General features: G+C 46.8%; 3 protein-coding genes across 3 annotated transcripts; 1 reads left to right on the forward strand and 2 right to left on the reverse strand.

Moving 5' to 3' along the window:
- Window positions 1-25,697: 25,697 nt before the first annotated feature.
- Window positions 25,698-27,776, reverse strand: CSF2 (colony stimulating factor 2). Its single transcript, XM_025994881.2, has 4 exons — window positions 27,618-27,776; window positions 27,494-27,535; window positions 26,685-26,810; window positions 25,698-25,959 (listed from the first exon to the last, which is right to left on the reverse strand). The coding sequence occupies exons 1-4, from the start codon at window positions 27,774-27,776 to the stop codon at window positions 25,822-25,824; spliced, it is 465 nt and encodes a 154-aa protein (XP_025850666.1). The 3' UTR covers window positions 25,698-25,821.
- A 12,000-nt stretch (window positions 27,777-39,776) lies between these two features.
- On the reverse strand, window positions 39,777-42,119 carry IL3 (interleukin 3). The gene is made up of 5 exons (XM_072731791.1): window positions 41,778-42,119; window positions 41,661-41,696; window positions 40,555-40,647; window positions 40,404-40,439; window positions 39,777-40,290 (listed from the first exon to the last, which is right to left on the reverse strand). The coding sequence occupies exons 1-5, from the start codon at window positions 42,090-42,092 to the stop codon at window positions 40,183-40,185; spliced, it is 588 nt and encodes a 195-aa protein (XP_072587892.1). The 5' UTR covers window positions 42,093-42,119; the 3' UTR covers window positions 39,777-40,182.
- A 1,418-nt stretch (window positions 42,120-43,537) lies between these two features.
- On the forward strand, window positions 43,538-58,610 carry LOC140594823 (interleukin-3-like). The gene is made up of 7 exons (XM_072731792.1): window positions 43,538-48,057; window positions 48,148-48,183; window positions 48,770-48,880; window positions 49,203-49,244; window positions 49,329-51,293; window positions 52,154-52,236; window positions 58,123-58,610. The coding sequence occupies exons 1-5, from the start codon at window positions 47,905-47,907 to the stop codon at window positions 49,464-49,466; spliced, it is 480 nt and encodes a 159-aa protein (XP_072587893.1). The 5' UTR covers window positions 43,538-47,904; the 3' UTR covers window positions 49,467-51,293; window positions 52,154-52,236; window positions 58,123-58,610.
- Window positions 58,611-69,963: the final 11,353 nt, after the last annotated feature.

The raw sequence follows: 69,963 nt of genomic DNA on the forward strand, positions 1-69,963 counted from the left end.
TGTATGGACTTGCTCTCACCCTTACCTCTTAAACTGGATCGTAGGTGACTTAAGCCAATCAGTGCATCCCATCCCCCTGGCTATAGGACATGAATGGTTCAGATGGGCAAATGACCCTTTGGGGGCCAGTAATACATGAAATAATGTTTGCTGTGAGCTTCTGAGAAAGATACTTTCTTTTTATTATTGGCTCAGTTGCCTCTGACAATCATCTTACTTCCACAAAGGTTAGGTTTAAGATGAACCAGTACAGTGGAAGGCCAGGAAGAGAGAGCAAAAGAAATCAGGTTCCTTCTGATATCATTGATTTACTGGATCTATCTTGTTCTGAAATCCAACCTACCTCTGGACATTTCTTTTACATGAGCCAGAGCATTTATTTATTGTTTAAACCAGTTTGAGTTGAGTTTTCTTTTACTTTAAACTATTACTTAAAATCTTTTACTTAAAATTGGTTAACATTCCTCAATACTGTTACTGAAAGGTTTATATGTTTCATACTGCTATGAAATACCACTTATGGTATACTCAGATCTTCTTACTGAAAGGCCAAGAATAAACATGAGCAGAAAACCTCAAGTCTCTACACTTAGGTAAGGACAGATTGCCAAAATACTGGCAATAAGAATTTACAAGGCCTAGAATAAACATATTAGACCTATAAGATGTGGCTTACTGAAGAGCAGAGTTTTATTTATTTATGTACCCATCCATACTTTTTAAAGTCCTCTTGTTTAATTAACATATTTGATATTATAAAAGACAAATTCTCCACCATAGTTCTTCAAAATGATGTTGAATATTCTTCCATTTGAATTTTAGAATCAATCTGTGAGGATCCACAAGATGTTCTTTTTTTTAAAATAAATTTTTATTTATTTATGATAGTCACACAGAGAGAGAGAGGGAGAGGCAGAGACACAGGCAGAGGGAGAAGCAGGCTCCATGCACCGGGAGCCCGACGTGGGACTCGATCCCGGGTCTTCAGGATCGCGCCCTGGGCAAAAGGCAGGCGCTAAACCGCTGCGCCACCCAGGGATGCCTCCACAAGATGTTCTATAGGAATTTTTGTTTTGACAGAAATGGGACAGAATTTACAATTGGGGGAAAATTGACTTTTGGAGTATTTGGGAAAGCTGCTAGTTTTTATTGATTCTTATATCTGGCCATATCATTCAACTCCTGTGTTTGTGTAGAGTTTCACATCTTAGGGAGGTAATAGAGTATAGTGATTAAGAGCACAGAGCCTCAAGTCAGACTGCCTGGGTTTAAATATTACTCTGCCATTTACTAGCTAAATACCTCAGCATCACTATTATTTAATTTCCTCATCTGTAAAAATGGGTTTGATACTAATACCTACCTTATAAAATGGTTGTTAGGATTAAATGAGTTAAAATATAAAAAGCATTTAATACAAAGCAAATAGTAATAACAATCATCATCTTTTATTCATTTTAAAATAATAAGTTTTTAAAAATCCTCATATCTATATTTCTTATCTTAATGCACTGGATAGGACTTCAATACAGTATTGAATAATAGCATAGATAAGAGGTACCATCTTGTTGCTGCCTTTAATGGAATTTCTTCTGATGTTTTCTTTTTTTTTTAAGATTATATTTATTTATTTGACAGAGAGAGATAGAGAACAAGTAGGCAGAGTGGCAGACAGACTGTTACAGGGCTTGATCCCAGGACCCTGAGATCTTGACCTGAGACGAAGACAAACATTTAATGGGCTAAGCCACCCCAGGCATCCCTCATTTTTTTTCTATTAAAATGTGTTTGCTATAGATTTCTAGTATAATCCTTGATCTTATTAAGGATGCTTCCTGATAGTGCTAGTATAAAGTGTTGGCTGAAACACTGAGTTCATTGTAGGCTAACCTTGCTCATAGCCAATTAGGCATAAAATAGCCAGGGGCATGAGAAATAAAAAGACAGGGCTGCAGGTGATCCAAGGGGGCCTGTTACCCACCCACTTCTCTTGGTGAGTCTCAGGCTTGAAAGGGGCATCTTGGAGATGTGCTTGGGATGAACATATGGCAGTCTCTGTTCAGCAATGGAGAGGGCTCTGGTCTGTGTGTATAAGTGCATGTGCAGGGATACATATGTGTGTACATAAGTGAGCATGTGCGCTCACTCTGATCCTGGTTCTGCAGCAGCAGGTTTATGGGGCCCTGCTCAGCTGTACTTTCTGCAGCAGGGGAGAGGGGCTCCTGATTTATTCTTTTGGGATTGTCATATTTTTCTGTAGCAGCACTCATATCATTTACCTCCACCCCCTAGAGGCTGGCAGAGTGATGACTGAAGCATCAGACCTGTGGTTTTCATAACAGGAAGTGATTTAGATGCTGAAAGCTAATTTTAGATGAGTTGATATGGGGTTTTCAAAGAATGTTTCAGGGAGGTTTTAGGCTCAAGGTTCAGCCCCCTTCTCTCATCTACAAGGGATTGACAATATCCTTCTGTCATTGTCACTGTCTAGCTGGGTGAGCTCATGTCCAGCTGGGTAGGTCTCTTGGGTAGAAAATCTGGTCTGGTTTTCCCTGGATTCCAGGCTGCCTGAGTCATTGTTTCTGGTGTCAAGCTCCAGGCAGTTTCTTGTGACTCAGCATAGGCTGGCTCTAGGCCAGGCTGACACAAGGCCTCTTATCCCTGGTGAGGACTACATGGAGGCTCCAAGGGTCCTATCAGGACAGGGCCATCCACCCCTACCCAGGCTCAGGCCTGGGTCAGAGATGACTCGAGGCTTCTGACCTAAGAGAAGTGTCATTTTGGATAGCAGACACTTTAATGGGACATCTTCTCCAGGCCATCCGCTTTCTGAGCTTCTTAGAAGGGAGGGTTCTCAGACCCAGTATGGCTGCACTAGAGGTTACATCATTGCTTCAGCCCTGGAGGTTAGGATTCCTTCTTCTAGCAATGCACACACACACACACACACACACACACACACACACACACACAAAGGAATTAGTACAGAACTATCAGAGAATCCTGTCCTCCTAGAGCTGAAGCCCCACTGGTAGGCACCTTCAGAACTAAATGATTTCTGTCTGTCAAGGCCTAAACACAGAAAATGGAAGATGGATGGTCTTTGCCCACCTCCACAATGGTCTCCAGAGTCCCTTGTCATCTGCTGTCCCTTCCTCTAAGACTTTCACAGCAATCCCTGCAGCAGAGAATGTCACCTCTCTTCTCAGAGAAGAAATCAGGTCTTACTCTGCTAAGAGAGATGGCCCAGGGTTATAGAGCATAGATGGCAATCAGAGCCAGGCCAGGTGCTAGCTCCTGTACCATGCTGCCATTGGGATGCCTAACGTTCAGAGAAGGAACTCTATATGTCTGATCCAGGTAGCAGCCAGCCACAAGCCCCTACCACAAACCTGGGGTCTCTGGAAAGCTGAGGAGAATATAATTGAAGTCTCTTCCAGTGTTTAATCTACCCCTTGTCCTGCTGTGGGGCGAGGTGTAGCCTGAGAACTGAGGCTAGGCCTTTAGGTCTTAGTTAGTATAGAAGAGGAAACTTTGCTGCCTCAGAGAGGCTGTGGATAGATGTTTCCAGAGGCAAACAAGCAGCCTTTTTTTGGCCTTCATAGCAAATCAGTCCCCTGAAGAGGACCAAGAAGGGCAAAACTGATGAGCAGAGTTAAGGTTGGGCTTAGATCCAGAGAGGAGGAGAGCATTCTCACAAAATCACTAGTGATTGCAGACTAATAACAGAGTTAGATGGTGTGAGAGCTAAGCTCTGCTTGAGAGTTCCATTGAAGGTATCTTTGACCTATTTTTAAGGCCTGTGGTGGCAGGAGGAATTTTTGGCCACATCATAAAGAGTTTTGCGGCCACCTCTGATAGACGCAGCTCAGGAAGTTGTAATTTTCCACTATTAGGTTCTTAGTCACCAAAGCAGTCCCTGCCCCCCCCCCCCCCCCCCAGCTCCTGGCTCCTGCACTGTGGCAGGCTGACAAAGGTAGGCCCTCCAGTGTGGAAGCCCTGCTTCCTTAGGGTAGGCCTTCAGCAGTATGCCAGATGTTCTGGAGGCCCTGAGCATTGGAGTTAGGCCCACTATGTGCCTGACTTCACAGCCCCATTCCAAGATTGACATAACCATCTTGAGTGCTTCGTCTTTCCTGGGAGATTGAGTTTGGGCAAGAAATTCCTTAAGATACCAATGAAGGGATATGGATAGAGTAGCTTCCAGAAAATCCACTCAAGGGAAGACCCCTGTACTCTGTGATATCAGTAACTATGAGGTCCCGGTATTCCTGAAGCATCTTCATTTTAAGAGAAGAGAAAGTCTTAAGCTGAAGGAATCTATTAATAGAGGTATTTCATAAAGCACTTTCAGGAAACCATGCAGGGCTCAGAGCTCCTTGCCCATTAGAAAGATGAGATTGTGTGATGTTCACACCTGGATCCCCAGGCTTCACTCAGGGAAGCAGAATTAGATGCAACCCACACTTTTGTGGAAATTTTGCCTAATTAGCCCCTTCTCCCAAATTCTTGGGAGTTGGGTTTCTCATCTCAGCTCCTGGGTTCACCTGGGTGCATCCGAGGAGCATTCCTACTCCTAGAATGGGTGGAACACTGCCAGACTGAGGGCTAAGGAAAGCTGGCCCCTGAGCCCTGCTCCCAGAGCCACAGGAATAGTTATGCATCTCATTTGCCAGCTGATGGCATCTTCCTAAATGGAAAGGGCAAGAGTGAAGTCCTCTGTGGCCTTTAAGGGAAACTTCCTCCCTAAGCCTGCAGCTATCTCTGACTTGGCCTCTGTGCTAAGCGCTCAGTTAAGGCATGTGTGTGGTAGATAAGAACACAGGGAGGCAGGAGTTTCTGCATTGGGATGGTAATGGGGGAACTAGGCTTTTCCTGCTCTTATTTCTATCAGAAACAGTCTTAACATGGCCACCGTGGTTCATTCATTGTTTGCCTGTTTATTTGTTGGTTGGCTGGCTGGCTGGTTGGTTGGTTGGTTGGTTTGTAAGTAACCCTTCTTTTTCTGGAGGAGCCAGGGATTGGCCCAATGTTCCAGATGTTTGGGAGCCTCCAAGGATCCTTTTCACCCATTACTCCCACTCCCACCACCATAGCCAGGCCCTTGATGCTGATGAAGATCAGAAGAAGGAGCTGAGAAATAAATTACTCTCCAAACTCTGGACTGTCTTCTCAGGATAGGATATTTAGAAAGAAGATAGCTGCTTCCCATGGGGAAGTGGGAGTAGCAAATGAACTAGTACTGCATTCAGGGCAGGTTGAGAGGGAGGCTTGTAGATCATGTACACTACTATAGTTGAGAAATTGAGAGAACAACTGGGTAGGAGTGAGGTGACCATTCTGCCCTCAGAAAAGCAGGAGTCTGAGTTCATAGGAAAGTGACTTTAAATAACAAAGGTGGGCAGGCCCCAGACATTACTGTAATCCTCTTTCACAGACATCCTTTCCATAGTGTTTCTCACACATCCCCACCTTAATCAACAGTGCTGACCACATTGAATGCCTTTCAGGGTGACTCAAGGCCACTTCTTAGGCTGGTCACTGTGCTTTGAATCTAGGCAAGGATGCAGGTGCGGCTGGAGGTGGGACCAGCCCTGAATGGGCAATAACCCCTAAGCAGTCCCTAGGTTGTTATTAGGCAAAAGTCTCACAAGTCAATTTGCTTCTAGGCAAAATATAATAGTGGCTTGAATCATTGTGGGTAGTGAAGATTGTGAGAAATGTTGGGTTCTGGATAAATTACAAAAGGGTGAGACATTGAGATTTGCTGATGGAGTAGATGAGGAATAAGAGAGAATGTGCAGGGTCAGTGATGATTCCAACGGTTTTGCCCTGGGCAGCTGCAAAAAATGGTGTGATGAGACCTGAGACATAGAAGGTCACAAATGGGGTGCATTTGAAGGAGAAGATCAGGGGTTCACTCTTGAATGTGTGAAATGGATGATAATACCCACTTCTCAGGCTGTAGTGAGGATTTAAAAAAGATATATGAAAGCACTTAGCCCTAGCACATAGTCAGCTTTCAGTAAATGTCACTCTTTTCCAGGACGCCTGGGTGGCTCAGTGGTTGAGCATCTGACTTCAGTTCAGGGCCTGATCCTGAGTCCTGGATTGAGTCCCACATCGGGCTCCCCACAGGGAGCCTGCTTCTGCCTCTGTCTCTGCCTCTCCTCTCTCTCTCTCTCTCTCTCTCTCTCTGTCTCTCATGAATAAATGAGTAAAATCTTTTTTAAAAAATGTCACTCTTTTCCTCTCGCATACAGGTGGCTGAAGCCTGAGCCACTGGGGGTCCTCCTAGCCAGTTTGACTAATTGTCTTTCTGCAGAAATAATGAGCCTATCAGATGCCAAGTCATTCTCCTCTCAGGTGGTTTTCTCACCCTTTAGAAAACTTTCACTGTTGCTAACAGGGTCTTTCACTTTGTCAAAGTTTTCTCAGCAATGTTGACACATGATGTGATGATGAGTTTTTGCATCAATGATGCCTTGGCGCCCAGGCAGCCCCTCTATCTGTACCCACCCTTTCCATGTGTGTCAGACTGCAGGTGGCAGATAGACAGGAGGCAATACCTTCTCATAAGGTATTGGATAGAGATTAAGGAAAGGAGTTTCTCTGGAATTTACACTTTTTATTATCAAAAGATGATTGATGGGTGCCTGGGTGGCTCGGTCTGTGAAGCGTCTGACTTCGGCTCAGGTCATGATCCCAGGGTCCTAGAATCGAGCCCCACATCAGGCTCCCTGCTCAGTGGAGAGCCTGCTTTGTCCCCTACTAATTCTCTCTCTCTCTTTCTCCTCCCTCTCTCTCTCCAATAAATAAAATCTTTTTAAAAAGATGGTTGACATAATACTAGATTACAACTTTCTCTTCACTCTTTGAATCAAAATAAACTATTGACTGAATAAAATTGCTAGCATGAAAAAAAAAATTGCTAGCATGTGGCACATTATGATTACTGAATGAACAAAACAAAAAAGGTGATAACATGTGAGAAATTTCACAAAGGGTATAAATGTATACTTGATTCTATGGATGGGGAGAAAGAGGTGTCTGAAGAATGCTACCCAGAGTTAGCCATCTCTGGATAGGGGATGTCTTTTTCTCGTTTAGATTTTTAACAGTAAACTTCTATCATTGTTAAGACATCAGAGTAAATTCTAAGAAGTGTCTGAAATGTGCAACTAAGGTTTGTGCAGCATAGCCATGTGATGGACCGGCTTTCTCATAGGATGTTTTTGATGGATACGTTGCTTCAGCTGAGGGATAGCTTGACCCTGCTATAACTACAGTGGGACAGGCTGGGCATATAAGATGGAACACTTAGGAAAATAGGTAACCTTCCTCAGAAGTGCCCACACTGGGATCCCTGGGTGGCGCAGCGGTTTGGCGCCTGCCTTTGGCCCAGGGCGCGATCCTGGAGACCCGGGATCGAATCCCACGTCGGGCTCCTGGTGCATGGAGCCTGCTTCTCCCTCTGCCTGTGTTTCTGCCTCTCTCTCTCTCTCTCTGTGTGACTATCATAAATAAATAAAAATTAAAAAAAAAAAAGAAGTGCCCACACTTTCCTCTTCTTCTGAGGCTGATGACTGCCTGGACTCAGAGCCATGTTCATTCTCAGAGCCTTTGCTCCAGGCAGAAATGTATGAACTCTTCCAGGATTTTATTATGCATATGTATACTGGTTGATGGTATGAAGGGTTCCACATAAACATGAGTCATTTTTGACAGCTCAAAGATAACAAATCTGTGTCCAGTTCTTCTTAACAGCTGCTTCTAGGACTGGCATATACAAGAATAATGATCTCATTCTTACTCTTTTTAAATCCTGGAGATTGGTTCCTGGGTACCTGCCAATGTGGGCATTAGCAAGTGAATCCCAAATATACATGCTTTACTGGCCTGTAAAATAGTTCAAGAGCCAGGCTAAGTTTCCACAAGGTCTCTTAAGAAAGCTATCAAATTGTGCAGAGTGTATTTGAGTACCTACCCTAGTATTGTCCTGATCTAAATTTTTCTGGGTCCATTCTGAGTCCAGAAAAGCCAATTCTTGAAAAATAATACCATTCTCATACTCTCTGACCCTTGAGGTCCTACTGCAGTGTGCCCAACTGACTGAGTATCACTGAATAGGTAACAGACATCCCCCTTCTCTTCTCAAGCCACTGAGTTGTGCTGATGGGAGTGGTTCAGTGGACCACTTTTGTCCAAACACTAAATGCCCCCCAGAGGCTTCTGCTTCATCCCTGATATTGCTATTTGTGCTGCAGCTCTCCTAACCTCTGTTTCTACATCCTTCATCTTGACATCCCAGCCTTCTGCTTTGGTATCTTCAGAGATTGGATGCTGAGTGGAAAGGAGAGCTCTCCTTGATGGCGAGCAATGGTATGAGCATGTGGTGAGCAACACTGCTGACCACTGACTATTCCTCTCCTGACAGTATGGTTAGGGTACTGTTCCTCTCCAACTCCCAGCCTGTGTTGCTAAGCTCTGTCTCACATTTCTCTCTGCTCTTCTGTGGCCAGAAGCCCAGAAGTTGTTCCAGACAGGAAGGATGTCTACTTACATGACTGATTACCAACATGCTTCAGCTTCAGTGGGTATCATCTCTGGGTGTCAGCCTGGATTTTGAAGGTGCTGAGAGGCAGGTGGTTGATGCGTAGCAGCTGTGGCATCTACCTGTCAAAGTTCTAGCAGTTTGAGGTGCTAGAGCTTCAGGCAGAGTAGTGCTTGCTCTGTATCAAGTCTGGTTCTTCATATGACCAGGATCAGGGTGTCCTGAGAATGAGGACACACTCTGGTAGGATCAGGTCCAAGGGCTCCCTCACCATGTGTCTCCACTTCCTTCTGGATACTTTTGGTTCTGTCCAAGAACCCTGGCTAGCTCAGGAACAAAGGGTAGAAGATTCAAGAAAATTCTGGAAAATTCTTTTGTTCACTACTTTACTATCTATGTCCCCCACTAGAATGTAAGTACCAAGATGGCAGAGAATCTGTCTTGTTTCTCACTTTTCTCAGTGTCTCAGACAGTGCCTGATATACAGTAATTAGATCCTTAGTATTTATTTCTTGAATGAATCAATCCAACCATCCATCTATACCTGCTTCAGAAAAGCTCACCATCTAGTCACTGAGCTGTTTGGCAGTCTAGAGTTACCTAAGTGCTGAGTTTGGAGGAGAGTGCCTCCTCCTTAGAGATGACCAAGACACAAGCCTACTATGACCCCAAGAGATGGGGAAAAGTCCTCTTAGTGGGGGTGCTAGCCAGCCAGTAGGTCACATGTCTCTTTAAAAGCAACAGGAAGCCAGGCTTTGAGATAAGCGTGACTGTCAGTGTGATAAAGGTGAGGAGAGGGCCAGAAAGTGGAGAGGTGGGGCTGCTCCGTGGGGATGTCCAGGCTTCTGTGGCTGGCCAAACAGAACCACATGCTTCCGGTGGGGAACAAGGAGAGGAGATTCCCTCCAAAGGCCCTGGATCTGGGGCTGCCCCAGCTGTCTCAGCCTTGACCTCTATGAGATGGCTAAATAAAACACAAGACTGTTGTCCCTTACATCTGCCATTCTTGGACACTTAGGAGCCCAATCTAGGGAAAATGTTGGACCCATGTGCTCTCTGCTCTATCTCCCTTTGCTCCTCTGTGTTTTGGTCTCTCTGTTGATAAAATGGATCCACCACATTGGTGGTTATGAAGAGTCTGGAATGTCTAGAAGGAGGGTCTCAGTGGAAACTACAAGCTGGAGCCTCAAGGAGGAGTGAGGCTCTGGAAGGCTGAGAGGCAGCTTGGGGGAGGTGGATGGGCCAGGTAAAGCTCAAGATGAGGGTCCTGAGGCAGGCGTGGGACAGACCTGTAGAGGCTCTCAGGTCTAGCTGGCATGATACTGCTGCATAACAAAGATATGACATCCATCTCAGTATCTTATCCTCACTGGTTCATGCTGAACAGCAACATGGGTAACTAAGAGTGCCTGACAAGAAGTCTCAGAGACTAGAGTTCAAGTCTCTGGCCATGTGACTTTGGACATTATTTCTCTGCTCAGAGCTTCAGTTATGCCATCTGTGGAAGAGGGGTCGTGGTCTCACATGATTGTGGTGAGCATAAATAAATGATGTAAGTCATTCCAATGACACTATGGGCTTCAGCTCCCTACTCCTTCCAGGGTCATATTCTGGGGTGGAGATGGTAGGGGAACTGTGGACTAAACTAAGGAAGCCAGAAAACCGCTGTCCTGACTCAGTGGCTTGCTCCACCCTGGCCTCTGGCCCAGATTCTAGAGGCCTTAGTCAGGGGGTGGGTGTCAGAACTGGGGGTTTCCCTGTAGGTTCCATGGGAGAGAAACATTGTAGTTCTCTGGAAAGCCCTCAAAACAGTTGGATATAGCCTGCCCAAGAAGAACACAGAACTGCCAGAACAAATGGGTGGACCAGTTGGACCTGCCCACTGGGGAAACCCAGGTATGAGTTGGCATCTAGACCTTAATACAGTTCCTGTCCATGCTCCTCCAACAAGGCCCTGGGAAAAGCTTAAAGAGAAGCTGGGGTGGTCTACAGGCCAAGGGCTGCTCACACCTGAATCCTGCTTGGCATCCAACCTGTCCAAAAGTTTCCCAGTACCTGAACTATCCAGGCCTCTTCCACTCATCTTATTCCCCATCATCTTCTCACTCCACCTGTCCCAAGCCCCTACCAAGAGATGCCACCTCACCCTACACCGACCTGCTTTTTCAGGATTGGGGCTATTTTCTGACCCGTTGGTCTTCCCTGTCTCCATGATGCCACCACTCCTGGCTCCCTCCCTCCTCTGGGACCAATCCTTACCAACTTCCCTCCTCTTTTGCCCACCTCTTAGGTTTGCAGGTACATTGGGACTCAGTTCTTTTTCTCCCTGGCAATACTAAATATCTCAAACTTGTAGTCTAAGGGCCAAATTAGGGCCTGTACCCTCCAACCAGGGTCCCTACCTTTTCTTAACATGCTACCCCGGAAATAGCACCTCAGACTCATGGTATTCCCCAGACATGCTCTGTGTGCCCTTCTTTGGGGAGAAGTTACATCATTATGGAGCTACTCTGTGCAATCAAAAGAAATAATCAAGGGTGATGACCCTGTCACCCCTGTCAAAAACCCCTTGCCAATTTTCCAGATCTGCACAAGTTTTCAGACTCAGAACTCATTGATTGAAAAAACCAGATCCCCAGAAGAAAGGATCCCATAACTCTACAGCAAGTGTGCATTGTAATGTTCTCCAGACCTTTCCCAAAGGGACCTGTGATCATTTATTCCAGGAAGTATAGATACTGTGTAAGTATAGATACTATAGATACCCAAAGGTTTCAAGGACTCTTGAACACAGAATTTGAGTTGAAATTGTTATCTGGAGATCTGAAGGAACATAAAGACCTTCTTGTTAGAGTTAGAGCATATGTAGTTCAGATAATAAATTCTTTGCCTGAATCCTGCTCATAGCAGGCCTTCTAGATCCACATACCCATCCAGTAATATAACCAGATAAACACACTTGATGCACAGTACCCTATATTGGGTCCTTGGCCTATGTACTAAGAGCTATCATAGAGAGGAAAGCCAAGTGGAAGCCTCCAAAATTTTCTATGCCAGCCAAAATAATATATCAAAAATAGTGTAACATTTCAGAGATGTTGGCAGAAATTACTTCCACCATTGAAGAACTAAAGAGAATCCATCAAATTTTCATTTAAGTCACCAGTAAAACCCAGATAGCTCCTGGAAGACAGCAATGGGCTACTCCCAATTCAACAAGTAGTAGCCACAGTTACAGCTACTGTGCCTACCAGATGTGGTATCTTCACTACAGCAGATTAACATGACCTTGGACATTGAGTGGCCACTGATTTGATGATTTCATTCTTTCCCATCCTTATCAAATAGTTTGCATTCACTTGGAGAAAAACACATTATAAATTTCCAGGGATATGTTATTTCTCCTTCCTTCTGTTGTAATATAACCCCAACTATCTGGACCATTTGAACATCCCACAGAACATCACACCGGTCTTCTCTATCAGTAATGTTATGCCAATCAGACAAAGTGATCAAGAAGTGACTAACACTTTGCTGACCATGACAACACACATGCACTCCAGAGGATAAGCTCTATGAAGTTTCAGAGCCTGCCACATCAGCAAAGTTAGAGATCCAGTGGTCTATAGCATGTCAGGAAATTGCCTCTAACGTATAAGACAAATTACTACATCTTGTACTTTTCACTGTGAAGAAGGAAGCATGTTTGGTAGGCCTCTTGGGCTTATGGATGCAACCTATTGCACACTTGGGAATGTTATTCTGACCCATATTTCTGACAATAGCACAAAAGCTTGTCACATTTGCATGAGCTCCCAGGCAGGAGATGGCTTTGCAGCAGCTTCAGGATATAGTACAAGTAGCCTGGCCATTTTCACTATATAAATGATCAGCACCTATGGTTTTTAAAAGTATTAGTAGTGGAGAAAATATGTTGTTTCCCTGGGATTTTGGAGCAAGGCCATAGCATCTACATTGGGGAATTATACACCTTTTGAAAAATAGCTCCTGTTATACTCCTGAGCCCTAGTGGAAATGGAATGATCATGAAGCTAGAACTACCTGTGATGAGTTGGTTTCTGCCAGACTTACTAAGCCATAAGATCAGGTGAGCCTAATAATAACCCATTATAAGATGGAAATCATACATCTGAAATCAAGTATGAGCAAGATTGGAGGGCACAGGTATATTATACAAACAGGTAATCCAGAACCCCATGTCATCCACCTCTGTGGCACAACAGCCTCTACCTCAGCTCACACCTTTGGCTACGTGAGTGATCCTCTAGGACCAGCTGATGGAGGAGGTAAAAACCTAAACTTGGTTCACAAACAGATCAGATTAATATGTAGATCAAGCGAAAGATGGTTAATGGCCATACTACAGCCCCACTCAAGGGTGACCTTTAAAGGCAACAGTGAGGAAAAACCCAGTGGGCTAGGGCTTCAGGTGGTACATCTGGCCACTGATTTTGTATAGACAGGTAGTCTGAAATTAAAACATATATGTACTCATGGGAAGTGGCAAATGGCTTGGCTGGTTGATTAGGGACCTAGAGGGAGAAATATCAAAAAACCTGGGACAAGGAAGTTGAAGATAGAGGAACGTAGTGGACAAATGTTTGCAGTATCAAGTATGAAGAGTTTCATATTGCATGGTAATGGTCATCAGAAATCATACCACAATGGAAGAGGTGCAATAATCAGGTAGATAAGGGTGCCTGGGTAGTGCAGTTGATTAAGCCTCTGACTTGGTTTTGGCTCAGGTCATGATCTCAGGGTCCTGATATCAAGCCCTGTGTAGGGCTGTACGCTCAGCACTGAATCTGCCAGAGATTCTTTTTCCCTCTCCCTCTGCCCCTCGCACCCCCAGTTGCACACACCCGAGGGTGCTCCCTCGCTCTCTCAAATAAATAAACCTTAAAAAAAGGTCAGGTAGATATATTGACTCTTCCAGTTGATACTGGAAGTTCATGTTGATACCATCCAGCTTCTGTTAATTCTAACCCAGTGCTGACTCAATGGGTACATGAATAGAATAGTCATGAGGGCAAGTATGGAGGTTCTGTATAAACACAGACCATAATCTCTTACCACAGTTGATCTAGTTACTGCCACTGTTGTATGTCTAGCTTCCCAGCAACAGAGACCAGCCCTGAGTTCCAGATAAATATTATGCCTCTTTTGGGGGATCTCCTTTGGTGAAAAAAGTTGTCATGCCTAAAATCATGCCTCTATCTAGGGACAGCATGTGTCCAATTACTGAAGAACATGATGGAATAAAGGCTTGACTTCCTCCTCTCCCCAACTTAGGAAAACTTGGAAGGACCTTCTAAGCTCTAGAATCCTCCTTTGGGTTAGCTGAGACGTTTTTTGTGACTGCATTGAGTCCAGCTTCTCCCTCTGCTCAGTCCTGCTTCTCTTCCCTTCCACAGGCAATCCTATATGCTAGTCTCTGTCTCAGAGTCTCTGTCCCATGGACCCAACCTGAGACAGACAGCCTGGTCATGGTTTCAGCAAAAGGATCCCTTCAAGGTAGAAATGTCTTACCCCTTCCCAGTGGTTTTTTTTTTTTTTTTTTTTTTTTTTTGACTCTTTAGGGCTGAATATGTCCAAGTCTGCCTCAGTCTCCCTATGTATGAAAAGGACTAATCACCTCATTCTCATCTGGCTTGGAGTCTCTCCCCTTGGCTAGAATCTTTTAGGCTCTCAGGTCTCTGGACCCTGGAGGTCATAAGTGTGAAGAGAAAAATTGGCCAATTAGAGCTACGCATTTTCTGGTAACAGTGGGTCTACATCCTCTACCTGACACTCTTCACTGTGCTCAGAGTCTGTTCTCACAGTAGTCCCTAAGAAGACCTTTTCCAGGACAAGCAGGTCTAGGTGAGTAGGTGGCTCCAGGGGGAATACAGGGGAGAATTTCCTTGTCCCACAAAGCTTGGAAGGGAAGGTGGGGACAAGAGAATGGATTGATTTTTGAGTCTAGCTCTAGGGACAGTGAGGGCAGCCTGATCCCTTCCTGAGTACCATGAGGTAGAAGGGATTATGGCCCAGGTAAAAGTCCCTCAAAGCCTTTAATCACAGTGACAAGAGGAAACTCCAAGAGTTTCTAGGGCCAAGCTTAGGTCAGAACTACCTCTACTACAGCATTGTGTCTTTGTCACTGCCAGGGACTCTGAGTCTGTCAGTCTATCATTGCCACTGTCCCCAACTCGTCTCCATCTTTCCCTTCCAAGCTCTGGCTGGATCTGCCAGTTCTAGGGACTCTCTCAGTATCTGTCCATCTGTTACTTTCAGGAGCTCTGAGACAGACAGATGTCTGTCTGTCTATCCCTGTCATGGACCTGCTGTGTCTATGCCTGTAACTTCTGAACCTTCAGATTGACTGCTCTAAGAAAAGACACTCCTTCTTACCATGGGGGCTCACAGTAACTAGGGCACCCAGGCCTATAGCCATACCTGGTGTTTTTTTGGTCATGGAGCCCAAGTTGGTGTCTCTGTCCCTGAGCCTCATAGGCACAGGAGCCTTTAGTGTGACTATGGACTGAGACTCTTGCAACTCTCACTGATTTCTACCTAGGTTCCAGCACTGGATGGCATGCATCTCCAAGGGTCGAGCTGGTAAGGGATAAGGTGTTAGAGTCTATCTGAGTCACAGTCTTTCTGTGAGTCTGAGCCTGGTTCAGCCTAGTCCCCAGCCCTGGGGAGGGCTAGAGCTTCTGTTTTTGTTGAAAACCTGGGAGGTGCCCACAATAGCTTCCCCAGAGAGACCCCAATAGCATAAGGGCCTGAGGACTGTGGGGGTCAGTCAAGAAGAGCTTTCTGGGGTATAGGAGGAAAGGGGAAACATGTAGTTTCTGACTAGAAGCTGTGGCTCTAGCAGCAGTTGCTGATTCCCTGGCTTCGGCTCCCAGCACATGAAATGACTCCACCCTTCTCTAGCCCTGCTGGCAGAAGAAGCCTGGGCAGGAGCCAGGGCTTCCACCAGGAGAGCTCGGGGCTGCCCCAGGCTCTGGGTAGGAGGAAGTGTGACACAACTGACAGAGAGCTAGGCTTCCCTCCCTTTTCCTGTTTCCTTTGAGAGAGTACCCTAATCCATTAGGTGGAAAAGGGAGCTGGCAGCTGTGTTGGTATTGGGTTCCCAGCTCCCCAGGCTCCTGGGTGGCCCACGGTCATACTCTTGGCTCGCTTCTTGGATGCTGCTGTTGATAAGGGTAATGATAACAACATCACTCACTGTAAATGAGTATCTTATAGTCTTTTGCTGATCTTTGTCCCACAGAGCATTTTCTAAACTTTGGGAAATTTCATACTGCTTTTTTCATCTTGATTTTCATAGAACCTTTGTGCATTTCTTTTAATCATAGATAAGAAAGGCTCACTTTCATCAGACTCTGGAATATGGCCACTGCTAGCATCCATGCAGGGAGGGGTTCTCCTTAAACCTGGGGAATAGAGCAGTGGTGCACCCTAATGCGCAGGACATGGGCAGGCAAGCCTCAAGGTAAGCATTGAGGAGGAGTATACCCCAGTAGAGGACATGTCTATTCTTACTGGACACTTGTCTGGTCTCCCGAGGATGGATGTCAGGCACTTGACTGAGATACATTCCGAGCACAGGGGCCAGGGGATGGTAGGAGAGCTGTGGCTGATTTCTGTTCCTGGGGCCAAGGGCCACTACAAGGGAGATGGGGTTGTGAGAGGTGAGGCTAGGGGTGGGGAGTGGTCTGCAGGGATCCTGAGAACCAGAGTGGCAGGGCAGGGTCTTAGACCAGAACATAGGGCTTGCAGTTCACATCAAGCCAACAGGCAGCCCATGCAAGACATAGACTAATTCCCTAAAATGTAGGTACCTCAATGGTTGAGTTCCCTGCAGAGCATGGCACTCAATAAATACTTGTTGAATGGATTCATGAGTATATAAATCCATCTGGCTGCCATGAGGAGAGAAGCAGGAGAGGTCTATGCAGAAACAAATGCCCATGTACCATCTGAGGTGGTGGTCTGTGTGGAAGAGGTGGGCTAGGCTGTGGCAGGGCTATGGAATGGAGAAATGAGCAGATTTGGAAAGGGCCAGGAAATTGAAAGCATGAGGACATGGTAGGGGATTAATTAGAGGATGGAGAGACCCTTAGAGGAGCCCAGGACACTACCCAGGGCTGAGCCCCTCATCCTGGTCTTTCCCCTAGGATGGTTTCCTAGTGTCCTCAGGGCCCCCAGAGACTCTGGAGCAAGAGGCTTATGGACAAGGGCTGCACTGCACAATACACTGGCTAGACACCATCCACATTCATGTCAGACTGGGCCCTTTTGAGCTGAGTGCCCCCAAAAGGAGATGCAAGAAGTGGAGGCAGCCCCTACACAGCTGCAGTAGCATGGGGAAGTGGCAAGTATAAACTGGCTAATTTCTGTTCTTATCAATGAGCATACTTCCCTGCAGCCTGCCCAAGCCAAGCTCCCCACGGGCAGGTCCAACGGCCCTGTGAGCAAGGTCTGAGGTCCAGGCTTAATCGGATTTGGGTTTTGTTTCCCAACAATTGGCTTTTCAGAATGTTCACAGTTGGGCAAGAGTGACCAATGCAGAGAAGAAATTCCATTAATGAGGAGGACTTTGGGAAGCAGCTTCAGATCATATGAAAGGAGAGGAGAGATCCAGAATCTGATGGATAAGCAGTTTCTACAAAAGGCAAGGAAATCAATAATAATATTGTTTATAAAACACTTTTCCTTAGAAAAAGACTTTGCAGTATCTAATTAAAACTAAAACTACATTTATCTAATGACCCGGTAATTCTACACCATTTCCAGTGTTTCCAAGAGAATTGCATACATAATGTTCACCAAGGTAGGAGTAGGGGAATGTTCATAGTCTTATTAATGTGAGCCAAAAAGAATAAACAGCCATCCATCAGCAGTGAAATGGGGAAGTACAAGATGGGACATGATGGACTACTTTGCAGAAACAAAGTAGAATAGACTACAACTCCATGCAACAACCAGAAAGAATTACACACACATAGTGTTGAACAAAAGATGTCAAACATAAAAGCACAGTTTCTGATTCCAGTTAAATGTAGTTGAAGAAGGACAAGGTGAAGTTTGGTGATAGAGGTTGGAGACTCAGTGGGGTAGATACTATTGAGGGGGAAGAAAGCACAGGCAACCTTTGGAGGTGCTAAAAAATGCTCTGCATCTTGCCCTGGGTGCTGGTTATATTGGTATAGACTTATATAAAAACTCACTGAAATGTACTTAATGTACAACTCAATGAAAACTCAAAATAATTAAAAAAAAAAAAAAAAGGCTTTTCTCCACCACCAGAAGAACTGCAGGATCTTAAAGAAGAAGTGGACTTTGCCCTTGAGTGAGGGTCCAGGAAGTCCACTTGAGGGCAGAACCTGGGGAGTTTGTGCTGATCTTCCCTTGAAGTTAAGAAAAAGAAAAGGGAGACGGGTTTTTAATTAATCATCTCTCAGGTTGAAAGAACAGGTCTGGGCCAGAGATAACATCAGTGGCAGCAACATGAAACTGTTTCACTGCTGTTATCTCAAACCACAGTGAAAAATAACTTGTGAAGCTGTGTCTTTCCTGGCAGCCGGAGCCCAGGGTCTCCTCACAGCAGGGAAGTCGGCCAGCCGTTTGGGAGGGTCCAGGAAGGGGGCTTCTGCGGGACCAGGCCTGAGGATTTCGTTGACCTTACCTCCTGTGTGGTCCTGCAGAAGTGCCAGGCCTCTCTGGGCCTGGGAGCCTGGAGTGTCCAGCACTAACAGTAGGTGAGACAGACCCTCCTCATCCCCAGGTCCCTTCTAGGGGGCTGGCTCTATTCTGACCAGCTCTGCAGACCTAGACGCCATGTGCATTCTACCCTCCTCTCTCCTCAGAGAAGTAAGGCCAGCATGGGGGCACTCTCAGGAGAAACAGGCTTACCTGACCTTGCCCTAAGACTCTGCCTCTGTCTTGGCTTCCCTATGTCAGAGCAAACTGGTCTGGGGCTGGCACCTCCCCACCACAACCCAACTTGACAGTTTTAAGAAAACTGAGGCCTGGGAGAGACCTAAATGCCAGATTTCTTTTTTGTGAAGTCTATTTAACAATGTGGGACAGTCCAGGACAGGAGCTGCTGGATTCAACTATGTGCCTTCAAACAGAAATCGCAGCGTGCTCAGAAGCCCAGGTTGGCACAATATGTGCCTGGTCCGTGCAGTCCCTGCCCTCTCCTTCCAATCAAAAACATAGACTCTGAATTCCCAAGCACATAGATGTGCAGGCAGCCAGGAAACAGGAGGAGTAAGGGCTCAGGTCTTAGTTTCCAGGGCCAGCCCTGCCCACTTGGGGCTATGTGGTATGGGCCAGATGGTAGCCCCACCTAAGACTCCCAGCACAGGACAGTTGTGAGGTTAATTGAGGATGCCTTAGACAGTACCTTGCAACCTCCAGGCCTACACTGAGAGCTATCCTGCCTGCCGAGGAAGAGCAGCCAGGTCTCTTTTGTTGTCCATGCTATCTTAGAAAGAGGGTGTAACCCTCTGGGCTTTGAGAGAAGCAGCCCCCTTTCCAAGCTAATCACCAGCATCTTGATTGAATAGCTGAGTTAGGGAATCATTTAATGCAAGCTACCACCAAGGACCCTGTTTACCTAGAGACAATGAAGATGCAAATTTTTTGTAAGCAAGGGAGCCACATGATCTGTGCCACCTCCTTGGCACTCAGTGTCTTTCCTCAGATCCAGCCACAGCCACATTTACAGCCACCACAGAGTAGAAAACCAAGGAGAAAATCCCTATTTCATTCTAGCCCTTGGCCCACATGGCATCAACAGGTGCCTTGCCAAGTTGCCATGTAATAAACTTCATGTCTATCATTTTTTTTCATGGAATGACAGATTGGCTGTTTCTGTGAATGATGCTTTTCTCCTTCTGTCTGATTCCCCACATATGAATGCTGAGTCAGAATACAGTCACGCTATGGCCTGTGACAGAGACTGCCACACGGCTACCAATGGGGCTATCCAGTTCTTAAGGCCCAGTAAGAGGGCTGCACAACTACTTTAGTGTACGCCTTAGATTCTTGGTTCTAATCTCAGTGCTACCAATTTCTGAGGGAGGAGGAGGCCTCCAGGAGGCAGAAGTTGATAAAGAATTGAGGTGGTCCCTGAAGAAGACCCTGTGAAGTAAAGGGAGAACCACTGTCTTACTGTCTTGGGAAGCCTTGATGTATGGATGAACTATTCTCAGGCCACCCAGCCTTGCTGTCCCTCGTGGTCCAGAGATGGTCCTAGCAAAGCTAAGAGTGTTTCCTCAGGTCATGGTAAGCCTGACCCACACCTGCCCATGGTTATCTCCCTTGGTGGGATATAATTAGGATCTTTTTCCTGGTCTCCTAAGGAAAGGAAGTGCCTAGGGTCATTCCCAGCCAACTATGGGGTCAGGCCATGCCTCTTGTGCCCAGGTGTCCAGCCCAGAGCTCCAGCCTTCCAGTGTACCAGCCTCTTCATAGATGCCGAAGCAATAGAGACACCAGGTTCCCAGGGAACTGTGGGTTCAGGCCTGTCTGGATTCCAGAGCAGTATCCACATGGCTCTCCCACCTGGTTCCAGCCCCCAACAGGAACAGTACCACTGTCCAGATATGAGTCTAATTAGAGGGAAAACTAGGGCACGTAGAAAACCTATGTGGCTCTCACTGCACAGCCTCTTCGTGGATGGCTGTATGGTAGCCTTGGCCAAGGTTTAAAGTGGCAGGGGGATGAGGACAGTTACTCTTTGTGGAATATCTGCCTTCCTACCTGTGTTCTTACCCACTTTCCTGTTTCCCAGAAGAGACACTGGAGCCTTCCTATCATCCTTGGTTTCCCTAGAGCTGTGCCGGATAACTCTTAGGCCCTCTAGTTTTACAAAGACCCTGGACCTAAGCTGTGGTCTGACCTCTGAGGCTAGAGCCCACCCCACCTTTAGACTGGCTGAGAGACTGAGATACCTGTCCACCGTCACACAGCAAGTTAGTGGCAGATCCGGCCTGTGTATACCCTGATATCCTGAACACAGTAATGGGATGACAAGGGCCTACCTGCTAGCCCCCAGCCCTCTACTATTAGATGCCTCAGGCTAAGAGGAGGCTGGGGCAGTGAAGTGGCGGGTCTTCTCACCAGTCTCTACAACCCCATCCTGCCATGCATCCTGCAGGCTCTAGTGCTTATCACAGAGGAGTAACCTTGGGAACCCTGAGCACCCATGTAGGGTGCCCAAGGGGCAGGAGCTCACGCCTCTGGGGAGTGCACTGTGGGGCTTCCTCAGGGGTTTAACCATCCCCCTGTCCCCATCAGCTTTGATACCCAGACCTGAGTCACAGAGCTACCCTCCATGTTCTGAGATAATTTGGCAACTCCACTCAGTCACATTTGCTCGCCTCCAGCCTATGTGACCTCTCAAGGTAGAGATAAGCAGAGAGTGGTCTGAGAAGTGTAGAGCAAGGGATCGGAATGGACAGGGCTATGGTAGGTCTGTGCATTGGCTGCAGGCATAATCCGAAGCTTCAAGGCTAGGGTAGGTCTATCAGAAGGTAGATGTTGCAGACAGGTCTGGTATGAGCCAAATTGTGTTGCAGCTTGATACCTAATCATATTCCAGAACAAAAGGTCTTTATCTTTCCCGGTTTGGTAAAGGAACTCATGGTCTGAGAGGTTTGGATTGTAGGGGGCTGTCACCTCCCAAAACCCATCAAATCAGGGTTAGGGTTAGAATTGAGGGTAAGAGGGTCAGAGCTCAGTAGCTCAGTCTGGCAGCACTTCAGGACCAGAGCAGCTGATGGATTTACCACAGGCAGTGCCCCCATGTTCTGGGGGAGTAGGAGCAACAGTAGTCAGGGAGTGAGCATAAAAGCCAAGGGGGCTCTGAAGGGTGTTGTGAGAGGCTTTGTAGGTAAGGGACTTTGCTTTGAAGTCAGATAGCTATTTGCTGATCTAGAAATCTGGGAGTTGGAGATGTCCCTCGTCCCTGTGGGTACCCCTCTTTTGGTCCAGGTTCCCCACTGTACCCAGTCCTTTGTGAGAAGGCTGCAGGTCCACACTCCCCTGAGCCATTTACCAGGACTGACCCTTCTGTGGTCATACCAGCCCTCAGCAGGAGGCAGAGGAGGGGGCATAATGAATTAGATTTAGAGCCCCCAGAAACAGGAGTGGAGATCACACAGGGAAGAGACTTGAGCCTTGAGTCTTGACTCTTGGATCCAGGGATGGATGGGTACTGAGTGAGGCTGGGGGAGGAGAGATCTGGGAAAGGATCTGCTTCGAGTTCTGAAGGACACAGGGGTAGTAACAAGCTGCACAGACACTGAAGGATCCCCTATTGTGTGCCCACTGGCACTCTCCAGCAGCAGAGGAGCTGATGAAGGGGGGCCCCTACTCGCCCTCCTAGGCCTCTCATCCTGGGAGATTCCTGGCTCTCCAGGTCAGGAGTCCTAGTTATGGGGCCATCAATCCCAGCCTGCCCCCTTCCAGTCTTTCAAAGTCCCTGGGAGACTGGACTCTATCACAACTCACACTCGCCAGCATTTATATATACCCAGCTTTATTGAAGTAGCGGCTGCTGTTGTATCAGTTATAGAAATATTTCTTCAGGCACACCCCTGCCCCCATACCCACCCACAGTCTTGTCAGCCAGCCCAGAGCCAGCAAACTCCCACCCCACCCTGGCTACAAATTTTCCCCAAGGTTCCTCCAATCCCATTTCTTGCAGCTCTAACCAGGCTCCAGTGAGAAGATGGGGTCTCAGAGACTGCTTTTGACCCTTTTACAGGATTTCCATCCTTCTATGGATATGACAACACTCTGTAAGGCTTCCTTGAACTGTGAAAAATTACTTTTCTCAGTAGTACAGTTCTTGGGTGATTCTGTTGGCTAAATAAAAAAATACATACTTAAGTCATATTTTTAGCAGAAAAAAGTAAAGCAAACTCTCTTCTACCAACCACAAGGGTCCTGTAAGCCCTCCATCGCTGAGGAGGTAACTCGGGCAGACCCTCCTCATCTATCTTAGAAGCACACTGGGGGCCATCTGGTAATAGTGGAACACAGGATCTGAGGCCCATCTGTAGCCACAGGGAGAAAAACAGCTAAGTGTGGGCATGTCTCACAGCTGCCCAGGACAGGACACAAGGACAAGCAGGATGAGAGCACACAGGAGAACTGTATAAGCAGGGGGCAAATACAGAGGCATACCTCAGTCATTTCCCAAGAACATGCCCCCCCCCCCCCGAGCCACTGCCCATCCACACATAGTGGGCTTCCAGTGGGACAGGGCAAACCGGACCTCCCTTGGCTGCCCTGTTAGGGTTGGCACTGAGCAGCCCCTTCCTCTCCCCAGTCTGATTACACAACCAGCCCTGCTCTGACCTGTCTCAGACCTGCTCCACACTGACCCCTGTGTATAGGGACCTGGCAGAGGGCATAAGAGAAACCTCCAAAACAACCTCTAAGTCCCCACTCTCCTAAGCCCCAGCCCCTGTCAGTGAGTGTATTTCTTTTGGATCAGAAAGTAGTACCTAAGTCCTCACATGTGGCAAGTGGGAGCTCTAAGAAGCCCTTTGTTCCTCTGGGCCCCTGGCTGTGGTAGCGTTAAGTTTCCTCTAAGAGCAAACAGCAACTTACTTTCAGCTTTGGGCAGATTCTGGTGAGTTCTTCCATGTCCTTATAAACCTTTTGTATGTGACGGTCATGCTCGTTATGTTTCGTAAGTTCCTTCAGGGTAGAGATGAAATCCTTTGTAAATTCCCCATAGCAGGGCTCCTGAAACAGGGTTAAGGGTCCTGGGATGGTGGTGGTGCACAGCAGAGCACCAATTAACCCCCAGCCCATCCATCTGGTCACTCTGGCTAGATGAAGCCCTGAATTCAAATTCAGGCCCTACCCTGATTGTCCCACAGGTGTCCCACAGTTGCAATATGAGTGCTGCAGTAGGTGTCTAATCTCTCCCCAGGCCCAAGGCTAATCTGTGGTGGTGATCAGAGACCCTGGAGAAACCTGGAAACTGACCACTGATTCCTCTGTGGGCTGAGCTGAAAGCTGCAAATTCAAAATTCAGCTTTTTTCCCAGATTTCTCACTCTAGTATGTTTTGGTCTTGTCTCTGCCCTGGGTGTTGACTGGGGTGATGGTCCCTTTCAAAGGTGGTCAGAAAAGTCCATGCGGCATCTGCACCTTACCTCACTGGTGTTCTGGGGCCTTTTGAAGGAACCCTGAAAGCAGGAGAAATTGGTCAGAAGCACAAAGGGCCACTGAGAGCAAAGTGTTGTTTGATGAAGACCCAGACTTACGTTGTATGTCATGGTGTCAGCCGAAAGTTCTTTCTGAATTTCAGCACAGACTGCCGTGTGATTGTCATAGGCAGACACGCTGGCTGTCTTCATGGAGGCAGAATGGTTTTCTGATCCCCAGAGTGCGCAAGCCAGGAACACGTACAGGTACATGGTAGTACTTGAGGGTAGCTCCAAGCCAACATGAGCACTGGGCTTGGCAGCATTTCTGTGGAGAGGGGTACCTATATATGTGAGTCTAAGGAAATGCTAAATCTCTTATCAGTCATCACTGGCTTACGTGGAAGACAGAGAGGACCTTATCGCCGGGCAAGATGTGCTTTTTATGCATTTTCTATGACCACAGCACACTTCATGGATTCTTGTCTCTGCTGAAAATCAGGCTTGGTCTAAGAATTTTTATTTGTAATCACATTTTGAGTCATGACCTTTATGCCTGATGATTGGGACAGGTCTTTGGCCAGGACAGGTGCTATCTGCAGGTGCCAGAGCAGAGAGAGTAGGTAGGGTGGAGAGAGAGCCAGGCAGGAACAGCAGCTGCACTAAGCCAGCTTCCTCAGGTCCACCTGTCAAGGAGAAGGCTGGCCTTGCTGTCCTGTATGCCTGACTCTTGAGGACACACCTATTTCCTCATAGTCCCCAGGAGGGACACAGAAGAACAGGTTCCGGAACAACAGCCTCCAACTAGGCTGGCAAAGCAAGGGAAGGGCAGAGCACTGCTATTTCTTGGCCTGAAGGCCTTGGATTTTAGAGGAAGGCACCTGATTAGATGTAGAACTTCATGTAAAAACAAAAGCTCAGAAAAATGCCATACTAGAACCATGTACTGACAAATTCTGAATATAGATTCTGACTCTCACAGATTAAGATCACCCATTTAGGGGAAAGTTTGGTAAATATGCTGGGCTCTGACCCCTGTGGTTTGTTTGTTTTTTTGTTTGTTTGTTTTGCTTAAACAGCTAGCTATCTACTGGTTTACCTTAGGAGTGGTTGAAGCCCTGGGTGTGAGGATTAGGGTGTGGCCACTGGGCCCAGGTTTCTTTTCTTTTTTTTTTTTTTAATTTAATTTAATTTATTTATTCATGAGACACACAGAGAGAGAGAGAGAGAGGCAGAGACACAGGCGGAGGGAGAAGCAGGCTCCATGCAGAGAGCCTGACGTGGGACTCAATCCTGGGTCTCCAGGATCACACCCCAGGCTGCAGGCGGCGCTAAACCACTGCGCCACCAGGGCTGCCCACGGGCCCAGGTTTCTGAAGGGCACAGGTGTTTTGCCTCACACTAGGGAAGGCCATTCAGCCAGTGGCCAGCCAAGCCCCAGGAACCCCCAAGCCTTCTCAGGAAGTATGATGGCCTTTTACTGGAGCAAAGTTCCCACTGACCAGGTGCCTTGGACTTCCAAGTGAACCTGAAAGCCTCTTTTTGCAGTTGGAGCCCTGAGTATCCAGGGAAGCAGATCTAGGTGTGTGTGACGCAGCACCCAGGCCAACTCTTCCCACTCATCTGCTCTGCTCTGCAATTGGTGCCTCTCAGACAGTGACCAACCTGCTAGAGCACCCTGCCCCCTCCCCAACCTTATGGCTCCTCTCCACCCATTCCTCTGTGGGGAGCACCATCAGCATTTGCTCAGGGTTGAAAACAAACTGGAAAGTGCACAAATAAGAACAGGCTTTTAATAATTTATTATAATAGTAAAATGTCTTGAATAAATACAGAGTATGATCTTAAATAAATAAATAAATAAATATTAAAATACATAAATATATAAATAAATATTACTGATCCCTGCCAGTATAAAACATTCCCCACTCCCCATACCAAGCTGGTATCCGGGCAGCATGGCCCAGAGCAAGTCCGTGCCCCCTCTACAGCCCTGGTCCACCCAGTGGTCCCTCAAAGGTGAAGATCCTGAGTTTCAGCAATACATGGGTAGAAAGGCAGTGACTTGTGAGGTATGCTCTCAGGGCTGGCTCCTGGTTGGACTGGCCTGCCTCACTTCTTGACTTTTCCAGCAGTCAAAGGGGATGTTAAACAGAAAATCCTTCAGGTTCTCTTTGAAATTTTTGAAGGTAATATTCTGGGTTGCACAGGGAGATTCCTTAAAAAAATAAATAAGAACAATAAAACTTTGAGTCCAGGTGTGAGTGGGTAATGGGGGAGCACCAGGGTTTCTGCACTGCCCCTTAGAACTCAGAGGCCAGAAGGCCTATTTGGAGCCTGCCTGCTGACCTAGGTCAGATGATAGGTTGCCACCCAGTGTCACCCAAAGGGTACACAACTCTGTTAATAGCAGCCAGGCCCTGGGGACTGACAAAATGCCAACCCGAGGCTGGTCTGCTGGGCTGGGCAGTTGGGTCAACATCTCTTTTGCTCTTAGGCCAGCCGTCTAGAAGGGGGAGGAGTTAAGGCCACAAACTTCACTCTCCACAGAAAAGGAGTGTTTGGGGCCTTTGTCCAGTCTGGGTATGACTCCTTCCTTGCCCCATGCAATTAGGCACCTCACAAGGAGCCAGAGAGGTAGCACTTGGGCCCAGGAATGTACCCTGGACCTTAGTTTCCTTGGGTTTGCCTCACCTTTGACCTCATTAATGATAGGACAGAAGTGTCTCCCACTAGGGACTGTATAGGCATCTGGAGCTCCATGGCTTTAACTCCCAGGGATGAAAATGGGCAGGGAAGCTTGCTCTGCTAATTATTACAAATCTGTTGACACCAAAACCCTTTGTGGTCTTTAATGGCTATAGCCAAAGGTCCCTCCTTATCCAGTCCTCCACCCTCCTAGACCAAAACTTTTCAGCTTTAGGACCTGACATGGGCACTCACCGGGGTAGGGGGACAGTGCTGCTTATAGTGATTGGCCATCATGGTTAAGGGATTCTTGAGGCTGGTGAGGCTGCCCTGCAGGCCCTCCTTGTACAGCTGTAGGCGGGTCTCCAGGCATGTTGGCCCCTGTGGAGAATGTCCATTCCTTGGTGAGTAGTGGACAGGTGCCCTCTGGTGGGCATATGACACTCTTCCTGTCACTTTTTCCTGTTCTCAGCCCTGTCCCCCAAGAGCAGAACTTGGGAGGGGCACAGGATGATGCTGGGTCCAGTCATACATGCAAACATGAATCTGCACCATTCAGCTCAGGCCACCCTCAGCTAGCACAACTACATTCCCTGGCATCTCAAGAGGGTCCCAGCCCCCAGGAGAGGAGGTCCCTATACCCCCACCATTCAGGGAGAAGGTAGCAAGGGGTGGGGCATCTCCCCCAACCTGCTATGTGAACAAGGCTTGTTCTTGAAATCTCTGTGCCTCTCTGTAACCAACACTCTGTCTCCACCGAGATTAGTCTCATGAGTCCCCCAAGCTCACAGCCCTGTGTCTTGAAGTAATTCCCACTTCACCTACCTGTCCCCTGGTGGCCCCTGGCCCCTTGAATGCTAGGTCTGTCCATGGCTGCTCAGCTAATGAAGGAGTTCACATGACTGCTACAGGCGCAAGGCCAGTGGCCTCCCGAGGCCCCTCTGGGCAGCCAGCTGACTGGAGAAAGTGGACTGACCACCCTATGAGAGTCCATGTGAAATGGAGCCCCCCCCCCCCCAACAGTAGAGGTCTCTGGGAAGGCATGTCAGAGAGAAGCATCTTACCTCAGGGTCAAACACTTCAGAGACGACTTTTACTGCTTTATTCTGTAGAAAAGCAAAATACTGTTTTATTAAGCTGACAGGCAGGGCCAATCCAGGCACAGCCTGCAGTCCCTCCCTCACTCACCGTCACAGCAGTCACGTCATTACTGTTGTTCAAAAGGCTCAGGGCCTCCTGGATGGCATCCACGTGCTGAGAGGGCCGAGTGACAAGGGTGGGTGAGCGGGTGGGTGCAGAGATGCTGCAGACCACAGTGCCCAAGAAAAGCAGGTTCTGCAGCCACATCCTCCTGAGGACTTTAGCCTTTCTCTCTGAGTACTGGGCTCACTGGCAAAAGAGCTCTTATATACACAGTTAGAGGAAATGATTAATGGTGACCACAAAACGCCAGAGAGGCGGGGGAACTACCTGACCTGTGGAATCTCCTGGCCCTTATCACACATGGGAACGGTGAGCCTTTCCTCCAGGTGGTCAGGCTCAGGGGTTTTCATTAATGAGCGCTTCCAAGAATTGGCAGTGCATCCGCCTGCCTCGTTGAGCACTCTCCAGCCCTCCCTGGGTAGTTTGGCCAATGAGACTGCCCCCTCCCTCTGAGGGGCCTCTGGGCACAGCGTGGACTTCCTGGCCTGGAGTGGCCAGGGCGGGGCCTGGGAGATACTAGATCGAGCTCCTACACCCATGCTCTCCACCCTGCCTCTAATCGCAAAAAGCCTTTGGGCTGGCTGTGCCCACCCTGGGGCCCATTCCAACACCAGCCTCCCCTTCTCCTCCTAGATCCCTCTCCTCTGGCCACAGCGAGAGATCTGAGTAGGAGGAAGACATTCACAGACCTGTACACTGTCCACCTAGGCAGAATCCAGCCAAATGGCATAGTCCTGCGACAGCTCCCAGCAAAGATCCAGAGTAGTGGCAAGCTCTTCCCATCAGGGACCTCTGCTGCATAGCCCCTGTGTGCAGGGAGAATGACAAGTGTGTACATATCACATCCAGCCAGCAGGATTGTAGAGTGTTCCTCATGGTAAGGTCCCATCTGACAGCAATAATCAGAGTTTTCACAGCTGTGTTCAACCCCCAAGCTGCAGGGGTGAGTTGGGGCTCTCAGTGGGAGTAGTGAGGGCCCTCCGCTCAAGTTCTGGCTCTAGTATAACCTTGCTAAGTGACTCTTCCCCCTGAGCTCTGTGAATCTCACCTCTCTCTGTAGTCCAGACCACCCTTGTGAGCTAGGTACTGTGCTCCTATGTGTAGCCCCTGGCTATCCCCCCACCATTCGGGAAGAAGGTAGCAGGGTGGGGCATCCCCCCCCCCCAACCTGGTGGGCATATCTCACAGGTACGAGGAGCTTTGGGCAACAGCGGCTTCTCGAACAAGGTCTTCCAAGCTTAATTTTTACATGGCCCCTGCCCCAGCACATCTCCAGGTCCAGAGGCCTCTTCTGTGGAACAGGAACTGCTTCTAAAAAAAGCCACAGGCTCTTGAGAGGCTGATGAGTGTTTGATTTTCACAATGGAGTTTGGAGAGGATAGCACGAGTTTGTGTTTGCTGCCTCATGCTATGAGTTTCGTGGCCATAGAGGTGTGGGTGCACACGTGTACATTTCTGTACTTAAATGTGTGTCAGGGGGCTACTTTATATGAGATGCATCCATGTGAGCCCCTGCATGTACCCCTCTGATATAGAGAAGCTTCTCAACTGGGTTTGATGTTTTGGGGCCCCTGAGTTAGTCTAGATTGATGGGATAGGATACAAGTGATGCTATTCTGCTGGGCTCAAGTAGACACCACGGAGAACTCACGGTCTAAGTCCTGTGGCCCGAGTCTGAGGCCCTGGCAAGTTTCACTTGGCAGAAGGATTGCTGCTCTTGTACAGGGGAGACAGACATTAGTCCTCCAGACCCCACTAGGACCCAACTTGATGCCATCCTTGCCTTTCTGAACCTGCTGAAACATTCCTAGGTTGACAGGCTGGGGTGAGAGTATGGCACATCCAAACCCTGGTCCTTCTTGCTTTTTCATGAGGGCTCTGCTCAGCCCCTTCCAAGGAGCTCCTAGGAGGTACAGAAGAGGTGAAGAACACTAGATACAGATGTCATAGAGTGGAGGTCTGTGGCAGACAGTGTTCTGGAACCTGGGTAGTGGAAAGCAAGGGCCATAGGCAATGGCTCAACTGGTAGTTAAGGAGGCACAGAGCTGGCGTGGCCCTCTGAGATGGAAGGTCATTTTCCTTTTGGAAATGAGTCGTCACAGATCAGACAATTAGTCAACAAACTCTTCCAATCCACACTAGGCCATGTGCTGGCAAGGAAATGAATGGCACCCTCTGACTGGCCCTCACATCTGGCCCTGGAGGCTCCCAGCCTGGTAGGGGAGATAGCACTGGATCTCATTGTGTGGATCCAGGCATGGATGGGGGAAGTTCAGAGCTGAGGGATCCCAAGAAAACACCTCCCAGTTTAGGGGTCCACAGGAGACCAAAGAGCTTCCTGGGAGATGCCACCTCCCAGCACAGGCTGAAAGGGTAAGTACAGCCAGGTGGGCAAGTCAGATTGTAGGAGAGAGAGAGAGGACAGACTAGTGGAAGAATGTTTGGGGAACAAAGAGATAAAGTTTTAGGAGCAGGTATGGTGAAGAGGAGGCAGGTTCCAGAGAGATTTAGGAAGTAGAATTATTGAGGACTTGATGATATAATGGAGTAATTCAGTCATTCATTCATTTTTATTGATCACCTACTAGGTTCCCAGCAGGGGAGGAGGATACAGGGATGGTGGAAAACATGGCCCTGCCTTTATGTACTTAGTATCCCCATGCATGGAGAAGTGAGATTAATCTACTCAACACCCTCCCCAGAGGGTGCAGTAAGGAGAGTTAGAACCACTGTCTAGGTGTCTAAGATGGGGACCTAGGGATGAAGGAGCAGGTTTGCAGTGTCTAAGGACCCACAGGAAGTTTCAGTGGTTTGGAGGCTGCCTGTGCAGGAGACGGACCTGGATGTAAATGGTCCATGTCCATGCAATCACTAAGGCCAGAGAGGGTTAGCCAAGAAGGGCTAAGGGCCAACACAACAGCTTTAAGGGCTAGGAGTGTGCTAGAGATGTGAGCCACTGCCAGGGCCAAGGTTCTGGGAAAATAGGAAAGGAGAAGAGGGATGCCTGAGTGGCTCAGCAGTTGAGCATCTGCCTTCGGCTCAGCGTAATCCTGAGGTCCTGGGATCGAGTCCCATATTGGGCTACCCTCAGGGAGCCTGCTTCTCCCTCTGCTTTTGTGTCTGCCTCTCTGTGTTTTTCATGAATAAATAAATAAAATATTTAAAAGGGAAAAAAAAGAGAAGAAGCAGGAGCCATAGGAGTTCATTCTAGCAGGTAGCCCACAGGCATCAAAGTCACTGTGAAGGACAGAGCTCCTGGGTTTAACCGTGAGGTTCATGGGCAGCCACACATCATTCTTCTGGAAAGATGACATCAAGGCTGAGGCCATGACATGGGCAGGCATTCCTAGATTGCACCGCATGGAAAGTGGTAGCGATAACATCGAGTGCGTGTGCTGACTCAGGGGCCCCGGATGGGACTGTGGGAGGGTGAGAGCAGGGACCGCGGTGGGCAGTGTGACTCCTCTTTGCTCCACCTTCCCACAGGGCCAGGAGAAAACCCTCTGGAAGGGGTTTCCTGTGAGTGTCCTCCCACAGACTGTGAAGGAAACGGGGGCTTGTGGCCACCCCAGGCTCCTTATCACAGAGGAAGTTATCACAATGGGAAGGAAACAGGCCTCCTAGTGTGCACATCCCGTGGGACCTCTACATGGGCATCTCAGCTGATCTCACCCACTCTGGCCTGCGAGCCATTGGTGTGGGAGTCCAGGAGACCAGTGGCCTTGCCCAGTCCACACAGTGATGGCAGAGAGAAGATTTGAACCCATATCTGTTCCTGCTCCTCTGACGTCTGCTACCATCTTAGGGATCAGAAAGTCAGGAAATGCTGTTCATTTGGCTAGACCAGCATGGGGATGTTCTCCCTCAGAGCAGCTGTAGAGGGAGACTCCTCCAACTGTTGGCAGGGAAGCTAGGGTGGCCTGTGAATGTCCCAGGGAAGCCCTGGGAGTCAAGGGCAGAATTTCCCCCAACAGAGCCTGCCATCCAGGCACCTCTTTGTTTCAGATTTGGGCTCTCCACCACTGATCCCTGGGTAACTCCCTCCTCCCTAAGCCTTGGCTCCCTTATCTCTACAATGGGTTTAATTTTCATTGCCTCACAGAGGAAATTGTTGCCTGTCTAGAAACATTGTGGGGGAAACCTCCCAGGGAGGCTTCAAACTTTCTTCAGCTCTTCACTCCACTTTGGAAGGTTTCTGAAGCCCCAATTGGGCAGAAGACTCAGCCTTGATGGAATTTGCAGGGACAGCTTCCCCTGGCCCAACCCTAGTACCTGACAATGTCTTTCTGCAGATATAGTGAATTAGAAAGCCCGGACTCCACCCAGACTTAGGGTTCAAAGGGTCCTGTATCATGCTTAAGAGATCCTGGTGCAGGGATAGCACCATGAGTGGCTCATTCTCCACAGGGAATGGGATCACTACAGGCCACACCAGACATATGAAGCAACATCTTTGGCCTATGTAGTCATAGCTCCAGGCATACTCCTGCATCTCCTCTGTCTAGGTCCCCAGGGATATAACCCAAAAAGACCCAGCCTGTCCAAACCAGTCCCAGTTCTTATCCTGCTTTTTGGGTGTCCCCAGTCTCTGGCACTGGTGGGTTCTGACTGCATTGGAAGGATCTGAGGGTTATTAACCATTAGCCATGTGGGGACTCTGATTCCATACAGCCAAGCTTATAGGAAGGCCTACCACATGTGGCCAACCTCATGTCCCCTGCACTCAGAATTCACGTTTGGTGGTCATACTAGGTAGGGAGCAGGAAAGGTGATGCCCAGACTCATGGACACAGTGTTGAGGGCATCAACCAGCATGTGCACAGAGAATGAACAGACAGGAGGGGCAATCAAGAAGTAGGAATGAAAACATTTAAGGCCTTGAGAGGGACCTGTTGCATGTGTGGGTTTGGGGCTGGAAGTGAGTGAGGAGTCTGGTACTCAGGGTTCTGGCTCAGGCAGCTAGGTGGATAGTGAGGCCATTTGCTGCAGTGGGAGAGACCCAAAATAACAGAGAGGTCTGGGGAGTTATTCTAGACTGAACTGGATATGGCAAGTTTGAGAGGCCAGGGGACCTCCAGGAAGTCTCAGTCAGTTGTGGCTATATGGGCCCAGAGGTCAGAGGGAGGTCAAGGCCTAAGACACTTGGAAGTCATTGGTGAAGAGGAAGTTCTCATCAAAGCACTGGAGTAGGCCAGGCCTTGGGTAGTACTCAGGGGTACCAACTTGTAAGGCTGGGCTTAGAATGATGACACACCCTTTATTGCTTCATTCTTTGGTTCTTGGGGCTTCCTTGCTATTTCCCTAGGACCTAACAACTGCACACTCAGGCCAGTGACACCCCATGGGTGGGTGTAGGCATGCCTTCCATGATCCCCTCCCCACCCCTTATGCCTCATGCCCAGTGTGCTTTCTCCAGGGCTGGAAGTGCATCCTCTGCCTGTGAATCTCTGAATCCCTGTCCCCTGGCCTCATCCCCAGTGAGGAGTGTCATCAGGTGTCCAGAAGGAGCCACTTCCTTTATTTGCTTCCTTGGGGAAGAACTGTCCGATGCTGCATTAAGAATGAAAAGGAAGTGGGGATCCCTGGGTGGCTCAGCGGTTTAGCACCTGCCTTCAGCCCAGGGCGTGATCCTGGAGTCCTGGGATCGAGTCCCATATCAGGTTCCCTGCATAGAGTCTGCTTCTCCCTCTGCCTATGTCCCTGCCTCTCTCTTTCTCTCTGTGTCTCTCATGAATAAATAAATAAAATCTTTTAAAAAAATGAAAAGGAAGAGAAATCATTAGACCAGAAGCCTTTATAACTTCCTAAAGTCCTGTCATGCCCCTAACTGCCCTTTGTGTCTGGGGCTGGAATCCAGTCCAGTGTGCTGGGTGAGAGCCTAGAGATCTGGGCCCAGCTCCCATACCTGCCTACCCCGGAGCTGATGAGCCAGATTCAAGGTTGCAGATATGGGCTTTCTGTTCTGGTGGCTCTGGAATAAGCTTCTGTCAGGAAATTCCTGCAGTGCCAGGGCTCCCTCAGACTCTTGGTGAAGCTTTTTTTGGGCAGGCATGTCTCTTGCTTCCGGTTCTTTGGGTCCCAGAGAGCTCTGGCCTTGAGCCTCAGGGCCTTCCTCTACTCCCTGTTACGTACCTTGGCCTCTGGGCAGAGCACTCTGCCCCTTCTGACACTTTACTCGGGAGCGGGGGCAGCTAGCCCCTCACAGGAGTGGACAACTTTTGTTCTCAGACCAAGAGCCTAGGAGGAGTGATAAAGGTGAAAATGAATGGGGGTAGTTATGGAGGGGAGTGGCCCACAAAGTGTCTCTGGGATGCCTGAAGGGAGTCCTTGGGGATGTCTCCTCTCAGTCTTGGGACCATAGACTCAAAACTCTCTCTCCTTGAACATATATTTATTTCTTCCCTGAGTATGAGTTGTACTGAGTTCCCTTCCCTGTGCAGTCTGCTGGGGCACAGCAGCTCCCTTTACAATGAATGCAGAGTTGGAGGCTTGCCTCCGAGCTGGGCCTTTCTTGCTGTATGACCTCAGGCTATGACATCCACCTCTGAGCCCCAGTTGGCTCTTCTCCACAAAAGGATGGAGGCCTACTCTACAGTTATTGGAGAGCACTGGGGGGCTACATGGAGGGATACTTTCTATTTTGGCTGACTGGGTGCCTCCCCACCCCTGGTCTCTATCTCCCTGGCCTTAAGGGAGGAGAGTGATTGCTGGGATGTAGACCAGCCTCCATAGCCTTCTCATAGCCTGGAGGTAGGCTTCCCTGAGTGGGAGTTTACCTGTGCAGACCCCTCCTCAGTGCCCAAACACCTCCCTACTCCTAGCCCCAGGAGGCAGACCCTGCTCCGCAGCCTGGATATTTGAGGTCCGCTAACTGGGAAGTCACTCAGTCAGAGGAAAAGAGCCAACTGAGAACATTAAGACAGGAGACTGTCCTCCCTACCCCTGCCCCTATTCTGGAAAGGAGGAGGTGGTCGCAGGCTGCCAGTGGCCCAGGGCCTTGTCTTGTAGGAACAGGCAGTCATTGAGTCAGGCCGTCAGCCTGAGGAGAATGGAGTCATATGTATTGGGTACCCACTGGTACAGGTGGGTTTTTCCCTGTTGTTTCATGCTCCTCCCTGATTCAAGGCTCACCCCCCCCCCTCTGAGGGGAAGCAGTGGCTGTCTGCTTTTTGTTTTTTGGGTTTTTTTTAAATTACCATATTCAGGAGGGCCCCAGAAGGTCCACAAGGATCAGGACAAACAGTGGAAGGAAGAGGGGAGGGAGCACCCGACCAACCTACTTGCCACTCTCATGCTGTTATAGCTCTGTGCTATGTCTGTGTCCTCTGATACCCAGCTACAGCTTGCCATTCGTCTTCCCCTCCCATTCCAGAGGCCACCCTCCTTATGCCTCCCTGACATGGCCACCTCAAGGTGGACATCTTCATCCACATAGTGTGCTGTCCTGGCTGCACCTAGTTGGTCTCCAGCACAGCCCATATACCCTCTAGGGCAGGGTTCGGGCAGGACACTTACATGGTGCCTGCTGAAGGTAGGGATTGGGAGCACCTGTCTGAGGAAGCAGTAACAAAGCTTCAGACTAGGATTCTGTGGGCCTGGGGAGCATGGAGGGCCTGGGGAGGGGAAAGAGGGAGGTGTCAAAGAATGAGCCAAAGCTGTGGTACAAGCTGAGCCTGGGGTCTTTGAGGAGCAGGGTGGGAGGAGAAAGGCCTTGACTGCCTGCAGGAGATAGCTGTGAGCCATGGGGCCATGAGGCATGGGGATGGGGGACACACAGGAACACAGAGGCCAAGCTCTGGATCTAAACCTCACTGCATGTGTATGTGGGCAGCACTGAGTAAAAGGAGGGAGAGTGGGCATGTAGAGGATTTGGATGATGAATGTATGGTGGCTCAGTGAGTGGAAGATGGAGCTGAGGCTCTGTAGCTGTGCTGCCACTGGAGCTAGAACCACAAGGTTATAGAGCTGGGAGGTACCTCTAGAGGACTGGGTCCAGCCAGGGGACTAGACTTGAAAGGCTCCTGTGATTCACTGGATCCTTAAATCCATGCTCTGGAATCAGACTCCCTTAATTTCTCTGTGTCTCAGTTTCTTCATATGTAAAATGAGGTTAATCATGAGCCCAGACTTCATGGGGTCATTGAGGGGTTTCCCTGAGCCCCTTCTCAGTCCAGGAGGGCAGCAGCAACTTTGCCTGATCCATCTCCCCTGCCTGGCCTGAGGTTTTCAAGGGAGAATGTGAGGCCCTGCCCCCCAGAGGGAATTCACTCAAGCTTCTACTCTGCCTCCTGCCTACCTTGGGCCCAAGGATCCTGCTCTGCTTGGACTGCCCATCTTTCCTTCAGCATCTCTCTTCTCTGTTCTGGTTCCTTCCTGTGGATGTTAAACATGGTGTCTGATGTGGTACTGTCCTACCCCTCTCCCTTCATACATGCAGCACTCCTCAGGCCATGGTTGTTCAGTCTTGCTGTCTCCACAGTGGCCAGGCAGGCTGGGCTATCCTGAGATCAGAGAGGAATGAATGAAGGAGTGGGTCAGGCTGAGACCCAGAGGTCCCCAATACCCAGGGTGACTGGGCTCCAGGGTCAAAGGCAGTGACAAAGGGAGTTTGGAGGCCCTGGTTCCACTGAGCCACTTGGCACCCACAGTCTGACCCTGTAAGTGGTGTAGATGCTCCCCATGCTCCCAGATTACCCTATAGTCTTAGATCTTCATTCTCTTGCAGATCACATTTCCATTGTCATCTGCCTACCATCCTTTTCTGTGCCTCTTTCTGCAAGATGAACCCCTAGTCCTTTCTCAAGCTCCCTTTGCATCACCGTCTGTAGGAAGCCCCTCTAACGAGACCTGTATCTGTTCATCCATTGTCCTGTCTGTGCTAACCCCCACCACACTGTGCTGGGCCAACTGGACATGGCCAAGAAGCCCCTTAAGGGCCTGACTCAGCATCTCCCCAAGACTTGGCCCCAGCCTAGGTAAGCTGTGGAGGATACTCCAGGTGTTTACTGAACTGAGTCTAGTGCAGTTTCCAGGACAGGGTGGGAAGAGCAGAGCCTCCCTGGAGCAGGAGGATTCACACTATGGAGTGAGGTGGTGATGCTTCTCTGAGCGTACCTCTCCTTACAGGCTTGCCTTCCTAGCAATTTCTCTTTGCTTTCTTTTTCTGTATTTCCAAGTTTTTCAGTAAAGAGCACATATACTCTTATATTGCCCTTCCAAAGACAAACTATAATGTTTCTTAAGTTGAAATAAAAAATAAAATTCCTGGCTGAGGTAATCTGCTTTCCTGCTGAAAAGGCCCCTTGGATTTGTGAAGGTGGAACTATGACTTTCAAATGGCCTTCCTGGGACTTATGATGGGGCTTTGCTGCCCACTAGTGGCAAATGGACTTATAGATCTGGCACTAAGGGTGGTCTGAGCAGGCTCAGAGAGAAGACAGGAAACTGAAAGACCTCCAGGGAAGATGTGAGCTCTCCTGGACCTCCCATGGGGCCAGGGAGTCACCAATCTTCTCCCTGCAGATGGCTGAGCATGATGTAGAAGTGCCCCAACCTGACTGGGAACAGACCATGACTTGGTTCTAGGCTCCAGTCCAGGGCTATGCTGACCCCAGGCAGAGTCTGAGTCTTGGGAGCAGGGGTGAGCCTCAGTGGATCAGGCTCATGTTCATCCCAGTCCAATCTGGAGCAGGCTGGACTGTTCTGTAAGAAGGGCAGTGGTGAGACCCCAGAGGATCTGAAAAGGCTCACCTCCTCTCAAACGTGTCATTGCCCCTTGTCTCCCTGTCTGCTTTCTGGGTTTATCTTTGCTGACAACATCCCTCCCCCCGCCCCCAGCCACCGCCTCAGATCTTCCTGCACCAGGTCTGTGTCTGATCTGACCATTCACCTCCAGTAGTCATTAGTCACTAAAACAGGGCCTGGGCCTAAGGAAGGAAAGGGGAGAGGCCAAAGGAGGGTTGTGGGCTCCCCACCAGCATTTACTCCTATCACAGGTCTCTTTCTGTTCCGTGAATGCTTTCAGCCCATTTCAGTCTCTGGATCTTTGCACTGTTCTCTCTGTCCAGAGCTCTCTCCTCCCCAGTTGTCATGCAACAGGTACTTTCTCCTCATTCCTGTCGCAACCTATGTGTTACTTGCTCAGAAAGGCCTTCCTAGACCACTCAGTGTAAAGCAAGCTCTGCAGACCACCTCCATCTGGCTAGTTCACTGCTATGTCCCCAGCATCCATACGAGCCCTGACACATAGGTGCTCCGCCAGAATTCGCTGAATACACAAATTCAAAGGCACTGAAGGAATGTAGTGCCATCCAGTCTGGAGTGAGATTAGTGTGGCTCCAGGACAAAAGGAGCTTCGAGAAGGGGCCCTGAATGGGGATGGCCAGGTAAGAACAAAATGGCAGTCCACCAGCTACCTCCCCACGCCTCAAGTAAGAGAAGCTCCAGCAGCTGGTCAAACTTTCTCAGCAGATTCTCAGTGACCAGGAGTCCACTTTTTTGTAGCATTTGCCAATGTCCACAGTGTAAATTTTCTCACTGTGGCCAATTTCAGGCTACAGATGCTCTGATAACTGGCTGGCAACTTTTTAAAAGACCAGTATGAGCTGGTTACATCCACCACTGGCTCTGGCCTGCTGAGGACAAGGTGTGGGAGAAGCATGGCAGGACAGGCCACAGGGTCCATCTCTTCTTCATCAGGACAGAGGGTAGCAGGGCTGGCATAGGTGGAAGGCTACTGACCCACTCTCTAGGGAGTGAAAAGGAGGTGATGAGAAGGGACTCATCCGGGGAACATGGAAGTGGGGCACAAATGCTTGCCTCAGGATGAAATTAGGACCAGCCACCAGGTGTGGGTGGAAAAGTGAGTAGGGCAGGCGAGCAGGAGAGGCCGGGAAAACCAGCTGGGAATCAGGACTCTGAGCGCACTCTCAGATCCTCCCCCAGGATCCTGGATCATTCTCACCTGGTGGCCTGCCTCCCCCTAGTGGTTCTACCAGAAACTGCAGGAGCTTTTCTTGCTCCTCCCAGGGCCAAGTCCAACACAGAATCTTCCCTGGGCACCCACAGTGCTGTGCATGGTCCAGGCTGGAGAGAGGGGGGATGAGTGAGAAGAAAATTATTTTTGTGGGAACAGAAAATTGTATAGGGAGGAAAAAAGTGGAGGAATATATTTCTGAGGTAGTAGCAGATCACTCTTTTACCTCCTACTGTCCCATTCAAGCAGCTGGGCTATTCCTTACCCATCACATAAGGGGAGAGGTGGATCAAGGTAGCAAACAGAAGAAGAGGGTCGGGACCCCAGCATCTGGTGTCAGCATCCAAAGCCTTTATGAGGATTGTGAGAAATCAGAGGGGTGGTGACATTGCTCCTTAGCATGGTGACAGAGGAAGTCTCCCTCTCTCCTTTCTCCCCCACAGCCCCAGACTGGAGAAGATACACCCAGAGGGATGCTGGGGAACCAGAGAGCAAGGCACTCAGGGCTAAAGGGTCAGTTGGACCTCAAGGGTCAGGTGCACACTGAAACCACAGTCTGTGATCTCCTAGCCTCCAGCATCTACATCAGTCTGTGCTGCCCTGGGCTACATGGCTGTCCTTCCAGTGGGTCCCTATCTACCTACCTCTTTCAGACAAGAGCTCTGTCCTGGAATAGTCTGGACAAGAGACGTAGGCAGCATTTGAATTGGTTTCTGAAGGAGGAACTCACCATGCAGAGTCAGGATCAGGGCATTTGAGGCTGAGGTGTCAGTGTGGTTAAAAGTTTAGAGGCAGGAAGAAAGGTATGTGGTTTATCCAGGAAGCCACAGTGCTTCTGTTGGCTGGCACATCAAGGAGATCAGTAGTTGTGGGCATAAGGAAATAGAAGCAACAGGTAGAGGCAGGTCTCTTTTGCTATCCTAAGGATAAAGACAAGGTCCAGAATCCCCTGAAGACTGGGAAATTAAGTATCAGACCAACCTGGTCAGATTTGCATTTTCTAAAACTCAATCTGGCTCCCCAGTAGACCACAGATTGCCAGGGTGTGGGTTCCGGGGCTCATCCGGTGGCAGGGAGAAGTTCTGGGGTGGAGGGTAGATGACTGCTCAATCATCAGGCAACAGGTTTACTAAGACTTAAGTCAAATCAATACACTGGCAACAAAGCAGTTGTTCAGAGAGTGTGGTTTATTTTCTCAGATATGTAGAAATCAATTTAAAACCTGAGGTACAAATGAACAAGCCCCATGTCCCCCTCTTGAGTTTTGTTTAGAAGGAGCAGGACATAGACTCTTGCTAAAATAAATATACTTCCCATTGCATATGGTAATAAATAAAAACATACATAAATAAATAAATAGGATAAAAATGAGAATATAGTCATGAAAGGCCAAATGGGGGCAGCACGTTTCAGAAATTAGATAATGGACAATTCATCTGACTCCACAGGAGAAAATGAAATCCCTCCAGTCTTGGACTGGAGAGATGAGAGACATCCCAGAGTCTTCAGGTGTTCTGCTGTATCTGACATTCAAGGCCCCATGGTGAGAAGGCCTCAGACTGAGAATTCTAAGACTCAGGGTTTGTTCTTGAAATTCAGAAAGTTATCAAGGGCTTCTAGATATTTTTTCAATTTCCTTTGGAAATCGCCCCAGTTATTCTCCATGATAGAGATTGGTTCTCCCTGTGAAGAAACAAGGAAGGTGATATTAGGTTGGAAAGTAGGTGACAGGCTAGGAGTCAGGTCATGGCTGAGCATACCACGTGCATCTTGGGGCATCTTGGGGATCAGCTTACCCTGGGTGTGGGAGTGGGCAGGAGTGGCAGGAATTCCTGTGGGAAGAAACCAAAGCAGGTAGTCAGAGACTCACCTGGAAAAAGAGCAGCCTCCCCAGAGGCTGATCAGGGTAACACAGGGATCCTCAAAACCCTCAACAGCTTTACCCACCTTAAGATTATTACAGATTAGCAATCCATTTTTGTCAAACTTGCTGGAAGCATTCAAGAATACATCCAAGTTTGGCCTCAGAAGGGTATCTTCCTAAGGAAACCAAGAAAACACGTGGGAAAAGGTCAGGGTTCAGCCTTCTAACATGGCTGAAGTCATCCCCAGTTTTTCAAGTCTGCTTTCAGTGACACCCTTGGACAGTCCTCTGCTAGTCCCCCTCCTGCCCCAGGTGGGTCCCTGAGATACCCCTAATGGCACAGGCCTATAGGTGAGTGTATACCCCAAACAAGGCCTATTTCCCTTGACCCCAAGCCCCTGGCTCCAGGTAAGCTACCAGGGCCTGGGTGGATCTTTCTGCCCTTGGAGGGAAAAAGCATTGTCCAAAAGAAGATCTACAAAAGGTAGAGGGCTGGCCAGGGGGGTATTTGCAGCTAAGAGACCAGATATCAGGATTAATGCCTTGACTGAATGAAGGGCTCCTAGAAATCTGGAAGAAAATCACAGAGAGGCCAACTCCAGCAGGACGTGGGTGCAGCCTGTGAACTGTGCATGCCTACAAATGGGGGATACACATGGCCAATAAACTCAGGAGAGATTCAGCCTCTTGTTGGACCTAAGGAATGCCATGCAAACAAAGGTGAGATAACCATGGAAGCCAACTGAAACTAGGAAAAGTAAGTGTAAATGGTAATGCCCAGGGCTAGTCAGTGTGAGAAACAGAATTCAGTGTCTTAAGGAAAAGGAAGGCAGGAAAGTTCTTGGGGGAAATTGTAGGTTGCCCCTACTGAAAAATGAGGAGTTAAGACCTTTGAAGTTGTTCATCTAGAGCTGCCTTTTCATTTGTAATTAAAAAAAAAAAAAAGCATTTCCTCATTATAGACCCAGCTGGGAAAATGTTTTGAATGCTTGTTAGCACCTGACACTGGTCCAGTGACTCTATTCACTGGTGCCACATAATTCTCATAGCAACCCCACTGAGATACACACTGTTAACCCCATTTGCAGATGAAACACTGAGGCTAGGCAAGGTAGGGTGACCTGCCCTAGGCCACCCAAGTGGGAAGTGGATTGGGATCCAGGTGCCCAAGTGTGGGCTGAGTGCTTACCAGCAAGGTCTCTTTCTCATTTGAGTCCAAGGGTTCCTGTGGGGGCAAAGGGAGAGAGAGCCATGAGGCCTCTGCCAGCCCCTCCCTACCCTCTGCCAACCTATCCCAGTTACTTACTTCTGAAGGCGAGGGTGACTTGTTTAATGTCTCCATAATTTCATTGATCATTGTGAAGTATTGCTTAGGCAGGTGTGTCGAAAAAGGCCTCCCCTGTGCCTGTGGGGCTTGGCATCCAAGCAGGAGCAAGAGAAGGTGCAGAATGGGGAAGCTGCTCATGTTCAGGCTGACAGGGTGTAGTCTGTCTCGTCCTGGTCCTTTGTGGCGTTCTGAAGCATCCAACACAGTGTCCTGTCTTTTATGCCCCGAGACTGTGCCTACACCCCGATGAGAGCAGGGGATCGGAAGAATTTTTATCTGACATGGAACCTCCATAGCAAACCACAGGCTTATTCATCAGTTTCTAGTACTGGAGATCAGTGAAACTTGGAAAAAAAATTACTCAGAGGTTATCTCCTCCTCTTGCAAGGAGGATAAGAGATGGGCTAGCCACTGGGCAGAGTGGAATAGGTGAGAAGATCCCTCTGACAGGTGAGGAGTTGCCTGACTCTGAGCTACCTTAAGCCTCCTGCCTGCCATCCCCTGGGCAGCTCTGACTGTTTGCTGACCACCCTGCCGGGCACTCCCTGGTCCTATGTGGGTGTCCAAGTGAAGGCCCACTGGAACAGACAATAGTTTGTCTGGAAGCCTGTCACACAGCTAACTGTTCACCTTTGGGTTCATCCACTGAGAAGCACATCTCCTGACTGCCTCCCACCCCAATGCTGAGTTACTGGTGTTAAAGCCCCCAGGGGTTTGCCCCATGGCCTGTGGGCTGCTTCTCCTCAACACTTTCTGTTCCTGGTGGGGGGCAGATGGAGCCCAGGCACCAGACACTCATTCTTTTTTCATTGATCTGACAGCCTGACTCTGCCCTGGGTTTTGGGGTCTTAACCTCTAGTGGAGGCCTGGCTCCAAGCCCCAGATATTCCCTTTGGTTGCACAGAGGAGCTGGGGCCTTTGAGGAAATTATCCCTGGGAGACAGGGGAAGGGCCTAGCCTGGGAAGGTTTAGGAGGTGGAACTGGAAGCTCTGAGGGCTGAGGCAAGGGAAGAAGGGAAGGCAACTTTTGGTTTCAGACTGGGTCTCTAGCAATGGGGGCGGAGGAATAGCAGAGAGAGCTGTGTAACAGGAGTCTGGATCCCAGTCTGAGGGAGTATGGACTTGGCAGGCACAGGCCCTGTAGGAAGGCTTTGCAGAGTTGGGGAGAAGGCAGGGACAGATCATGAGAAGCCCATAGAGAACCAGAGAAACAGCAGCTAGAGAAGAAGCAGGAAAACCAGGAGGCTAGGGGGGCCCAGAGGCAGCCCCTGAAGGGAGAGGGGGACCACTGACCCATGAGGCATGTCAGGCCCTGACTCAAGCCCAGGACAGAGGGTTTTGGCAAAGGGGTGAATGTGACAGGGTGTGGGGAAGAGTTCTTTGAGATAACTGGGCCTGGGGCAGCGGAACAGGAGAGGCGGGCTGGAAGATCCAGGGGTCAGGGTGAGATGTGATACAATCTGTGGGGAGTGTAATGTGAGATGTGATACAGTGTGGGGAGATGAAGGATAGAAGGTTATGCTGAGGCAGGGAAACTGGGGTGTTTCGGGCCTCTGACCAAGGAGCAGATCTGGTAAAGACAAGGACCAGGATGTGGCTGCAGAGAAGGCAGGTGAAGAAGCTGTGACCCAAGGCATTGCTTTGAGAATAACGCCCTTAGCCAGTATACATGGCACCCTGCTCAGCCATGGGCCAGGAAGGGTCCTGGAATCTGGGCCCAGAACATCCTCAGAAAACACAGGGAGTATCTTGAAGGCACAGTGAAATGAGGCAACACCAGGAAACCTTATGGCTAGGTACTCACTAGGCATCAATCATCCAATAGTTGCTATGTGTAAGCCCTGGGAATAGAACAGCCTTGGCTCCTCTCCTTAAGAAATGCATAGTCTTGTGAGGAGAGGCCAACAGCTAGCCTCGCTCCTCTAATCTTGGACCTCAGAACCACTGCTTCAGCAGCACATGGGAGCTTATTGGAAGTGCTGATGCTCAGGCCTCATCCCAGACATTCAGAATAAAAAATTGCATTTTGACAAGACCCTCAGGTGATTCACATGACATTGCAGAAGTTCTGATTTTTTTTTTTAAATCTTTTTTTTTTTTAATTTTTATTTATTTATGATAGTCACAGAGAGAGAGAGAGAGAGAGGCAGAGACACAGGCACAGGGAGAAGCGGGCTCCATGCACCGGGAGCCCGACATGGGACTCGATCCCGGGTCTCCAGGATCGCGCCCTGGGCCAAAGGCAGGCGCCAAACCGCTGCGCCACCCAGGGATCCCAGAAGTTCTGATTTTAAGTACTTAACTCATAACATAAGAGCTTAATAAATGTGAGATGCTGTTATTATCTGCTCTCCCTACATACTTTGTATAGGCCTCATACAACACTTTCACTTTGTATTTGTTCTTGTCTGCCCTATTAGACTTTGAGCTTAAAAGCTAGAAAAAAAAAATAAAGTACTCAGCTTGGGTAAGGCTGAGGGTCCTTGCCTCAGAGACACAGGGCTTCTTGACTACTACCATGGGTTGGTGTTAACCTTCTATATAAAAGTTTTAGGGACTGAACACAAAAATGTGCGATTTCTTACAGAGAAAAACCTCTACTATTTTTTTAATCAGAGGACTTTTTGAGGGAATTTTAAAGTTCAGTCAGTTTTGAAGCTAGGAAAGCTGAGCATTCCTGCAAATGCTCCTTTAAAAGTCCTGACTTTGTATTGCATTATAGCAAAGAAAACCCGAGCAATGCTACTATAAATCTTGACATTTATAGTATTTGTTTCTTGTTTTTAAAAATCTTACAAAGGTTATCAAGGGAGAAGGTAGTCTTAGGCCTTATGCCAGAAGCATTGGAAGCACTGTGAGGTATCCAGCCAGGGAAGCATATAGCCCTGAAATGTTTGGGTTCCAGGAAGCCCAGTCTAGCCACTGTGGGGAGAATGGCTAGGAAGAATCAGGACAGCAGGGTGGCCAGTGAGGGGGTGTGGGAGCATCTCTGGACCATAGATGGTGGAGAGGCTAGCCTGGGCTGTTTCTGGTGCAGAGGCAGAGAACTGCATGGAGGTAAAATCTAACAGCTAACTTCCACTGAGTGACACTTAGCAAATGCTGGGCACTCTGTTCTTTTCCCTAGTTGACTCATTAATCTTCACAGTGAACCTATTAGGCAGGTTTTCTCATTATCACTGTTTCACAGCTAGGAAACTGAGGCTCAGGGAGGCTGAGTTCCTACAGCTAGAAAGTGGCATTGCCAAGATCGAATGCAAGCAGGTCTGTCTGACCCTAGAGGCTGAGTTCCAGAAAGTAATAGATTAAGGGGTGATGCAGGGTGGTAGGAGGGGGACAGTGTGGTGAGAATAAGATGTAGCCACTGGAATGACTGACAAGAGGACACTGGTGCCTCTGGGGGAGCAGTTTTATTGTGCAGTAGAACAGAAGCTGGTGGCGGTAGGCTGATGAATGAAGGTGGGACAAAGGATACTAGATGCTTTGAAGTTTTATTCTGAAGGGAAGGGGAGAGAGGTAGGTGGCTAGGGGAGTGAAAGAGTCAGAGAGGATCTTTCCAGACAGGGAAGCTTGAAGATCTGTCTGCTGGAGCTGAGCTGAGAGTGGGTTGGACAGGGAAGGCTCCTTGCGTTATGCATCACATTGCTCATCTGAGCAGAGGGCTCAGCTAGTGCATCCGGGGGGGGGGGGGGGGGTGCAATGGATTGTGTCCACTGGTTTGGTGGCAGGAGAGGAAAATGGTTTTCTGTGTCCCCTGTGAAATAGACAAAGTCAACTCCTAAAGATTTAGAGAGGTGGGTAGGGTTAGAGGCATGGAGGCTGCCATGGTTGGGAGTGTGTGAGCTGATTGTCTGGAGATGACCATAAGGGGCTGGTAGCCTGGGCTTAAAATGCAAGGAGGTTGAGAGAATCCAAAGCCTTTGGATTCAAAGTGAGAGGTCCAAAGTATAGAATGGAGGGTCCCCAAGGCAGGGTTATGAGGCCATGGGAGGAGGCCATGATGGGCTGAGAAAGGAGCAGGGATGGCCAGAGCAAGTCAGGCAGGAGGTAGTGGGCCCAGTCCCCTTGGAGAGGCCATTTGAGAACAAGCCAGTACTTATCCCTGTGCAAGGAACAGAGAGTTACATTTCATGAAGCGAATATTCTTCAAAGAGGGCTGTTCAGCTGCTGCTGTAGGGGACAGCCAGGTATCCTCCCCAGTGCTTCTGTGACCTCTCAAGGCATCCAGAGGACTGACCTCCTTCAGGAGTCTCCTTTGAGGTTTGCCTTGGCTCTAAAGGGGCTGCTTTGGGTCAAATCACTAGAACCCCCTCCTTCTCCCACAGGCCATAGTCATGCCCAACCATTTGGAAAAGCCTGGCCTCCTGTAATAAAGTGACTCTACCCCTGGTATTTACATCACCCTAGCCTAGGGAAAGCCTCCTCTGTAGGCTGGGCTGATTGCAATCAGGAAGGGAAATGAGCTGAGGGTGCCCAGCTCCAGGTGGCACCAGGGAGGCCCTGCTAGAGCTGGGGTGGGAGAGCCAACCCAGTACTGCTGACCCAAGTCTGCAGAAAAGGACTCAGGGTGGGTCCCTGGGCCCCATCCCATAGGTCTCCATAGGCCTGTGGTCCAGATTCACTTGGAATGGGCCACAGTGTTCAAGCTTGTGACCTTTGAGACCCATCCACATCTGCTCCTTCCTCTCACCCCACTCCGCCACACAGGTCTAGTGGAATTTTCTGGGGTGCCCACCACCAACAGGGACCCAGACCTCAGTTATCATGACAGACACCCTTTACACCCTCTCTATTGCCTCCTGTGTCAGATTTTGTCTGCCCATGACCTTCCGCTGGTAACCCTGACCACACTGCCTGGTTTTGTCAATACAGAAGGCAGCTCAGGGCTCCTGGCTGGCCAAGCAGTGCTATTAGGTTTAATGTGCTCACCTGAACAGAAAGAGCTCTGGGAAAAGGGGGTCTGGACTCCTGTCTCACCCAGCTCTGTACTCCTGCCCTGGGGCCTGCATAGCCTCACCCTTGTGACCTTCCACTTTCCATCCCATGCTGTGGATGTGGCCTCCTTGGGGCCCAACTATGCCAAATGGACCTCCTCCCCAAGTCCAATCATAGAGAAGACAGATGGAAAATCACAGTTTAAAATAATAAGCCTGGAAATGGGAGAGCCTCGCCCAGCTTGGACGATATGGGAAGACTGAGGAAGGGAAAGCTAATAAGCTAAGGAGAGTGCAGAGCTAGACATGATATAGACGGAATGCTCCCCAGTACAGCTGGGTTTGGGGATGCAGGCATTCTGTCTGTCAGTCTCAAGTCTACTAGCCTCAACTCAGATAATCTGGTAATTGGGGGTAACCATGTCATTCTTGTTATTTAAAAACATATATGCATTTGCTGCCTGCCATTCTCTCATGGCCCACCTGGAACACAAAGATTCGGGACATGCATGCCTATTATGTTGATAAAACCAGGAACCAGGTGAGGGACAGACATACAGGGCCCTCACTCCCACACTTCCCATTCTCAAAGAAGCTGCTCCAAAACTGTGAAGGGATGTACATGCTAGTAACACAGTGTTCCACCCCCTTAAATGAACTGCTCTTCTAAGTGATTGAGCCTTCATGCAGATGGTTAGCCATGGAGATGACGTTACCAGGCAAAATCTTGGCTGCCTTGCAGGCAGAGAAGGGGAGGCCAGGAATGGTGGGTGACAGAGAGAGCTGTTCAGGGGAAAATGGGACCAGATCCTGGCTGGGGAGAGCCACAAACAGACCCAGGTGAGCTCAGAGCCAGGTTGCCCACTCTGTCTGGTGAGCAGCGGTTCTTATCATCCTTGCTGAGGTGAGGTGAAACTTTGAGAAGGTTTTTTCAAGTTTACTGATCATAAGTTCCAGAAAATGATGAATAAGTTGATAAGTTTGTCATGGAGGTTCCCTATCAGAAAAGGGTATCAGCCCATCTGGGGCTTCTCTGAACATCCCGCATCACCCCGTTTCCCGCCTTGCCTCATCCCCACCCCCCTCAGTGGGTCTATAAGAGAGAAGGAGGGTGGGCCACTTCAGATCCCATACAGCCAGGGAGGACCACATTTGCTCCTAGAAATTCAGAGATGTGGACCTCCCTCTGCCTTCAGCTTCTCATCTTCCTTCCTTTCAGCCTCTCCAGATCCCTGCTCTCAGTGACCCCTGGAGACCAGGAGCAGGCCTGTTGTGAGTACTGGAGCACCATCCCTGAAATCTACTATAAGCTGAACATTACCTCTGTGAGTAGCTGGGGACACACTGGGCATGGGTAGGAATGGCCTGGCAGTCTCAGGCCAGAGGCATTCATAGTTCTCTCTTTTCCCCTGCAGACAACTGAAGACTTCAATCTGCGGCTAGAGCTGGAGGTGAGAGCTCAGGCCCAGGGGCCTACTGTCTCCCTGCCAGTGACTGCCATTATGCTGCTGGTCACTGCCCTGGGCTTGGGAGTGTTTGGCTCAGGCACACCTGGATGGTCACACCTGAGCTTTTATCCTTTACCTGCCATTTTAAGGGCAGATACTTGGATTCACCTGTTCTTTGCCTCATGTGGGGGTTGTAGAGTAGATGTTTATTTCCAAGTATTGGAGTTCTAAAATTTTAGGTTGCTAAAACAGGCCTCCCTCCCTTTGGATTCTTCTGGCAGTTGGGTCATGAAGTTTCCAGTTCACCCAGGCTCTTTCCAGAGCCCATCTGGAGCCAGGTGGTGGGACAGGCCTTTCCTTGACTGGGATTTGCTGGAATGTGCTGTGACCACCTCATGTCCTGCGCTCATGGGGCAGCTGGGTTCTTTCTGGTCTGTCTGGGGCAGGACAGAGCACCAATGCAGAAAGCTAGGGTAAGTGGTGGAGGGTGCCAGCAAAGGCATCCCAGAAAGGAGGCAGGAGGGATGACACACCACACCATGAGGACAGCCCCTCCTGAACCCTCCCTCAATCACTCTTTGTCCTACAGAAAGATACCCTTCTGAAGTCTAACCTGGCTGCCTTCCGGAACATCTCAGAGAAGTTCTTCAGTGTCTCTAATGCATCTTTATCCATCAATAAAAATCTGGAGAAGCTGGAGGTGTGTGAGGTTGGGGAGGGTCTCTTTGGCACTGGGTCTCCAGGACCACAAAGGAGCCCACTCCAGATCAGAGTGCATGGCCTTATCTTGCCCATTTCCAAAATAGCAGCAGCATTTTCACCCTGATACCTGAGTTCCAACCCCTTCCCTTGCTGCCAACCCCTCCATGGCTGGGGACAGAGTTACCACCTAGTACCTTCCTGAGTAGGGTCACTGGCAGGGAGACACAGAGGCCCAACAGCTCCTAGTGAGACTCCTGTTGCCTTCTTGGCTTTCCCCCCAAAAGGTCGACTAACTGGCTTTTCTTGTCTCTGGACCACAGAACTTGCTGCAAACCTTGCCCATGCCCATGCCCACACCCCAGGTAAGCTGCCCAGACTGAGCATGGAACCTACCATATCCCTTCTGCCTCCTTCACATCTGACCCGTATTTCTTATTTCTTCAAAGAGAGAAGTGTACATCCAAGCAGAAGATTTTAATGAGTTTTCAGAGAAGCTGAAAATCTTCCTGGAAGCCCTGGATGATTTCCTGAAGCCCTTACTGAAATGCCCAGGAACTTTCAAAGCCTCATGTAAAAAGTCTTAGTCCAGAGCTCTGTACTCCCAGGGCTCAGAGCTGGGCTCAGGTCCTGGGTCTCCAACCCTCCTCCTTGATATTCTAGTTAATGTTCCAATCTGTCACAGATCTCATTGACAATCCTATTTATGTAACAGTTTATTTATTGTTCACCCTATTATGGAGTTATTTATTGTAATAATGGAGCCCTCTTAGGAGCTGCTGAGCAGAGCTCAGAGGAGATGTGAAGCTGTTTTCATTTGTACTTCAGATTGCAAAAGGGTTTCTTCTCTGCAAGAAATAAATGTTTTATGAAGAGCTACTTTGTGCACAATGTTGCATTTCTAGAGGGTTTCTCTTGTTTGATCTGAGTCTGGGTTGCAGTTTCTACATCCATGGTTAATTTCTTTAATTCTGTGGTTTTGATTCCTCTTGGGATTCTGTCTTCTTTCCCCCCTGGTGTTCCCTATCCTATCCCCTGCATGGGCTCACTCAGATCTTTTCCTTCTCCCTAGCTCGGGCTCCACCATCAGCCCCATGCCCCTACTCATCCCTCTCCTCACTACCCACATCTGCCTCCTAGTACCTCTCGGCTCTGTCCACTTCTCATCTTTCCCATGTGCACCACCACCCCTATCTGGCCCCAGACCTGACTGCTGGAATTCCCACCACAGCTCCCAGGCCAGGCAGCTCCCATCCTCTTTCTCAAAGGTGCCGGAGCAGCTGGACACCTCTCTGCCCACAGCCGCCCTGCTGCTGTCCCTCTAGTGACTTAGGGTTAGCCCACTTGGACCAGGTCCCAGGAGAAACACACTCTGGTTTTCTTCCTAATGAAGTCCCCATTGAGGATCCATATGGCTTCTTTCGGCACAGAGAATGAATAGCCCTTGTTAGTTTGGGATCCTGATCTCCCAAAGTCCCCTCACACCTATTTAAGTCTTTGGTCCTCTCCCCCCGCCCCCCCCCCCCCCGTCTTTTTCTACCGCCTGGGGCCACACCTGGATGAGAAGAATATAGTCCACACCACATGAAGTGAAATATGCTCCAGTTTTTTTATATTCTAAAACCCTCCAGATTCAATAAAACACAACTCTAATGGCCAGACAGTTAGCAAATGAAGTGTCTTCTTCCTAGTTAGCTGTCAACTAGAGGACATTTGCTTGTTGTAAACTACTGTCTCAAGATAAAATGTCAGTTTAACAGGATGCTGAGTAGGGTTTTGCCTGTTGTCCTAGAAAAGACAACCAGCATCCAAGCTTATGCCTCTTTGACCCAAGAAGACAACCAGTGGGACAGAGTGCCTTGGAGCCTTCTGGCCTCCCACAGTGTGATAGAGCAAGAATATGTGGTTTTCTTTTCTTTTTTTTTTTTTTAACATTTTTAAAAATATTTTATTTATGAGAGAGAGAGAGAGAGAGAGAGAGAGAGAGAGGCAGGCAGAGGGAGAAGCAGGCTCTATGCAGGGAGCCTGATGTGGGACTCAATCCTGGGTCCCCAGGATCAGGCCCTGGGCTGAAGGCACCGCTAAACTGCTGAGCCATCCGGGCTGCGCGAATATGTGGTTTTCTAAGGCCTAAGCAGAAAGCCAGAAGTTAGAAGGGCTTAAAGCCCTGGTGAAGAAGGCTACCTGCCAACTAGAGGAACTCAGGAAGATACTGTAGGATGATCCCAGGGACTGGAGCAGGGGGCTCAGAAGAGGTAGAATGAAGGGTTTTTCCTGGAGGGGGAGCTATGGAGTAAGCAGGTTCCTGCCTGTTCCTTCACAGAATCCCAAAGGATGCAGACACATACCCATGGGACCCACCTGCCACAGAGAGCCTTGCAGTCAGGCAAGTCTAGCCTGAAAAGCAACAACAGGTAAGAGGATGACAACAGTGCCTGTCATGTAAGAGACATGGGTCTCAATCCTCCCCACTCCAATGTCCCAAGGAGGAAGGGGTCCTGAAGAGGAAGGGGAAAAGAGAAAATGCAGCCATGCCTTCCCCCACCCTCATTGGGTGGCAGCTCTCCATGGCAGAACTAACCAGCCTAGGGAAGGGGGAGAAGTGGGTGTCACATTGGCTCCAAGCTGCACCCGATTTTCTTTTAGACTGCAAGGGACTCAAGAGTTGGGAATCTGCTCAAGAAGTTGACCAGTCAGGAATGAGTGGGAGGAAGGGACACAGATAAAGACAATGATTGAAAGAGGAATAAGTGGTGGTTTGTGTGTGCCGGCCTCTGCGCCCCAGTCATTTGGCAGCCTCTCACAGCTCACAGTTACAGAGCCTGCTCCCTCCTGTTGCCTGTGCCCCTGTGAAGCTCCATCCGCTCTTCATCCAGCCCATTGTTCCCATGCATCTTCCTCCTCATTCAAATGCCCTGACTAGCTGCTTCTGTAGGTCTGTCAGGTCTAGAAGTGAGAGGAAGTTCACTGAGACAGGAGGACAACTTGCTTGCACCCATTTTCTCTGCCCTGCCTCCCTCTGACTCAGAGCCTCCTCTGACCAATTCTTTTGGGAGCGTAAGCTCTTTAGCTCTGCGACTGTTATCCTCTATGTGCTGTGCCCAAATGGTGGGTCCTCTACCTCCTTGTCACCTCCTCCCCTCTGCACACAGGACCCTCTATTTGGCTTCATTCATATCTTATCTCTAATTTGTGGAAGTTTAGATTGAAACATTTGCCCGACTATTGAACACTAACGTTTTCCAAACATCTTCTTGTGTATTGGGTCCCATAGGTTTACAGCGGACTCTTTCAACTCAGAACTTTTTCAGATTTAGCTCCTGAGTCTCAGTCTTATCATTCCAGGGAACTTGTCTGGTAAGTACTCCACAAGGCTGGGGTGAGTTAAGGAGGCCCATGGCCTGGAATGCCACACTACATTTCTGTCTGCCCAGATGTCTGTGCCAAAAGGGCCACAAGACCATAGACAGCAGGTTAGAAGTGAAGTTGGAGTCATGGGTCTCTTTGGTCTTTGTAGGTTAATTGTCCTAACCTCTCTAATGATTGTTTTCTTTCTTTCTTTCTTTCCCTTTTTTTTTTTTTTTTTAAGATTTTACTTATTTATTCATGAGAGACACAGAGGCAGAGAGGTAGAAACACAGGCAGAGGGAGAAGCAAGCTCCCTATGGGGAGCCCGATGTGGGACTCAATCCCAGGATCCCGGGATCCCAACCTGAACCAAAAGGCAGATGCTCAACCACTGAGCCATCCAAGTGCCTCTCTAATGATTGTTTTCTTAACTGAAATTGCCTTAGGTCCTCACTTTGAAACATCTAGTCTGTATTTGTATGCCAGTGTTCATACAGCTGTCTTAGTCCATATAGGCTGCTATAAAAAACTACTATAGGTTCTGTGGCTTAGAAAGCACAGAAATTTATTTCTCACAGTTCTGGAGGCTGGGAAGTCCAATATCAAGATGCTGACAGAGTCAGTATCAGATGAGGGACTCTTTCCTTGTTCATAGATGGCTATCTTTTCACTCTAACTTCACTTGCAAGAAGAGGCAAGAGAGCTCTCTGGGGCCTCTTTTATAAGGGCACTAATCCCATTCATGAGAGGTGTGCCTTCATAACCAGCACTTCCCAAAAGCCCCACTTCCAGATCCCCAGTATGTTGGCAGTCAGATTTCAATGTATGAATGTTGGAGAGATGAAAACATTCAGTCTACAACAGCAGCATTATTTACAGTAGCTAGAGCAGCCCAAGTGTCCATCAACAGCTAGATGGATAGATGAAATACAGCCTCTACATACAGTGGAATATTGTTGATATGAGAAGGGGAAAGGGGAAAGAAGGGGATTCTGATACATGCTGCCATATGGATGAACCTTGAAGACATTGTGCTAAGCAAAAAGAACCAGAGACAAAAGGTAAATATTGCACTCCACTTACAGAAGATATTTTTAGTAATAAAATTTTTTAGAAGATTTTTATTTATTTAGAGGGAGAGAGAAAAAGAGAGCATGTATGCACATGAACAATGGGGAGAGGGGCAGAGGGAGAGGGACAAGCAGACACCCCACTGAGTGCAGAGCCTGCTGTGGGGCTCCATCTCACAACCCTGAGATCATGACCTGAGCTGAAATCAGGAGTCAGATGCTTTTTTTTTTTTAATTTAATTTTATTTTTTTAATTTTTTTTAATTTTTTTTAATTTTTTATTTATTTATGATAGTCACAGAGAGAGAGAGAGAGAGGGGGGCAGAGACACAGGCAGAGGGAGAAGGCAGGCTCCATGCACCGGGAGCCTGATGTGGGATTCGATCCCGGGTCTCCAGGATCGCACCCTGGGCCAAAGGCCGGCGCCAAACCGCTGCGCCACCCAGGGATCCCTTATTTTTTTTTTTTATTTATGATAGTCACACACACACACACACAGAGAGAGAGAGAGAGAGAGAGAGAGAGAGAGAGAAACATAGGCAGAGGGAGAAGGAGGCTCCATGCACCGGGAGCCTGACATGGGATTCGATCCCGGGTCTCCAGGATCGCGCCCTGGGCCAAAGGCAGGCACCAAACTGCTGCGCCACCCAGGGATCCCCAGGAGTCAGATGCTTAACCAACTGAGCCATCCAAGTGCGCCAATAGTTATCAAATTAGTAGAGACAGAAAATATAAAGATAGTTGCCAGTAGTTGTGGATAGGGGAGAATGGGGCATATCGTTTAATGGATACAGAGCTTCATTTTGAGATGATGAAAAAATTCTGGAGATGGGTGTGGTGATGGTTGCACTATATGAATGTACTTAATGCCACTATACTGTACATTTATAAATGGTTAAGATGATAAATTTCATGTTATATATATTTTACTGTAATAAAAAAAAAGTCTAGTCTGGGTATTTTTTCAGTAGAGCCTGAGAGTCTTCCTGAGTCTCCCATCACCCAGATTTGCCCAATCCCAGGACATTCTCCACCCTGATCCCTCATCCTTCCTCAATTTGGGGCCCCTTGGTCTCTTACCAGCGGGATAAATGACCCTTTATTTTAAGACTCAGTTCCTGACCACTCCATTGTACAGCTCTCTGAGCTTCCTTACCCACCCAAAGGGCACTGCTTACCTTTTAGTATAAGAACTTGTTTATGAGAGCATGTGGACCCATGGAAATGGTAAGGCCATATCAGCTTCCTCCCTGTGCCCTAGGAGGCCTATATAGGAAATAGGGGAATGGTCTGGAAGTCCTGGAAGAATGAGCATTCTGAGCTTAGACACTTGGCATAGGCAATCAGGGTAGCAAGCAGAGGGAAGCACCGAATGAAGATGGCTCTAGCGGTTGGCAGTCTATTGCTCATAGTGGGATCTGGCACACCCCCAGGTTTCCCTTGCAAATTTCTACTCTACATTTGACATATGGGAATGTCAGGTAAGTAAATTTAGATCTCCCACAGATTACTCTCAGGGTGGGAGGAAGAGAGGCTGGTGGAAAAGACTGCAGTTTTGCCATCTTGCCAAACTCTCTCACTCTGAAAATTTTTCCAGTTCTTTTTGTTTTTCTGGTATTTGAAATGCAAGAAATTTCAATTATTTTATTGTATTTTTTATATCTAAAAATGGAATGTAGAGCACACATACAGAAAAGGGTATAAAACGTGTATGCACGGTTTAACAAATAATTATAAAGCAGTCACCCATATCACCAGCGCTCGTCAAATGAAATAACATTGCCCAAACTCCAAAATTCTCCCCACATTTGCCTTCTGATCATGGTTTCCTCCCCTTTGGGGATGAAAACTGATTAGCCTATCTCTCTTTTTAAAATAATGTATTTATTTATTCGCGAGAGACAGAGGGAAAAGCAGAGACATAGACAGAGGGAGATACAGGCTCCCTGCAGGCATCCTGATGTGGGACATGATCCCAGGACCCTGGCATCTTGACCTGAACTGAAGGCAGATGCTCAACCGCCCAGGCGTCCCTGATTAGCTTATCTTATGATGATTGGTTTCTTGGTTTTCTTTTAGCTTTGTCAACTTCAAATGCATTTCTAAACAATATAATTTAGCTTTGGCTGCTTTTAAACATTAGGTGAATGGAGTTGAGTTGTTTCCAGTTTTTATTGCAAATGAATCTGCTGCAAATATTATCCTGGAGCACATACACATGTACTTATTAGGCAGAATAGATGAACTCCCAACACCACCACCACCAAGATGTCCATGTCCTAATCCCTGGAACCTGTGAATTTGTTACCTTACTTTTGCAGAGATGATTAAGGATTTTGAGATGTGAAGATTATCCTGGATTATCTGAGTAGGCCCAATGAAATAATCAGGGTTATAAGAGGGATTCAGGAGGGTAAGATACAGAGAAGGAGAGGGGATAGTGGAAGCAGAAGTCAGAGAAATAGAGATGGATTTGAAAAGCCTTCCCCAGTGGCCTTAAAGATAGATGAAGTAGTCATAGGCAAAATGCCTGTGGGGCTCAGTGGTTGAGCGTCTGCCTTTGGCTCAGGTCATGATCCCAGGGTCTGGGATTGAGTACTGCATCAGGCTCCTTGCAGAGAGCCTGCTTCTCCCTCTACCTATTTTTCTACCTCTCTCTCTCTCTTTCTCTGTCTCTCTCTCTCATGAATAAATAAATAGAATCTTAAAAAAAAAAAAAAAAGAAGTCATAGGCAAGGAATACAGGAGGCCTCTAGAAGCTGAAAAAGTTGAAGAAACAGATTCTTCCAGAAAGAATGCAGCCCTACAGTACATTGATTTCAAGACTTCTCACCTCTAGGACTGTCAACTAATAAAATCTATGTAACTTTAAACCATAAAGTGTGTGGTTATATATGTGTATATACACACCCAGGAGTGGAATTGCTGGGTCTCAGAATATATTCAACTTCACCGATAATGATAAATAAGTAATTTCACAATGTCATACAATTTACATTCCCACCAGCAGTATTTGAGAATTCCTGCTGCTCCACATCCATGCCAACATGTGATATTGTCTCAAATTGTCAGGCTTTGTAAAGTTGTACCAATCTGAGAGACATCAATGCCATCTTATTGTGGTTTAAATTTGCCTTGTCCCAATTGCTAATGAAGGTGAGAAACTTTTCATGTTTATTGACCTTTTGGATTCTTTGTATTATAAAGTGCCTATTGAACATTTTGCCCATTTTTTTTCCTGGGACTTTCTACAATTTTCTTATTTGCAGAATTTCTTCAAATATCCTGGATACTGGGATGCCTGAGTGGTGCAACAGTTGAGTGTCTGCCATTGGCTCAGGGTGTAATCCCAGGATCCGGGATTGAGTCCCACATTGGGCTCCGTGCAGGCAGCCTGCTTCTCCCTCTGCCTGTGTCTCTGCCTCTCTCTCTCTCTCTCTCTCTCTGTGTGACTATCATAAATAAATAAAAAAAATTAAAAAAAGAATCCTTAAAAAAATAATTAAATAAATATCCTGCATACTAAAGCTTTGTGGATTATACATGTTGCAAATATCTTCTCTCACTCTGTTTCATATCTCATCACTCCATGGTATCTTTTGAAGAACCAAAGTTCTTTGTTTTTATGTACACATCTTCCTCAACCTACGATGGGGTTATGTCCCAATAAACCCATAATAAGTTGAAAATATCATAAGTTGAAAATGCATTTAATACACCTAACCTACTAAATGTTGCAGCTTTGCCTAGCCTACCTTAAACATGCCCAAAACACGTTAACATACAGTTAGGCAAAATCATCTAACAAAAAGCCTATCTTATAATAAAGTGTTGAATATCTCACATAATTTATTGAATACTGTACTGAAAATGAAAAACAAAATGGCAATATGTGTATTAGTTGTTTACCTTTGTGATAGGGTAGCTGAGGAGCTGCCACTCCCCAGCATCAGGGGAGTGTATCCTGCTGTACATCACTATCCTGGGAAAAGATAAAAAATCAAGATTTGAAGTATGATTTCTACTGAGTGCATATCACATTTCCACCATCATAATGTGGAGAAATCACAAGTCAAACTATTGCAATTTCGAGACTCAAATCTTTTCTTTATGGGTAATGGTCTTTGCATCTTTGGGAATTCCTTCCTTTCTTACCTCAAGGCCCTGAGATTTTCTTGTATACTATGTAAGAACTTTCTAATTTTGCTTTCCAGATTGATCTCTTCCTGGGTGCTCTCTGCTATTCCATTGGTCTATTTGTCTTCTCTTGCCCCAATATCGCACTGTCTTAAATATTATGACTTTATAATACATCTTGGTATCTGGTAAGAACAAGTTCTTCCTCTTGTCTTTTCCTTAAGAGCGTCTTGGCTATTCTTTATCCACATCAATTTTAAATTGGCTTGTCAATTTTTCCTGCCACCCACACCACACAACCAAAAATGCTGGAACTTTAAGATTGCATTAATTCTATAAATCAACTTAAGTAAAGTGGCATCCTTAAAGATATAGAGACTTCTAATCTGTGAATGTAGTATATCTATTTTTTATTTTGTCACCATCTTTCAGTAAAATTTAAAATTTTCTCAGTAGAAAACTTACACAACTTTTGTTAAATTTAGTCCTAGGAATTTAGTATTTTGGTGTAGTATTAAAAATGATATCTTTAAAAAAAATTATATTAATGTATTTTTCTTGTATAGAGAAAATATGATTGATTTTTATAGATTAATTTTGTCTCTAGAAAATTTGAAAATTCTATCAGTATTAAAACTTTATAGCTTTTATTGGATTTTTAAAAATATTTTATTTATTTATTTGACAGCAAGAAAGAGAACAAGAAGGAAAGCAGCAAGCAGAGGGAGAAGGAGAAGCAGACTCCATGTTGAGCAGGGAGCCCATTGTGGGACTTGATCTCCAGACCTGGGGATCATGACCTGAGGGAAAGACAGATACTTAACTGACTGAGCCACCCAGGTACTCTGCTCTTATTGGATTTTATATATACACAAGTTTACCATCTGTGAATAGGGGCATTTTGTTGCTACTTACTTTTATGTCTTCTATTTTTGTTTACTATGCAGGCTAGGACATTCTGTACAATGTTAAATAGAAGCAATGATAGGCATCATTGTGTTTTACAGATATGAAAAGGAAAGATTTCATCGTTCTACCATTGAGTATGTAGTTTCCTTTCAGTATACAGCAGATACCATTATCAGATTAAGAAAGTTTCCTTGTATTCCTAGGTTTGCTGAGAGTTTTTATCATGAAGTGGATTTTATCAAATAAAGTTTTCCACATATTTTGAGATGAACATTGTATTTTCTCTTTTAATCTATGCGGTGAATCACATTAATTTACTTTCTAATTTTTTTTAAAGATTTTATTTATTTATTCATGAGAGACACAGAGAGAGGTAGAGATAGGCAGAAGAAGGAGAAGTAGGCTCCATGCAGGAACCTGATGCGGAACTCGATCCCAGAACTCCGGGACCATGTCCTGAGCCGAAGACAGATGCTCAACCGTGGAGCCACCCAGGCATCCCTACCTTCTAATGTTAAAATAATTCATATTCCAGGGATGCCTGGGTGGCTTCACGGATGAGCGTCTGACTTCGGCTCAAGGCATCCCCAGAGTCCTAGAATCAAGTCCCGTATCTGGCTCCCCTCAGGGAGTCTGCTTCCTCTGCCTATGTCTCTGCCTCTCGTGAATAAATTAAAAAAAGAATTCATATTCTAGTCAAACCCAACATGGTCTTCATATATTCTTACCATTTTTATATATTGTTAGTATATCCTAATTTTTTATTTTTATTTTATTTTGGGTTTTTTTTTTTTAGGATTTTTGCCTCTATGTTTAAGAGTGAGATTTAAGGAAATGTATGTCCTGATTTGCCTGGGATAACCTTGGTACCATTATTGATAGTATTGCCTTTCACTCTCAAAATCCCTGTTTTGGATGATAAAGGAAATGATCAGTCTAGTGAGAATTACTCTGATACTGCCTTCTCATACTGTCTGGTTTTGGTATCACAGCAGTGTTTCCTCATTTTATATTTTCTGTAAGATTTTGTTTAAGATTGGAACTCTGTCTTTCTTGAATGTTTGGTAGAATTCACTGCTGAAGCCATTTGGGGTCAGAGATTTCTTACTGAATCTGTTATTTTATTCTTTTTTAAGATCTTATTTATTTATTTATTTGAGAGAGAGAGAGAGCACAAACGAAGGGAAGGGTAGAGGGAGACAGAGAAGCAGACTCCCTGCTGAGTGGGGAGCACAACTCAGGACTTGATCCCAGGAACCTGAGATTCCTGAGGCCTGAGCTGAAGTCAGATGCTGAATCAGCTGAGCCACCTGAGTACCCCTGAATCTTTTATAGGTTATAGAATTATTAATGTTTTCTATTTCTCCTTGAGTCAATTTTGAGGTTAAAATTTTATGCTAATTTGTCAACTTTTTCTAAATTTTGTTAACATATGGCTTTTCAAAATATATCCTTATCTTTTTAATGTCTGCAGCATCAGTAGCCCTGATGTTGGTTATTAATTCTTTTCTCTACTTTAACTATCTCACTAAAGTTTGTGAATTGTTTTAGCCTTTTCAAAAAACCAGCTTTAGGTTTGGTAATCATTTCTATTGTATGCTCATTTTCTATTTCATTACTGTTTGCTCTCTACTATTTCCTTTCATGCATTTTCTTCAGGTTATTTTGCCATTCTTTGTCGAATTTCTTGAGGTGGATGCTTTACTTGCTATTTGTTGCTCTTTAATCTTTTCTAATATGTGTACTAAGGCCCTAAACCAAATTTTTGTTTGTTTGTTTGTTTTTGGTTTTTTTCTTGATTTTATTATTTATTTATTTATTTATTTATTTATTTATTTACTTATTTATTTATTATTGCTGTTCAATTTGCCAACATATAGAATAACACCCAGTGCTCATCCCATCAAGTGCCCCCCTCAGTGCCCGTCACCCAGTCACCCTCACCCCCCGCCCACCTCCCTTTCTACCACTCCTAGTTCGTTTCCCAGAGTTAGGAGTCTCTCATGTTCTGTCTCCCTTTCTGATATTTCCCACTCATTTTTTTCTCCTTTCCCCTTTATTCCCTTTCACTATTTTTTATATTCCTCAAATGAATGAGACCATATAATGTTTGTCCTTCTCTGTTTGACTTATTTCACTCAGCATAATACCCTCCAGTTCCATCCACGTCAAAGCAAATGGTGGGTATTTGTCGTTTCTAATGGCTGAGTAATATTCCATTGTATACATAGACCACATCTTCTCTATCCATTCATCTTTTGATGGACACCGAGGCTCCTTCCACAGTTTGGCTATTGTGGACATTGCTGCTATAAACACCGGGGTACAGGTGTCCCGGCGTTTCATTGCATCTGTATCTTTGGGGTAAATCCCCAGCAGTGCAATTGCTGGCTGGTCATAGGGCAGATCTATTTTTAACTCTTTGAGGAACCTCCACACAGTTTTCCAGAGTGGCTGCACCAGTTCACATTCCCACCAACAGTGCAAGAGGGTTCCCCTTTCTCCACATCCTCTCCAACATTTGTTGTTTCTTGCCTTGTTAATTTTCCCCATTCTCACTGGTGTGAGGTGGTATCTCATTGTGGTTTTGATTTGTATTTGCCTGATGGCAAGTGATGTGGAGCATTTTCTCATGTGCTTGTTGGCCATGTGTATGTCTTTCTGTGAGATTTCTGTTCATGTCTTTTGCACATTTCATGATTGGATTGTTTGTTTCTTGGCTGTTGAGCCTAATAAGTTCTTTACAGATCTTGGATACTAGCCCTTTATCTGATACGTCATTTGTAAATATCTTCTCCCATTCTGTAGGTTGTCTTTTAGTTTTGTTGACTGTTTCTTTTGCTGTGAAAAGGCTTTTTATCTTGATGGAGTCCCAATAGTTCATTTTTGCTTTTGTTTCCCTTGCCTTCATGGATGTATCTTGCGAGAAGTTACTGTGGCCAAGTTCAAAAAGGCTGTTGCTTGTGTTCTTCTCTAGGAATTTGATGGAATCTTGTCTCACATTAAGATCTTTCATCCATTTTGAGTTTATCTTTGTGTCTGGTGTAAGAGAGTGGTCTAATTTCGTTCTTCTGCATGTGGCTGTCCAATTTTCCCAGCACCATTTATTGAAGAGACTGTCCTTTTTCCAGTGGATAGTCTTTCTTCCTTTGTCGAATATTAGTTGACCATAAAGTTGAGGATCCACTTCTAGATTCTCTATTCTGTTCCATTGATCTATGTGTCTGTTTTTGTGCCAGTACCACACTGTCTTGATGACCACAGCTTTGTAGTACAACCTGAAATCTGGCATTGTGATGCCCCCAGCTCTGGTTTTCTTTTTAATATTCCCCAGGCTATTCGGGGTCTTTTCTGATTCCACACAAATCTTAAGATGATTTGTTCCAACTCTCTGAAGAAAGTCCATGGTATTTTGATAGGGATTGCATTAAACGTGTAAATTGCCCTGGGTAACATTGAAATTTTCACAATATTAATTCTTCCAATCCATGAGCATGGAGTATTTTTCCATCTCTTTGTGTCTTCCTCAATTTCTTTCAGAAGTGTTCTATAGTTTTTAGGGTATAGATCCTTTACCTCTTTGGTTAGGTTTATTCCTAGATATCTTATGCTTTTGGGTGCAATTGTAAATGGGATTGACTCTTTAATTTCACTTTCTTCAGTCTCATTGTTAGTGTATAGAAATGCCACTGACTTCTGGACATTGATTTTGTATCCTGCCATACTGCCAAATTGCTGTATGAGTTCTAGCAATCTTGGGGTGGAATCTTTTGGGTTTTCTATATACCGTATCATGTCATCTGCAAAGAGGGAGAGTTTGACTTCTTCTTTGCCAATTTGAATGCCTTTTATTTCTTTTTTGTTGTCTGATTGCTGAGGCTAAGACTTCTAATACTATGTTGAATAGCAGTGGTGAGAGTGGACATCCCTGTCTTGTTCCTGATCGTAGGGGAAAGGCTTTCAGTGTTTCCCCATTGAGAATGATATTTGCTGTGGGCTTTTCGTAGATGGCTTTTAAGATATTGAGGAATGTTCCCTCTATCCCTACACTCTGAAGAGTTTTGACCAGGAATGGATACTGTATTTTGTCAAATGCTTTCTCTGCATGTATTGAGAGGATCATATGGTTCTTGTTTTTTCTCTTGCTGATATGATGAATCACGTTGATTGTTTTACGAGTGTTGAACCAGCCTTGCATCCCCAGGATAAATCCCACTTGGTCATGGTGAATAATCTTCTTAATGTTGGATCCTATTGGCTAGTATCTTGTTGAGAATTTTTACATCCATGTTCATCAGGGATATTGGTCTATAATTCTCCTTTTTTGTGGGGTCTTTGTCTGGTTTTGGAATTAAGGTGATGCTGGCCTCGTAGAACGAGTTTGGAAGTATTCCATCTCTTTCTATCTTTCTGAACAGCTTTAGTAGAATAGGTACGGTTTCTTCTTTAAACGTTTGATAGAATTCCCCGGGAAGCCATCTGGCCCTGGACTTTTGTGTCTTGAGAGGTTTTTGATGACTGTTTCAATTTCATCCCTGGTTATTGGCCTGTTTAGGTTTTCTATGTCTTCCTGTTCCAGTTTGGGTAGTTTGTGGTTTTCCAGAAATGCGTCCATTTCTTCTAGATTGCCCAGTTTATTGGCGTGTAGCTGCTCATAATATGTTTTTAAAATTGTTTGTATTTCCTTGGTGTTGGTAGTGATCTCTCCTTTCTCATTCATGATTTTATTAATTTGAGTCTTTTCTCTCTTCTTTTTAATAAGGCTGGCTAATGGTTTATCTATCTTACTAATTCTTTCAAAGAACCAACTCCTGGGGTTGTTGATCTGTTCTACAGTTCTTCTGGTCTCTATTTCATTGAGTTCTGGTAAAATCTTTATTAACTCTCTTCTTCTCTGGGTGTAGGATCTATTTGCTGTTTTTTTCTCTCGCTCCTTTAGGTGCAAGGTTAGCTTTTGTATTTGAGTTCTTTCCAGTTTTTGGATGGATGCTTGTATTGCAATGTATTTCCCCCTCAGGACTGCTTTGGCCTTAGCCCAAAGATTTTGAATGGTTGTATCTTCATTTCTCATTAGCTTCCATGAATCTTTTTAATTCTTCTCTAATTTCCTGGTTGATCCTTTCATCTTTTAGCATGATGGTCCTTAACCTCCACGTGTTTGAAATCCTTCCAAACTTCTTCTTGTGATTTAGTTCTAATTTCAAGGCATTATGGTCTGAAAATACACAGGGGATGATCCCAATCTTTTGGTATCAGTTAAGACCTGATTTGTGACCCAGTATGTAGTCTATTCTGGAGAAAGTTCCATGTGCACTTGTGAAGTATGTATATTCAGTTGCGTTTGGATGTAAAGTTCTGTAAATATCTGTGAAATCCATCTGGTCCAGTGTATCATTTAAAGCTCTTGTTTCTTTGGAGATGTTATGCTTAGAATACCTGTCAATTGTAGAAAGCGCTACATTGAAGTCACCAAGTATAAGTGTATTATTATCTAAGTATGTCTTAACTTTGGTTATTAATTGATTGATATACTTGGCAGCTCCCACATTCGGGTCATATATATTGATGATTGTTAAGTCCTCTTGTTGGATAGATCCTTAAGTATGATATAGTGTCCCTCTTCATCTCTCACTACAGTCTTTGGGATAAACTTTAGTTTATCTGATATAAGGATGGCTACCCCTGCTTTCTTTTGAGGACCATTTGAATGGTAAATGGTTCTCCAACCTTTTATTTTCGGGCTGTAGGTGTCCTTATGTCTAAAATGAGTCTCTTGTAGACAGCAAATAGAAGGGTCTTGCTTTTTAATCCAGTCTGAAACCCTGCGCCTTTTGATGAGGTCATTAAGCCCATTCACATTCAGAGTTACTATTGAAAGATATGAGTTTAGTGTCATCATGATACCTATTCAGTCCCTGTTTTTGTGGATTGTTCCATTGGACTTCCTCTTTCTTTTACAGAGTCCCCCTTAAAATTTCTTGCAGATCTGGCTTCGTGGTCACATATTCTTTCAATTTATGCCTATCTTCGAAGCTCTTTATCTCATCTTCTATTCTGAATGAGAGCCTTGCTGGAGAAAGTATTCTTGGCTGCATGTTCTTCTCATTTAGGACCCTGAATATATCCTGCCAGCCCTTTCTGGCCTGCCAGGTCTCTGTCAAGAGGTCTGCTGTTAATCTAATATTTCTCCCCATAAAATTTAGAGATTTCTTGTCTCTTGCTGCCTTAAGGATCTTCTCTTTATCTTTGGAATTTGCAAGCTTCACTATTAAATGTCGAGGTGTTGAGTGGTTTTTATTGATTTTAGGGGGGATCTATCTATCTCCTGGATCTGAATGCCTGTTTCCCTTCCCAAGTTAGGGAAGTTCTCAGCTATGATTTGTTCAAATACACTTTCTGGTCCTCTGTCCCTCTCGGTGCCCTCTGGAACCCCAATTAAATGTAGATTTTTCCTTCTGAGGCTGTCATTTATTTCCCTTAACCTATCCTCATGATCTTTTAATTGTTTTTCTCTTTTTTCCTCAGCTTCCTTCCTTGCCATCAACTTGTCTTCTATGTCACTCACTGGTTCTTCTACCTCGTTACCCCTCCTCTTAGGACCTCCAGTTTGGATTGCATCTCATTTAATTGATTTTTAATTTCTGCCTGATTAGATCTAAATTCTGCAGTCATGAAGTCTCTTGAGTCCTTTATGCTTTTTTCTAGAGCCACCAGTAGCTTTATAATTATGCTTCTGAATTGGCTTTTTGACATTGAATTGGAATCCAAATTTTGTAATTCTGTGGGAGAGGGGATTGTTTCTGATTCTTTCTTTTCAGGTAAATTTTTCCTTCTAGTCATTTTGCTCAGTGCAGAGTGGCTAAAAACAAGTTGTATTGGGAAAAGGAGAAAAAGAGATAAGAGAAAGAAGAAAAGAAAAAGAAAAAAAGAAGAAAAAAAGAGAAGAGAAGGAAAAAAGGGGGGGGAGCAAACAGTAAACAAAAAACAAGGGGGAGTATCCTCTGATTCTGTATACTGTAAATCCCTCGTCTTCCCCTGGAACTTTCCAGTGCTGCTTGGTCAATAATTTGTTTTTCCCCTGTCCCTCTAGCTGGTCTTCTGGGGGAGGGGCCTGCTGTGCTAATTCTCAGGTGTGAGCACTTGGGGGAGCTGCTCAGCCCCCTGCCTGGTGTATGGCTCAGTGGGAGCTGTTTATCCTGTGAGGCCACTATGAAGCGCAGGGTTTTTTTTTAATCCTGTGAGGCTCCAAGAGGAACAACAACAGTGGCCGTGGCCAGCTCTCTAGCCCATGAGTCAGCTCCTGCAGTAACTACTGGAGCTCCCAGTCTGCAGGGGCCTGGATGCTCTGGGGACGAGTGCCGCCAATCTGCACAGCTCGGGGCCGCCTGGCAGCAGGAGTGTCCTTGCTGTCCTGTGCCCTTCTGGATTCTGCCTGTCCCTGGGGGAGCGCCAGATATTGGGCTGTGCCCCCAGCGCCCTGGGCTCCCGGGCCTACGCTGTTGGAATCGCGCTCCCAGCTGCAGCCCCCTCCGCGGGGAGCCACCGCCGGAACCGCCCCGGAGCTGCTCCCGGGTCCAGCCTGGCACTCGCTGCAGCCCTTTAGGGAGCTCGGCCGCAGGGTGTGGCGCTCTCCCTGGGGCGCAGGTCCTCTGTTAGTGTCCCTCTAGCCTGAGGGCATCCCCTCCTGTCCTGGGATTCTGCTCCAACTCCCTGCAAGCGCCTGTCCATCCGGGAAAGATCGGTGAAGCTCCTGCTTCTCCGGGGATGGGGCTCTCCTGTCCTGGGGACACTCGCCCCGGCCTTAGCCCGGCTCCTCGCAGGGCCCCTCCCCCTTGGATGCCTTTTGTTTCTTTAATTCTTTTTTCCCCGTCTTCCTACCTTGAGAGAAGCATGAACTCTTCTCACTGTAGCATTCCAGCTGTTCTCTCTTTAAATCTTAAGCCGAATTTGTAGGTTTTCAGGATGATTTGAAAGTTATCTAGGTAAGTTGGTGGGGACAGGTGACCTGGGGACCCTACTCCTCCGCCTTCTTGCCCCGCCTTCTCTAAACCAGAACTTTTCCTGTGAAAGACCAAATAGTAAGTATAGTTGGCTCGGCATATTTCTTTCAGAGCTACTTGATTCTGCCATTATAGCACAAAAGCAGCAACAGGCAATAAATAAACAAATGGAAACAACTATGTTCCAATAAAACTTTATTTACAAAATTAGGCTGTGGGCTGCTTTTGGCTTGTGGGCTGGACTTTGTCAACCCCTGCTGTAAACTGCTCCATGTACTGCTTTAGCAACATCTTATAAATTTTTATATGATATTTTGTTACTCAGTTCAAATATTTTATTTCTATTCTGAATTCCTTGACATGTGGGTTATTTTTGAAGTGTATTTCTTAATGCCCAAGTATTTAGGGATTTCTAGTTTTCCTTCTTGTTTTTCTTCTCTTTTTTGTGCTACTAACTTCTTAATTGTAGTCAGAGAATATGCTATCAGTGCTGTGCAATAGAAATATAACACAAGACACATGTAATTTAAAATTTTCTAGAAATCACATTTTAAGAAGTAAAAAGAAGCACATGGAGATTAATATTTTATTTAGCCTTTTATATCCAAAATAGTATTCTTTTAACATATAATCAATATAAAAATTATTATGCCATATTTCAGTCTTCAAAATATTGTGTGTATTTTATATGAACAGCACATCTTAATTAGGACTAGCCACCCACTTCAAGTGCTCAGCATATGCCTAGTAGCTACCATATTAGGCAGTGTTGTTTTAGATGATGTAATCCTTGGAAATTTGTTAAGACTTACTTTTTGATCTAGTATATGGTCAGTTTTTATAAATGTCCTATGCATATTTGAAAATAATCTGTATTACAGTTATTGAATATAGCATTTTGCATAAAATGCATTTACCAAAATATTCACTTGTCAGATTTCTCACTACGTTATTCAAATCTGTATCTTTACTGGATTTTTTGAATTTTTGGAATTCTTCTTATGTTATTTGGTCAGTCACAGAGTGGAATGTGAAAATTTTCCACCATCATTGTGAATTTGTCTAATTATCCTTGCAGTTCTGTCAGTTTTTCTTTACATACTTTGAGATAATGCATGTAATACTTAAATTGAATCTTCTTAAATTGAATAGTCCCATTTTTGTAAAGTGACAATGAGCATTAAAAATTCTTTTGTTTCTAGAAGGATAAACTTTCTAGAAGGATAAACTTCAAGTCTATTTTGTCTCACTTTACTTTCTTTTGGTGACTGCTTGCATGGTGTATCTTTCTCCAGTCTTTTACTTCCAACTTCTCGTAGGTTTTAGGTGTTTCTCAACCTGTTTTTAAATTCAGTCTGATAATCTTTATCTTTTGCCTGGAGTGTTGTTTTTTATTTGAATGTGACATTACTGTTATATTTTGAATAAACTTACTATCTTATAGAATGACTTCCATTTTTCCTGCCTATTCTGTTTCTTTTTGTTGTTGTTATTTTGGGTTAGTTAGTTTTTGCAATTTTTTATTTGTTTGTTTTGATGATTTTCTCCTCCTTCACTAGTTTGGAAGACTCTAGCTAAACCAGAAAAGGGAGTAGCCTTCTATACTAAGATCCCTTAAATCCTCTGGCCGAATCCAAGGAAGGGACAGGACTTTGGCTCCCATTTTCCTAAGGATCCTGACTCTCCTCTTGGCTGACCCTATTCCAGATACTCCCTCCCACCAGTGAGCAAATGGACCTTCATCAAGTTGGACAAGAGATTTGGTCCTAAGTCTCTTGCAATCACTTCCGGTGTCCTGAATCTGTTACGAGTCTAGGCTTTTGAAAGCTGAGTCCTCAAACAGCTTTTTCTGTCTTTTGAAGTTAACATCCTTCCCTGGAAAGTCCTCTATGCTTCATATTCCAGCTGCAGGAATTGGGAACAGCTTATGAGGCAAAGAATTTGCCAGGATTCTTTTAGTATTTCCCAATATTCTCCTTTTATGTAATTGTAATCCAATCTTCGATCCTTTGCTTCTTGGTAATTAAAAAAGTTGATATGGACAGCAAGAGTCCAAGGACCACAAGTGACAAGGAAGGTGGTTGAGATCTGGGTGGCAATTCTGTTCTCTCCCTCTTTTCTTTTGCTCTAGTGTGGGCTGCCAGCCTAGTATCCAAGGTATGGCCCTCAAGGGGCCACTGCTGGAGCCCTTCCTCTAATTGAAGCACAGGGGCATTTAGTTTTAGGAGGCACATACCCCTGGGATCTCAGTGAATCCTTTTAGAATCCATAGCCTGTCACAGCCACATTGCTAGTCCTTAACCTCCTAGGGACAGGCCTTCCTGATTATCCTCCAGACAACTTTTTCTAGCCTCTATAACTGTTCCTTTGCCTCTGTCTGTGCCCAAAACAGCCTTCCTTAGGCTTAGTCTTGGAACTCTACTACTTAGACCAGGATGGCTGCCGTCTCACAAGCTCTTTTAACCCTCTCTAGGCCAACATCTCTCGTAGATGCTCCATAAGACCTGAAGCTTATGTCACTATAAGCCAGATCATCCTCCTCTGGAAGAGCCTTCTCTTCCCAGTGTTTCCATCCCAGTGACTGACTGGTACCCCAATCCACCCAGGCATCCAAGCCAGGTGGTCATCCTCACCTCCCTGTGCTCCTCACATGCACGTTGCCCACTCATGTCCAGGCTTGCCTGGACATGTACTGTAGAGGAATCTCTTCCTGCCCCTTCCCCCTGCTCCTTTCCTATGACCTCTCACCTGATGTCTGCACAGCCCCTTCCCTAGAGTCCTGTGCTCCAGTCCTGCCCAGCCAATTACTCCTCTACCCAGAAACCAGATGCTGTCTTTCTAAAATTTAAATCTAGGGGATCCCTGGGTGGCGTAGCAGTTTGGCGCCTGCCTTTGGCCCAGGGTGCGATCCTGGAGACCCAGGATCGAATCCCACGTTGGGCTCCCGGTGCATGGAGCCTGCTTCTCCCTCTGCCTATGTCTCTGCCTTTCTCTCTCTCTCTCTCTCTCTCTCTCTCTCTCTCTGTGTGTGTGTGTGACTATCATAAATAAATAAAAAAAATTAAAATTTAAATCTAGTCATTTCGGTCCCCTAACCCCTCAAACTTCAGAGTTTCTCTTTCGCCTGGTGTTCAAGGCCTGGTTTCTCATTCCTGCAGCTTCGTTGCCAGTCACTCCCCATAGCCTTGTACCCTGGGTTCACCCAGGCTGAAAAGGTCATGCCCTTTCTCTCCCTTCTAGGCCTCTATACAAGTTGTTCTTTCACTCCAGAATGCTGGCACCCTCCTCTTTCACTTCCACACACCCCCTCTTTTTTCTCCTTGGGCTTCAGCTCATACATCTTCCTCTGAAAAACCTCCACAGTTGAGTCAGACACCTGCTCTGGGCTCAGACTGCCTCTGTGCTTCCCCAGTGGACTGAAGACTCTCTCCTCCTCCCCTTTTAATTGCTGTTGCCACACCTTTCTCATGATACCATGAGGACTATGTCTTAGTTCCTTTTATAATCTCAGCACCTAGTTCGATGCCTAGATGATAGCAATCTTGCCATAAACGCTTGTTGAGTGACTGAATGATTGAATCTCTCCTTTCATTTCTCTCTCTCTGGCCTTCCTCCCTCTC

The sequence above is a fragment of the Vulpes vulpes genome, chromosome 12, assembly GCF_048418805.1.
Source record: "Vulpes vulpes isolate BD-2025 chromosome 12, VulVul3, whole genome shotgun sequence".
Classification (NCBI taxonomy): domain Eukaryota; kingdom Metazoa; phylum Chordata; class Mammalia; order Carnivora; family Canidae; genus Vulpes; species Vulpes vulpes.

What these genes read in the sequence shown, in the direction of transcription:
- LOC140594823 (XM_072731792.1), top strand. Translation starts at nt 47,905, where the DNA reads ATGTGGACCTCCCTCTGCCTTCAGCTTCTCATCTTCCTTCCTTTCAGC. An exon ending in AAAATCTGGAGAAGCTGGAG is followed by an intron (nt 48,881 to 49,202) that starts GTGTGTGAGGTT and finishes TCTGGACCACAG; the next exon opens with AACTTGCTGCAAACCTTGCC. An exon ending in TGCCCATGCCCACACCCCAG is followed by an intron (nt 49,245 to 49,328) that starts GTAAGCTGCCCA and finishes ATTTCTTCAAAG; the next exon opens with AGAGAAGTGTACATCCAAGC.
- CSF2 (XM_025994881.2), bottom strand. Translation starts at nt 27,776, where the DNA reads ATGTGGCTGCAGAACCTGCTTTTCTTGGGCACTGTGGTCTGCAGCATC. An exon ending in ATGACGTGACTGCTGTGACG is followed by an intron (nt 27,536 to 27,617) that starts GTGAGTGAGGGA and finishes GCTTTTCTACAG; the next exon opens with AATAAAGCAGTAAAAGTCGT. An exon ending in CTGAAGTGTTTGACCCTGAG is followed by an intron (nt 26,811 to 27,493) that starts GTAAGATGCTTC and finishes CATTCTCCACAG; the next exon opens with GGGCCAACATGCCTGGAGAC.
- IL3 (XM_072731791.1), bottom strand. Translation starts at nt 42,092, where the DNA reads ATGGAGGTTCCATGTCAGATAAAAATTCTTCCGATCCCCTGCTCTCAT. An exon ending in TAATCTGTAATAATCTTAAG is followed by an intron (nt 40,440 to 40,554) that starts GTGGGTAAAGCT and finishes TTCTTCCCACAG; the next exon opens with GAATTCCTGCCACTCCTGCC. An exon ending in TGCCCACTCCCACACCCAGG is followed by an intron (nt 40,291 to 40,403) that starts GTAAGCTGATCC and finishes GTTTCTTCACAG; the next exon opens with GGAGAACCAATCTCTATCAT.